General features: G+C 41.8%; 3 protein-coding genes and 1 long non-coding RNA gene across 8 annotated transcripts in view; 3 read left to right on the plus strand and 1 right to left on the minus strand.

The window, feature by feature from the left end:
• The window catches only part of TTC39A (tetratricopeptide repeat domain 39A), a 46,368-nt gene extending 42,309 nt beyond the window's left edge, over window positions 1-4,059 (plus strand). For 4 of the 5 annotated variants that reach the window (XM_057367056.1, XM_057367055.1, XM_057367054.1 and 1 more), the window contains one exon: window positions 1-4,059. This exon is cut by the window's left edge and continues 721 nt beyond it. The gene's annotated coding sequence lies outside the window, so the exon portion shown is untranslated. The other variant, XR_008965381.1, reaches the window with a different exon arrangement.
• Window positions 4,060-7,877: 3,818 nt separating this feature from the next.
• On the minus strand, window positions 7,878-37,631 carry RNF11 (ring finger protein 11). Its single transcript, XM_057367058.1, has 3 exons — window positions 37,509-37,631; window positions 9,489-9,658; window positions 7,878-9,106 (listed from the first exon to the last, which is right to left on the minus strand). Exons 1-3 carry the CDS (start codon window positions 37,629-37,631, stop codon window positions 8,935-8,937), a joined length of 465 nt encoding a protein of 154 aa, XP_057223041.1. The 3' UTR covers window positions 7,878-8,934.
• LOC130574028 (translation initiation factor IF-2-like) lies at window positions 9,421-38,447 on the plus strand. The gene is made up of 2 exons (XM_057366977.1): window positions 9,421-9,658; window positions 37,509-38,447. Exon 2 carries the CDS (start codon window positions 37,746-37,748, stop codon window positions 38,445-38,447), a length of 702 nt encoding a protein of 233 aa, XP_057222960.1. The 5' UTR covers window positions 9,421-9,658; window positions 37,509-37,745.
• Window positions 38,448-54,255: 15,808 nt separating this feature from the next.
• Window positions 54,256-55,936, plus strand: LOC130574076 (uncharacterized). The gene is made up of 3 exons (XR_008965382.1): window positions 54,256-54,502; window positions 55,261-55,313; window positions 55,475-55,936. It is a non-coding gene; the product is annotated as an uncharacterized LOC130574076 (long non-coding RNA).
• Window positions 55,937-72,089: the final 16,153 nt, after the last annotated feature.

Here is a 72,089-nt window from a genome sequence, read left to right on the forward strand (position 1 = left end):
AGTACCTTGACTTTTTCTTTAGTTTGGTTTTCCTGTCGAGTCTGCTGCTGGTAGCAGCTGAATTAATTTACAGAGGATTGCRGGGGGAAAGGTGGTGACGGTGTAAAACTGCATTGCTGCCTCTTTGACAACGGGAGGTTCTTAGGAAATGGTTTTTTTGTCAGAATGAATACAATCTGAAGCCTATGTCAAATTTAAAGCACAAATCCTTGAAGGTCATTTAAGAAACAGCAACACTGCAATGGCTGCAGAGGGATCCAGGAGTTATTGTGACAGTCCATTCCTTCCTACGGTGACTGTTTTTAGGATTCCCAGCCTGAGATGTCCCTGTTGAAAGAGGCTGATGTTCCCTGTGGGAGGAAGCTGGGGCTGGAGCAGGCTCCCTCAGCACAAAGCACAGCCCTTTATCTTTTTGCTTTTTATTGWTTTTTTTTTTKGAGATTTTCTGTGCAAGGGGCTTTGAGAACAGAGCAATGAGCTGGGTCTGCTTTCCAATGCTGCCTGCCTTGGAATTCCTGCTTTGCTGCAAAACTGGTGAAGTTGGTGTCACCACAGCTTTGACTCGTGCTTGCTGCTCTCCAGGCTAGCTCCATGCCTCTATGCCTCTGGGCTTCTGGGGCACACTTCTACCTCCCTTCTGAAAGCTTCTTCCCCATAACCCATTCTGATGGGTGGAGATGGGAGGTCTTTTGACAGCCCTTTTTCTCCGATGGAGATGTTTGTCAGGAAGATTCATGTCTATGTACCTCACAGTGAATATCCTTTCTAAAGTGATTGTTCCCAGCAGAAGAGAAAATTGACAGTTTATAGCTCTCTTTTAGCTCCTCAAAGGAAATGAAATTGTTTTATAACTGTAAATTAATATGCAAGGAGACAGAACCATCAGTTCCTCAACAAGGAGAACTTGCATTGTCTTAAAAATAGATACCCTTTATAGAAGTCTTCCCAAGTTAAAATCATAGATGAAGACACATTTTTAAAGTGACTTTCTCAGATAAATTCAGTTCAGACAAATTTCTCGATTCAGATAAAATTCAGTATAAAGTTACGCTATTTACATGCTGCACATCAAAACTTCAGTGTAAAAATTCATTCTTTGTATAGAATAAAAGAAGTTTCTTGTTCTATTTCATGCATATAACGCCTCTTCTTCCAGTTGTGTCCCTTTCAAATATTTTGGCAACTGTAGCAYCTTTTAAGCAGCAAGCAATGCCATGTGAAAATTAGCATAAATTGTGCTTTGCAGAAAGTGAACAATCCTTCTGACTGTAGATTCATTTCTCATCTTGGAAATTTCACCCACAGCTCAGTTTTGCCTGATCTTAGATACATCACACAAAGGATGTACTGTGTGATACTCAGCCAGCTTCCCTGAAGCTTTGCAGCAATGAAAATCCCAAGATTTCCCAAGGTTTTCATAACCTTTCTAAGATTTTCACAGTCATCTTTCCTCAAACACCAGCACCAGTGACACTGTGGATCTGATCTCCAGCTTCAGCTGAGTGCTTTGTAGTTCRCTGTGATGTTTCACTCTGACTCCTTGGCGCCCAAGCCATAGGAAATAATCACCTTCCTTATGCAATGAGGATTTATGKACTGTAACAGCACGAATCCATTTGAGGAAAAGATGAGTGGAAGGTCTGGTACGTTGTCATTGTGTAAATTTTTCGATCTATTATATTTTGAATTGCCCAGCATCACTCTGCTCATCAGTTCCTTCATTTTGGTGCTCCTCCATGACAGGGATCAAAACTCCGTGGGGTCTGGGCTGGAAGGTCGATGCTGGGCTGGTTTTTCCATTGCTCCTTGGGAAGCTGCTGCGTGGTGTCTGGAGCAGCTCTCTGTGACAGTAAATTGCCTCATCAGTCTGGAGTCCCAGATGCAGTGAATCAGGGGAAGCACAAATGTGTGAGTTCTCAGCCTCAGGGYATTCACTTAGCAGAAAATAGCAAATATTGTCATGGAATTGCAAATCAGTCATTGAAGCACTGCCCAGGATTCAGGAAATGGAAGTACTGCTGCAAATGGGTGTAGTCCATGCCTCAACTGCAGAAGAGCAGTTCCTTCTGCATCCAAACACTGAAGTGTCTGAGCATTGCTTGAGGAACCTGCTCTGTACACCAGCTTTAGACAACAACTGCTGCAATCAACTCTTCCCCATCCTCAGCAAAACCAGAGATGTTACCTAAAGGCAAAATTATTAACTCAGTAGAAAAGTTTTCTACACTTGGTAGGACTTTTACCATAAAACCTACAAACTTTATTTCTTTTTCTACATACTGTTTTTACCTAGCACCAGTAAGTGGTTTCCTGCCAGCAAGCAAGGAGGGATAGAAATGTGTACTCCATTTCCTGGATGTCTGCAGCAGGCTGTGGTGCCCCATGGGAAAATGCTGTCACCTGCAGGTGGTAGAGGCAGTAAAAGGGGCATCTCTTTAATCAYGAGCTCTGATGTGTGGAATCCCTGTGTGCAAGGTCTCGGTGACTGAGGGAGGAGCTCCTGCTGAGGTCTGAGGTGCAACCACATCCACTCCCAGCTCCTGTAAATAACACAAAACGAGATACAAACTGTTGGGTGAAGGATGYTGGGCTGGGCTGAACCTGTCACAGCTGCTCTGGACCATTAGAAGAGAATTTGATGAAGTCAAACACGACACAGAACTACTGTGATCTGGAAACACCCGCTGAGGATTGCTCAACTCCACCTGTGGCACAGCAGCTTGCTCTGCTTGCTGCCACACAGCTCTGCTGCAATCAACAGTGCACACGTGCCATGAGTGGCTTAAGGACTGTCCCCTTCTGACTGTGCCTGTCTGGCCTCCGGCTGTTTGCATTTCAAAACTTGGCTTAGGAAATGGCATTTTATGAAATACAGCAGCRTAGAACAGGATCACATCAAACATTTCCTCCCATTTCACACTGATTTTGGCATCAAATTCAGTATCGARTGCTTTAGTATTTTTAGTTATTGGTGGCCTGGGTCCAAGACTAAAAGCTCACGGGCTGACAGCTTCTGTGCCTCTGGCCCAACAGGGGCATCAAGCAMTGCTCCTCGGTGTGAGACAAGGCTTTCCTACAGGTCAGTCCCAGAATGCAAAAAGCACTCCCATGAGTTTAAACACAATGCTCAGCCTCCAGCTCCACCTGCAAGATGCATTTCTTTGCCTTCTCAAGCATAAAAACACAGCAGCAAAGCAAATGTATATGAAATGACCAAAACCAACATATTCAACGCCGTTCCCCCTCTGGGAGGAAGAGGAGAGGATAAAGAGGTGAGTCATGTTGTTTACTGCTCTACAGGAAAATGGTTAATGGTTGGCAATGTCTCTGACGAATGAGATTGGGAAACCTGAACAGACTAGAAATGAACTTGCTTCTTTTCTCATTACGTTCTGCAAATACATTTTGGTGGCAGATTATGTGCAAAGCGTGTACCAGCAAGTGTTTTAATTGAATGATTTGTCATCATAGAATATTTTTTACAGATGCTATCTAGGTTTGCTTCAGGTGTTTTAAAAAAAAAATACAAGTGTTTTCTTTTAAAAACATGCTCAGTCAATCCCTGTCTCAAAGATTTATGAAGAGCAACAGAGCTATTAAATACCTGCATTGCACTGTRGTAGAGTTCTGCATAGTATTTGCTTAAATTCAGCCACGTTGCTGTAGGACTGGGCTGTGCTCCATTATTTTCTGTGGTTTTTTAAAATCTCAGGACTTTTCATCACTGGCTAAGCATAAGCAAAATGTTTATTTAGAATTATGCATTGCAGTGAAGTTTACTTGCTTTCCTTGACTGTTTCACAGAAAGAATGCGAAACAGAGCAGTCATAACCCCCTGCATGCTCCTTTTTAAAAAAAAAGCCCAAAAAAAGTTCATCTCGTGCTWACAAGGTATAGTGACAGCAGTTTTGTGTCTGTGGCCTGAAGGYAATGGAGTGATGTGGTGAGAAAGGGTTAGTTATGTATACTCACACACAGTGGTGGCAGGTTCTGGAACCAAAGCTTTTTGAAAAGTTATCAGATCTGTTTGGACTATTCATTAAATTCAGCACTTTAAAAAGGCGAGATAYTTWAAAAAAAAARMARMAAAAAAAARSYTTGATGATGRCTGAGGAAAATGCAGAGGTTGGAGGCCTGTACTAATGGTTTGCAGTAGGATCACACTGCAGGAATGTGCATTATGCAGCCTTCTAGAAGAATAAATCCCAAGGCAAAYGAGCAATGTAGCAAGACCCCTGCAGTGGGGTCATGAAAATGCTGGTTTATGCTGTAGAWTTGAAGGGCATCTGTTTTCCCTCTGGATTAGCAGAGCTCTGCCTCAGTGGGATGGTAGCTGGGATGTCTCTCTCCTGCTCAGAAAACAATTTTGGAGTGATTCATCTTTCCCCCCTTGAGTTCTTGCCTTGTCTGCCTCCCTCAATCTGTTTCCCCAGCGTGAATCCTGGGTTACACAGGCAGCTCCTGCTAACGTGGCAGAAGCGAGGGCAGAAGATGCTGCAAAGGTGAAGTTTGTCTGTCATTGTGCAGTGAGAGCCAAGTGAGGCTGGAAAGGTGCTCGGTGTGAAAGGGCAGCCAGGGCATGGGTGGTGTGTGGGGTGAACCCAGCGTTCACTGCTGCGTTCAGAGCTGTCAAAGTGCCTTCTTTGAAAGCAAGACGAATGTTTTGTCGGGGTTGGTGCTGCAAAGAGCAGGTTTGTGAAGTTGTGCTGCTCCTTTTCCAGCTGGGAGGGCAGARCAGGGCTGGGGGCTCTCAGTGCTCGCTGGGCCCCTCTTGTTGAGTTAGCAAATACCTCGCTGCTGCAGGAACACAGAAAGGGATTTGCACAAAGGATTTCTTCATTATTAACTCCTCTCTGCAGCTTTTACTTAGCAAAGTGTCAGTGCAGAGTGGATGTTGTAATGAATCAGTTTCTAGCATGAAAATGGTTATTTCTTTTGCTTAAATCAAAAAGATGCTTTTGCAGAGTATGTTTAGACTGTTCTCTTTATCACAAGGCATTAACTTTGCATTTCATATCAAGGATTCCAAAGCCCCAAACTCTTATCCCAGAACAGGTTTAAATGCAAGATAATCTGCAAAGGATGGTTAGCATAAATTATATTCTTCAAAGTTAAATGCTGTATAAAAGGAAAAGTTAATCCTTGAAGCTAATTTTTATTCTGGGTGTTAAGTCAAGAAGGGTTCTTCTGAAGAGATTTTATTCATGTGTTTTATAGGTTATCAACTAAAATGTTAYGTTTTTAATAAAATTGTGGTGTCTGTAACAAACAGTGTTTGTAATCAGGCAGCATCCACTTTGTTTCTGAGTCCTTTTAATCCAGGATTTAACTGCTGAGAGACCCTGTACATTTGGTTTCAGCCATCTTGTTATTTATTTCACTGGCAGTCTGTCTCAAAAGAATTTTCATCTTTACCACGATTGCACAAAGACAGGAAATGTCGAAGTCCTGGAACTGTGGCAACTGAAGTAAATTCAGGTATTTCATAATCCCTCAGCCCAGAAATGTACCCTTCTGCCACTGGAGACTGTCAGCCTTCCAAAAACAGAATTGCTTTCAGCCCTGGGAAACTGCAAGGTTGAAGCTGTTAAACCCTTTTGTAGCTCATGCTTCTCGGAAAGAAATGCTCTGGGCTGGGTTTGTTTGTTTACATATTTTATGATTCTCTCCCAGATTTACATAATGAACTGACAACAAGTAATAAGGATTACCATCCTTAGATGGAAAATGATGAAAGTGGTAATTTCTGTAGCATGCAAGAATTTTTAAGCATAAAGGTCTGTACAAAACTGGGTATTTCGTACTTGTCATGATATCCTTTTGGCCTCAGCTTTGTGGGAGTTTCCTTCTGATATTGAGAAAATCCATTTCCTACTCCAAGCTGCAAGTGGAAYGCAGCCACCTCGTCGCTGTGCCCCCTGCATGCAGGGACCCTCCCTCGCTGCTGTTTGTGTGGCAGCTCTGGCTGTGGAGGGGACAGCAGGATGTGGTGGCACAGGGCAGGTGTCCCCTGCTCTGCTGAAATGGAGCCTGGTGACCCCTGAGCCCTGCCTGGCTCTGTGCCAGGGCTGCTGTGCCACTCCCAGCTCTAAATGACAAATGACATCGCTGCACTCAGTGTTTGCATCACACTGCACAGGCCCCGGGAAAATCCTTTGAAGCAACAGCTCGAGGACTGCCAAGCACCTCCAAACTCAGGTACCTGCACACAGTAGCTCGAAGAGGCCTTTTTTATTTGTTTTCCTTCAAAATGCTTTGCAGMCATTTTTCTGTGAGCCTGCCCACCCCTGGCACAAGAAGGGTTTTGGGTGAGCAGGTCCAGGTGAGCCAGAGCCAACCCTTTCCTCTCACTCAGCTGCAGGAGAGTCCAGTTGGGAATAGCTGGGCTGTGCTGCAGTGTTTTAAGTGTGTAAAGTGCAAGGAATTTGTTAGACACCWCTAAGACAGGAGATAAATATTATCKTCATCTTATAGRTGGTAGAAATAAGACACAGATCTGGTCCTGCAATTGTAGCTAAAATTCASGTTATACATTGTTTTGCATTGCATTCAGATCAATTCTTCTTTGAATTAGAAATCACCCAAAACAGCATTGTACCTAAAAACTTGAAAAATAATTTGATTTATTTGTTATATTTACACATTTGTCTTCAAGCTAGAATTTGAACTTTTGGAAATGTTTTTGTGTCATCAGCCCTAGATTTAGCCTTTTACACCTTTTTGCTATTTAACAACTATTTTAATWAAAGTAATTTCTTCCCTTAGCCCAGTCAAGTGTATCAGTGTTAAAAGTTCAGCTGTTCAGGTGGCAGCTGCCTAGGAAAGCATTCATCTCACTAATCCATCACTGCCTACTTCTTTTAAATCTTCCTTAATTAAGTCTTGTAATAAATAAAGACTAATACCACCATGACAACACTGTTTTTTTTTTTTTCAAATTGTTCATTTGCCAGTTTTAACAAGATAAAGAAATTAATACTTAATGTGGACATTGCTTTACCACAAAAAAAAAAAAAAAAAAAGAACCCAACCCCTGAAACAAACAGACAAAAAGGAGGACACAAAGGAACACACATGGAATGATGAAAAGGAACAATGATTTTGCACAACTTCAGGTCTCTTCCCAGATTTTTGATCCATGTAATTAGGTAGGTATGAATTCAGCAAAACCTTGTATCCAGATTAATGTGTGGCCATTTGAGTGAATCTAGAACTGCAGAGTGTTTTCAGTTCCTTTGGACTGCTCCTTGGAGTTCTTCTCTAAGGGAACAGGGTGCTGTCAGCTGCAGGAACAACGAACAAACATTGACTCTCCTTTGTGCTGACCAGTTTTCCACAACCCAAAGAATTACAATTCTCCTCTTCTATAAATGCACTAAGTCCTCAAAGGACCTGGGTCTTTAAACACAACTTGTTCCATCAAGAACGCGAACTACAGCTGAAACACAATCAAAGAACATTCCCCAAGTCTGCTGTGGTTAACTTGAGATTGTGTTTCACTTCATGAGACCAGGGCTTCTCACTGTATCAGGGTGGCACTGAATGCATAGAAGTCACAGTAGRTACATTAAGGGAGTRGGGGAGAAGAAAAAAGGAAAAAAAMCATGCYAAGTGGAAAAAGGTCTTTACAGCTACAATCTTTGCTGGAGCCTCTGTTAACAAGCACATACTGTTGGCTACAGAAATCAGGGAGTTGTGTCATTCTGGCTATRGCAGGACTGTTTGCCCCCTCCACTGTTACCCTGACACTGTGTTTATACAAACTTTGCATTTATGTGCAGAACAAAGTCTATTTTTCTCCTTTCTGAGTTCATTCCTGTTTGGTGGACTGATGTGTCAGCCAGCAGGGCTCAACAGATACATGTAATACAGGAGACTGAGATACAGTATGTTTATTCTTAACTTCTGATAACCTAAGAACTACAAGAACGAGAGATGCAGTATCCATTTACTATCATCCAAGACAACCATTTTTAGGGAGAAAAAAGTAGAATAAGTGATCAATGCTAACACTACATTAGTTCCAAATTTATTTTTTTTTCAGTTATGGCAGCTTAACTATTTATTGTTCATCTGGCCCACTTTTAATCTGATCGAGTTAAAGGTCACATATTAAAGTTTAAGGATTGTTATTTCACCAAAACCGAARGAAGTTATAAAAAAAACCCATGAAACCACAGTTTCACTGCAGGACTTGTTTCATATCTTCATAATCTGCATCMCTTGTAGAAAAGGGATAATGCATCTCAGTTTGCTTACAAGCTAGGAGATCACTTTGAAGTCTGCATATTCCTAACTGCAAACAAAATATAGCACTTTTAACAGGTTATAAATAAACTGGTTTTCAAGCATAGAGCCAGCCCAACAATAACAATACACTATTAAAAAGACCTAAGGCAATGAATTCCATCTCCAATGGAAAAAAAAAGAAAAAAAAAAGAAAAAGAACTGTGCAAACAAGCTTAAAACTATTTCTTTGTGCCAGTGTTATAAAATGTAGATTTCAATAAAGCCTTGACCCAAATGCCAGGACTTGTGAAAAGAATCAGAACAAAACTGGTTACTTTATTTAGGAAAAAAATACTCTTATCTTGCTGCTAATAAAATTGGATACACGCAGTTTAAACATTTACAGTTGCTGTAACACTTTACACAATTCCTATATATGGGTGTAAGAACAAACATTAAAAGACAATGGTGGGTCAAGGCTTTACATTAAAAATAACAACCTACTTTTCTATAGTCTCTAAAATACTATGTTTTCCAATATTTGCAGCCATTCAGGAATATTTTTTTATTTATTTATTTATTAGGAAATGTATACTTTGTGCATGATCTTAATTCCTAATTCCTGGCTCTTTGGGCTGAATGACAAAAGGATCAAACCCATTGAAGTGGATGGTCTCCTTGAAGGTTCAGTAGAGAAACCCTGGCTCAGTTAGTCTCATATGATGAAAGCAGTGCTGCATCCACTGGCTCCATGCAGGATGGACAGGTAAAGGATCTCATCAACCAGTCATCTATACAGTCCAGGTGGTAAATGTGCATGCACGGCAGAAATCGGATAGGGTCCCCATAAACAAAGTCCATCATACAAATKACACATCTGGGGGGGAGAAGAAAACAAAATATTTAAGCTGCTGTTACCGAACTGGAAATGAAAAATGTAATATCTGCCTCTGGATGCTTTTCATATTTGTAGATACAGAGAGGATTATCCTTGTGTAAGATAAGAGCCTCAGCCTCAGATTCATGGAGTGGTTTGGGTTGGAAGGGACCTCAGAGCCCATGGAGTTCCAACCTCCTGCCATGGGCAGGGATGCCACTCACCACATCAGCCTTCTGCAGGGCTTTTCTTTGTTTTAAAAAACGACATTAAATTACAGCCCCTGAAAGCAAGGCAACCCCAGGATGACAAGATGGGGTTTCCCAGGGCAGCATCACAAACGAAGGCAAAGGCCACATCCCTCCCAATTTCTGTGACTTACTCTCGGATCTTCTTCTCGGAGCCGTCTCTGCCGGGGTCATAGACTCCTTTGGGAAGGTGCTGGATGAGGCCGATCCTCTGCGCTATCCGGATCTGCTCCTCTTCCGTCAGCTGCGTGGCCAGGCGAGTCTGGCTCGGCGTGGGGTGATACACAGGAACAGGCACCTGCTCCTAAAATCAAAATATTGCCATTAAAAACCACCACAGAGCTCTCCTAGCCTTCCACAGCACAGTACGATTCACAGTCCTACAAATATTTGTATGAACTCCCACTCCTACTTTGCAATTTTGGGGCTATAATTATATTTAGAATAAGAACTGAGGGCAGTATTTGAGCAGGGAGCTTTTCKTGGTTGTTCTCTGCAAAAGCTTTTGATCTCCAGGAATTGCTCACACAGGAGACACATGGACAAGAAGCTCCAGGTGCCAGCAGGCAAATAAACCTTACAGGCACCTGGTGAACTGCTAAAGCACAGAACTGAGCAATGGCAGGGCTGAGGGACAGCCCCCAGCAGCTGCAAATGAAAGTAGATGCTCTATTTTTTTTGTTACATTTAAGAATTCTTTGGAAAGATGAAGACTCTGCCTACTCTCAAGATTTTTAGAGAGGAAGGTTTTGTTCATTCTGTAATAACTAAAATTTATGTGACACAAGCTTAAATCTAGAACTGTAGATTTAATTCGCTTGTGTTAAAAAAAATAACCTGGACAATACAAATAACAGCTTAAGTAAGTAACCCAAGTTTTATGTTTTCTCTCATACACAAATATGACTTTACAAGTTCTCCCAAGCTGGATTCAACTATGGGTATGTCTGAGGTATATATTTTCAAAAAAAATATAGGCAACATATAGCTATTATGCAGTCCGTCCTCTACCACAGTCTCAGAAGCTTCTTTTGAATATCAATGAACTTTAGATCAGATATTTTCACTACCATTTACACTAACATGGTATTTAATTTACTTTTAAAGCATTTTTTGGTCCATAAATACCAATTTTGAACAGGATACACTATAAGGATAGCATTGGCCAGTGGCCATAAATCTGCTGTTAATAAGAAATTTCTTGCAASAGGCCCATTTTAATGGCTCTTCTTAAACAGCAGAAAAAAAATTCAGCTTACAGATATGCCTGAAAATAAAGCTGCTGCATCAGACACACAATGCACCGAATCATCTGTTTGGCAAATGCCAGATTTGCTGTTTCAGAGGACACTGGTGCAGGTGTGCACAGCTGAGGCAGCACAGGTCACCTCCCACGTTTAACACTGCCTATGTAAAACCCAACAAAGCCCTTCTCCTTTCACTGCCGGGAAGCACAGCAAGTGCCAGCCAGCCAGGACCCCTGCAAGGCCAGGAGAAAGCTGTCCCAGGGGTGTGCAGCCTCTTGCTGGTGCCACCCAGCAGCAGAAGTCCTTGCTGGTGAGAAATTCTAATTACAGATCCAAGTCTGCCTGGCAATTCTTCATTGAACACCATGCCTGCCACTGGCAATTCAGCTGTGGGGTAAAATTCACAGTCATCTCTTAATTTAGCTACATTAGGATTTTCCCCTCTGATTCCTTGGCAGAACTCTGAGGAATTATGAGAAGGTTCAAAAGACAGAACGCCAGGGTTCTCCAAGTGATTAATTTCCTGACTGCTTTGAACCGTATTTCACAGAATCACAGAATTCTCTTGGATCAGCTGCCTTTTGGTGTTTTAAATTATCTAAAGTATTCTCTAATCGTCATTTGGATAGAGAAAATCACCAGCTGAACACAGGGATGGCCTGTCAGATATGACAGGATTCAGAAAGTGACTGCYGCCTTCGGTGCCAGCAAAATAAAGCATTTCCCCTCACAAATGCTGCAGACCCTCTGCACTGAACACTTAAAGCAGAGCCTGGTCCTGTATTTATATTTGAAGAACTTAACATCACAAACTACCAGTAATTTTTTTTTTCCAGGGCTGTGCTGCACTTCTTTGAACAGATTATTAAAGCAATAGCAGAAGACATTACTGCTGCCTCCTTCACTTGTTACACAGACACAGTGAACACTCAGCACCGGAGAGATGTACCCTCCTTCACATCTTGGAAAAAAAGAGGAACAGTACAACCAACCACAGGCACAGCACAGGCTGGTGCCAGCCTGGGCAGGAGGAGAGGAGAGAACTGTACTTAATGCAGCTCCCCTGGCCTAAGCCATGCCTGCAAGTGATAATGCAAAAATTCAATGAAAGGCAAGAACAGGAGGAGGACAAAAGATCCAACAAACCCTCAAAATACCTGAAAKGAGTAATGATAACTGACAGTGAGTATCTGTAGTAGAAGAGCAACAAACTGATCATCTCAGCAAAATGATACGGCAAAAGGAAACCAGAGTTAAGTAAGAATATGCTGTAAGTTAGAACAGTCACAGCTGCACAACTCTGAAGTGACAACAGTCACACACTGCCCGACCAACAACTGCTTTGGTTAAGTTTTGGACAGGAAATTAACACAACTTTTAACTGTGACAGGCCAGACAACAATGAAACATTCTCTTGTTCTAGTCTTTTCAGGCACTTGTGAGTGATCACCGAGGCACCCTGTACCTGGGGAACCCACCTTTGCAGTGCCCTCTCCCCTGGGTGCACCTTCCCAGCAGAGCGGTCCGAGGGACCCCACTTCTGCCAAACAGGGAAATGCTTTCCCGACTGCAGCGCTGCATGGAAACTCCTCCCKTTGGCATCCCGGCTCAGGTTCCCTCGGCACAGCCACCCCCCGACTGTCTGACACAGCCCATTAATGCAGGAATTTATAGTCGCCAGCTGGGGGCTTCTACAATTTCACATTGGAGACAAGAACCTCTTGTCACAGCAGTAACTGGGTGAAAATGGTGGTGTCTTTCACCACGGTGTCCTCACACTMGTGAATGCCGAGAGCTGGGGTCGGTGTGGGGTTGTGAAAAATGCGTAACAAATTCCTGTAAATAAACCACAGAGCCCACTCGATACCCTGGCACTGAACACGCTGCCTGGTAGCACTTTGATCTCCCCTCCTGACTGCTATTAAAAGCCTGCCCCAGCTGAGCCCTGGACACGAATGTACATGGGKAAATGGAAGAACACAGCCACACACGTTGCAGGGTCACATTATAGGGCACTTTGACACTGACCCTTTCAAACCAGCCCTCTCCCCTCCAGCAAGTAAAAGTAAAGGTGTGTTCAYACCTGTATGATTCTAAAACTATTTAAAGCTATTTATTCATAAGAATCTGAGAGCCCAGATTTCTCTGACTGCAAAGTCAGAGCTGGGCTCTTCCCCCTGGCAGCCCCTTGGGCACACACCCAGCTGGCCCTGCTCAAAGCCACGTGGCAGCTGCAGCCCTGGGCTTCTCCACTGCCCAATCCCTGGAGCTTTTTTGGGAGTTAAACTCATCCAACAATAATTCCAAGCCGTCTGTAAGGACASAGCACAGCCCTGCCCGTGTGGGTTTATCACCTTTTTTTGCAAATCCTTCACAGTTTATAAAGGCTGCTTTCACTGCCCAGGGTGCTGCTGCTCCAGGGTGGGTGTTCAAGSTAACGACTCACAGCTCACATTTGTAGTCAGGGGCCCCGACCAGTGTGTACATTAAAAAGATTGTATTACCCAAGTAATTATTATTTCACTCCAAAGATGAACATGAATTTATTGCTCTGGTGTCTCACATTTCTCTTATCGACCATGGAAAATGTTTCTACAGACAAAATTACAAAATACTGAACTTAAAGCCAAAGTCGGTGTTATTTATCATTTGATAAAGATGTAAGGCACTTCCAACTAAGATGAAATTTCATGCTAACTCCATTACTAYGTGCAAAAATCCCTAAAAAAGGCCAAAACAAACAATCAAACCCACATATTACTGTCAGGCAATTAAATAAAAATCACTTTCTGGCACTTAATTTGCCTTAGTGTATTATTTTTTCCCCATAAGGGTTTAGTAATGATGAAACACCTCAGATGGCCATAATCCYGGAGACACACAACTTTCTCTTTGTTCACAAAGCCAACGGTATCAGCACAAGTTTCCTTGGCCTTCTGTGCACAGAAATCCTTCACTCTCAATGTTTATTCAGCCCTTAAAAAACAGCAGTATAAATTCAGACTCAAGGACTACAGCAGGGTTTGTGTCTCCATCTCACCCCAGCTCCTCCTCCTTTGAGGAAAAAAAAAATCATAGAGGGCATCTGGAGGTCTGCATTTCTCACTCCTAATGAAAATAAACATTTTCACACATGGCCCAAAAGTCCCAGACACTTTCTACACCCAAAGCACAGTTTGAGTTCTTCACTAGAAAAAAGAGGTTTCATTAAGCATGATTTTTAGTTTGAAGTTTCCTCATCAATGTAACTTACTTTGCTTACTTATGCTGCTGCAAATCTGCTTTTCTCTTGTTTTACAGCCTTTTTGTCTTGTTTTTGCAAGTACCATGAATTTGTAATACCCTAAAAACAGGTCAGTGGTAGATCAGAAACTCTTAATCCCTGGATAAAGATTATTTTAAGATCCCTCTATGCCACATAGCAGTATGTTATCAGGGCTTTTGTTTGTTTGTTGTTTTTGTAATTGCACCAACATGACCAAATCATCCTTTCAGGATGGTCAAAGGTGAGAGGAAWAATTCATAACATCAAATAGTTCCAGAGATTAAAGTCTCACTGCTGTTCCAGAGACCCTATCTACAGCCATCCGCTTTCCACTACTGATTGCTTTGCCCAGTTTCCATCTCTAAATTTTCCTCCTCACCTAATCCAGTGCTCTCTGTGTGTCTCACCCYGGGATATTAATTTGCATTTTATCACCAGATCAACAGTGTATCTGTTAATTCAGTCTGACACAGGAGACAAACACCTCCCTAACTATRTTTATCCTACGTCTTTTTTACACTTTTTAAACACCAGTAGCTGTAACGCTTATGCTCCTTGTGGTTGCTGCCTAATTAATTAATGCAAATATAACAGGTCCATTTGCATTTCCCCAGCCATTCCCACAGCTCTGTTCTGAAATCCCTTCAACTTGCCAACGTTCTGCCTGGCACAGGGTGTCTGAAGGCAGCKGCCCAGTTCACACACACCAGCCCCCACCACTGCAGCACTCATCACCCCTCGACACAGCTCAGCCTTACTGCTCCTCACCTTTCTCACCTCTAAGGACAGCAGGGAGCCCAAATAACTCACCTAAATRTGAACAACCTCTGTTTAGAAATGTAAAGTCAGGAGGTGAGAAGAAAAATTGTGCTCTTTGAGTTTTTTAAAATTCCTGCTGAATCTGAYGAAATTTTCTCTACTCACCACTTTATTAATCATAAGGAACTTGCTGGGATGACGGTCCAGGGACCTTTTCTGTGAATGTCATTCTGATCAGGGTGAAAAAACGCCAGTTCCATCCATATGTGAATACAGATTCCGAAATAATATCCTCCCCCAAGACACATTAATGTAAAACCACRCACTGTTATAATGTGTATTATACGACAACTACAGCTTACTTTAATAATCCTTAGAATATTACGAGCAGCCTGCCAACTATAAAAGCCTTTTTCTGCCATACAGAAAAGAACAGTTAATTTATAAAGGCAAATAGCAGTTGCTATAAAACATCATGTAATGAAATTGCTACCCAATTTTTTTATACTTCTGCTTCCAGGTAGTCACTCAGTATGAATAACTGCAACAGCTGAGCACTTAAAGCTAAGAAGTTATTTTCAAAGAAAAATCCCCTCCTCTGCCCTCTYGCTTTTGGAGGGGACACGTGGAACAGACAGACCAGATACACGTGCACACACTTCCCACCATAGTGCTCCTAAGATTACTAAGAATTCTGGCACTGTAAGAATGGGGCACTGTAAATATGGTCAGTAATTAATGTAACAATGGAGTGACGAACCCATCTGTGCCACAGGAGAGGAACCTGCAGGATCTGTGCTGTGTTTCTCCAGCTGTTGACTCCAGTTAAGAAGCAACACCCTTTTGAGTCATGGATCACACCCCAGAGAGAGGTGTTTTCTTGGTGAAAGCCATAGTGGTTGTGCAGAGATGGCACAGCCTCATTCACACTGTAACCAAAACAGTGTGAAATTGTCCTGTGCATTCTCCACAACTGTTCCACCAAAATTACTGGSAAATAAATGTATCTTGAAGAGTTGGAAAAGAGTAGCAACCATGAAAGAAAGTGACTCCGGGCTGCTGACTCTTAAAATATCATCTGTCCCCTGAGCTCAGCTTTGCTACCAAAAATAGGGCCGGGGCAGAGAGAGAGGAGGTACAAAGTCGATGTATCCTGCCTGCTGCTTTCCTAGACAGTGACAAGGGCTGTGAGAAAAGGACTTTCARGTTTCATCCCTGTGCTGTCACACAAACCCAAAAAGGCAACCAACCTACTGCCAAGACAAACAGTTGGCAGTGCCTGTGCAGCTTGGCCAGAGCAAAGCCAGCCTCACCTGGCAGATGGAAATCACCTGCAGCTCTGCAGTCACCTGCTCTGAAATTTGATTAACCATYAAGGCAAACCTAAATACAAAAGACTAGCAAGAAAGAGTTGTAGGGAAAAAGCAGTAATTAAAAAGCAGTAATTAATCCCTGGAAGCACAATCTCCTGACACAGCCACTTTTTGGATTTCCAGGCTGCACAGCAGGTTTCTCTGACTCAAGRGCGTCAACCTTGGGTACTGATGATTCCACTTGCTGACTTCTTGATCACCAGCTTTGTGTCAGTTTTAGGTGTCCTTGTTGCTTTCTCCAGAGATCCCATCAAACATCAGAGTGTGAATTTTTTCAGGCGAGTCGGTAACTTATACACCAACATGTCCCAGACCACTAAATTGCTCACCAGAGAATTGATTCCATCCCTCACTGACAGCTCAACTTACAGCATCAGGCCACAAGTTCTGGGAGATAACAAAGCCCTCTTATTACAGCTTCTAGCATGTTTATTTTACTAGGCTTTTTTTTTTTTTTATATTGAGAAGGAAAAGATTCATAAACAATTTATAAAAATTCATGCTTTTCTGTCAGGCTGCTGCAGTGAGGAAAGCCAGGAAAGAACAGCTGCACCTAAACATTAAATTAAGGACACTCAGGCACAAAATGCAGCCTCCTGAGACTGGTACACCCCAGGGATTACAAACCAAAGCAGCTGGGTAGGGAAAAAATCAAGAAGAAGGGGCCAGCAATCAATTCTGCAGCTGGTGGGGGAAGAACACCACGTGAATGTGGATCATCTCACCCCATRAGCAGCTCCACACCTGTGTTATTGGTACATGTTCTCTCCCATTTATGCCAAGTGGTTCTTTGCAGAATCCCCTCCTCTGGCCTGACAAGAGCAGACAGTTATCACAGTGCCATGGCTACATTAAACACAGCACTTACAGTACAAGTGAGACGGGTAGAAAACTGAGAAGTAGATTTAACAGCAAWTAAAAACCTGAAGTTTTGGGGGAARTAAAACGGTTCTGAGGTGGAGAAGGCTGGAAACAAATATCTCAGACTGCCTCCTCTGCTGAAAGGTAGAGAGAACCTACTGTGTGCCGCCCACTTACTACTGTGGAAGTGCTGGGGAGCAAGAAGCAAAAATATAAAAAAAACACCCCAGACAAAGGAATGAAGTTAACATGTTTTTTGGAGGCTGCACAAGAGATGGGGGAAGCTCAGATGGAAAAGCTGACAGAACACAAACAATCCACACAGACATCGGGGAATCATTCACACTTCCCTTAGACACATGTTTGCTTTCTGGAAAGGGTAAATGTCAGTCAGTGCAACTTGTTTACAGTAAAAATTGAAGGGGTAACAGCTAGAAAATGGTGGTATTGATCATGGTGGGGAGCACACAGAGTCTGCAGGCAGCCATGACTCTCACACGGGCTTTGCTCACACCCTGTCCCACTCCCTGATGTCAGACAGGTGATTCTGTCCCGGACACCATCCYGGTGCACACCCCAAACCACGCCGAGCTCTGATTCACCTCTGGGTATAGCACACAAAAAGCTCCCACGTGCTCTTGCTGCTAAGACATGGGCCTGGCCAAAGCTCCCATCCCAAAGCTCCCTAAGAGTTGCATCACTCTGGCGAGTGCCTGCAAATCCTCTGCAGGAAGGGCTGGGGATGGATCACCACATAGGCATTCCAAGGAGAGGAATACAGGGATATCAGGGACTACAGGTGGGCAGTGTAAGGCACCAAGAGCAAACAGCAGTGCCCTGAACTGCTGCAGAACCCACAGACTCGAAGCTGAGCAAGCACACACAGCCCCTGCTTATGGTGCCATTTCAGGGAATTTAGGGATTAGGGCACAGCTGACTCCAGCTGCTCTAAAACAGCACTGCCTCAGCACTGTGGGTCCTGCCACTTCCCTTGCAATGGCTCCAAGGACACTGCTCCGACTGACTCTTCCCCTCATGGAAAACAAACAAGCCACTGCCATCGACAGYGCGATCTCCACAGCTGCTGGAAAAGTTGGGAACAGGCACGCAAGAGGAAAATGGGARGAGTGCCCCTGTTGGGACTCAAGCCAATCGTGAAAACCTCATTCCAAATACCTAAAAAATGGCAAGAGTAGTAAAATGTATTTTCTGGCAAGAATTAGGTCAGCTCGATGGCAATTCTAAGAACAAAACAGCCCTTCTGAGTACCTCAGGAACAAGGTAGCAAAATTACAGAAATCTGCTCTAATTAGCCAAGAGGACAGAGTGGAGACAAGGGGCCAAGCCAGGGAGTAAACATGAAAATGCACATAAGCTGAAGGCACGAGCAGTCAATCCATCAGGGGAGCACTGCTGAGGTATAAATACAGGCTGTACTTCAGTGAGTATATAGACATGTATATGTGTGTATTTAAGTGTGCTAGATTGAACTAATGAGACCATAAGACATAGCAGAGAAGTATTATTCAGAACTAGGAAAGTATTTTAGAAAAAGAGTGAGTAGGATATCAAAGGATCAGAGAAATCAAGTGACGAATGATCTCATCTCTAGGCTGAGCGTTACTGTTCAACACATGACAAGAACCCTCTTTGGGCAAAGAGACTCTCCAGAATGCAATTTAACAGTCTTGCCTAAAGCTCCTTTCCATAGACATCCAAAAGCATCCTATCCAGGAGCCTAGGTCCTCCTATATCAGGTTCCTAAAACAGGAAGACACAACATATAGACACAACGGCCCCAGCTAGACTGAGAACATCACCCTTATGCAAGGTCTTCTGCAAGGTGTCAATTCAGCTTCAGACAAGAGGTAACACAGGTAAGGAAAACAAACAGGCACAGCAGCAGCAGCAGCAGCTCCCTCAGATCATCTGCCCCTCGTGTACTACCCCAGACGACGACACAAACTGCTTTTTTGTAGCCACCCGGTTATAAGAAACCACCAAAAAAAGGTCTGAAAGAGGACACAATTGTTCATTTTCTGGRGAKATAYAGTCTGTTACCTCACCAAAACACACAAAAGAGGCAACATAGGAGATGGTTTCTGCAAACCTGGACAGGGACCTTCCCCTTACCAGGCCCAGCTGGCGAGGCCAAGCTGTGCCAGAGCCTGGGAAGGTGGGCCAGCAATGGGCTCTCCCCACGAAGGGAAGCCAAGCACAAACCTGATAAATATTTTTCCATCAGGACTGGCAGCAAACAGGGCCTCTGCAGCACAGGAYTCTCACACAACGCAAAGCTCTGCCACACCTGATGGAAGAATTTTCCATCAGGCCTCATAGCAAACAGAATCAGGAGAGCGCGATTCTCACAGCGCAAAGCTCTGCCACAGCATAAGGAAAGGAGAGAAAACAGATTGCTCTTGTAAGAATAAGTGACTTAGGGGAGAAAAGGGGCAGCAGTCACATGCTGTTGCAGAAGAGCTTCAAAAAGCAGATGGGGCTGGGGAAGAGCTGGGCCTGTGTAACCACAGAGCAGGAAAACCTGCAGCAGAGCCTGCTGGTGTGGAGCACCGGCTGTGAGACTGTCAGCGAGGCAGCCCCTCATAGCAGGGCTTGTTCAAAAACACAAGAATCTGTGCTATATTTCACTGGATCATAACTTTGTACTCGATTTGAAATATTTTAATTGCCTTTTTAACAAGGCCATCCTCAATTACAAACGCTTGCTCAAGCAGAAAGCTGCCACACCTCGGCAGTTTGATGGAACACTCACCTCCACAGGCGTTTTTGTTTTCTTACTAGCATCTGAATTTCTAAAGCAGAGCAGATACCCCTGAGATCCAGGGGTGTGAGGAAGCTTCAGCACAGCCAGGGAAGATGCACAGGCAGCCAGGAGGCTTCCCGAGGCCAGTCCAAGGATACACCAACACTGCATCTGGCAACAGCATGACCACAGCTTTTTTAAAGCACGTTTCTGCATCAGCCTCCTGGAAAGCCACAGACAGATGAAGCCTCACCTGCCATGCAGTGGGGCACCTCAAACCCAGCCTGAGTCTCTGTGCGCCACTGCCACTGGTGAGAGGGCTCGGTGAGGGTATTCCCAACCTCCACCCAGCCAACAGCTCCTCCTTTCCACCAGATCCTGGCAAACAGACTGGGGTTTTCTGTGATTCCATCCACATTTTGAGGCTGGAGCTGGGGTTTGGCTCGGGGGTGCCAGCAGCACCTTCAACAGCTGGGCTGTGCACAAGAGGTTTTGGCTCAGCCCAGGCTGATCTATCATGCGGACACTGACACTTCTCCCACTCGCTGCCATCTCCCACTTCAGGGAGAATGAGCACACACAAAAAACATGATCTATCTGCATTTGATAATAACATTAATTATTTCATCTCTGAGTTAATGAGCAGCAGCTGTAAATAGCTAGAGGCACCGAGTCAGGCTATCRGCTCATCTCAGCCAGTCATTTATTAATCTTCAAGGAATGTCCCAGGCATTAAATGAGTATTTCTAAATCTCTTGGTTTGCTGGGTTTTTTTTTTTAAGCAGTTCTTTATTTATAAGCAAGTAATGACTGCATGAATATCAAGGCACACTAAAGCTTGATGGAGCTCCACTTCTCAATGCAGTATTAGCAGTGAACACAAGGGCAATGYTTCTATTTTTTTCCAGCTAAGTCTTGTCCTCGCAAGCAGTGACTCTGCGTTTTCAGCTCGCAGGGCACAAATCCAAGTGTGATCTCATGCAACTGTCAAACCTCTTCTAACAGAAAAAAGGYCTGTGCCAAGAACAGGTAGAGAAATCATAAATAGCTCTCTCAGGAGTCGGTTATACAAGAGAAATATTTCCAGAATAGGGTTTTTTCCTACTATTTTAAAGTTTTAAACGGACAGAGGCAGTTCAATGAGCACCTGGTCATCTTTTTAATGTGCCATCAGACAACACGAGTTCATTTCACTGCTCTGTATGAAACACACAGCCAGCTGCTGGTGCAAGCAGGAAAAATTGCAAACATTCAGCTTCACAGATGAATAAAGTACAACATCCACCACTAACTGTATATGCAAACACCTGGCTARTCAGTCTTTTCAATCTATGGTGTAGTGGGGTTTTTTTATACTCATCTTTGGATCTTGCCTGTAGTGGTTTCATACCAAAAATACCGGTGCCCGTTTGAGCACAGGTGCTTTCACAGAGTAGGTGGTTTGAAGGGGGAACTGAAGCAGATCCAAGGTTTTTCAAGGGTGAGGGGGAAGATGGGGAGCACAGAGCCCAACCCAGCCTCTGGAGCTCCATTTCATCTTGTCCAGCCCCAATGGGATGAAGAAAAAGCTCAGTTTAGTCAGGTCATTCCCCTGCTCACACCCACTGTCATGGAAGACATGGCTTTGTTTACATTAAAACTGGCTTTCTGAAGGGAAACATGAAGTTTCCACAACGGATTCATCCTGCATTCCGCATGGATCAGTAAGAACTACAACTGATCCCACTACTGCCCCAGTAGCACACTWAGTAAGGATTTCCAACACTACCAGGGACATGGCACTTGAGCACCTACTTAAGCACTTGCCTGAATTATGGCTCAGGCTGCCACAAAATCTCAGAACAGAAAACTGTTTGAGAGGAGGGACATGAAAACAGAGAGGTCATTTTTCYGAATATGGACTGACTGGTTGGAAGACAAAGCCCCATTTCACCCTGACACACCCGCATGAGARCAGCTGCAAAGCCTGGAGATTTCCAGCCTCCAATTTCCAGCCTCAGCTCATCCATAGTGACCCATGCTTCATGTTGTGTGAGGAACCCCAGAAACCCTGAGCACTAAACACAGCGATTGCACAGGAGGCACTTTTACAGCTGGAGTTGAGAAAGTCTCATGGAAACACAAAGTTTTTCTGTGCAAATGTAAAAGCACTAATTTACCAAGAACATTTACACACACATACAAGGACACAGGTCCACTACATCGAAGTATAACTGCACCAGTCCAGGTGAGGTTTGTGCTACTTCTGATGCCCCCATGAGTCAGAACTGAGAGCCCAATATCACTAACATTATGCTACCAAAACTTTCTCAYGGCTTATGAAAATATAAAGAAACACTTGTACTCACTGTATGCTCCTGCATTAATGTTTAGGGTGGAATAACCATGTCCTGCTGCAACCTACACGCTCACTAAAATAAGTTTTGTCAGTTTACACACACACAGACAAACTGCAGTCACGACAAAATGCCAGAATGGAGTAACACTGAGCTTTTTTGGAGGTAAAAAAAACCCACACACAGCTCCAGCAAAACAGCTATCAAGAAAAACTTTGAGGTCTTTACATTTAATTTATGACATTTAGTCTAGACATCTAGTCTTGTTACCTTGGGAGTCATTAGGGTGTAACTACAGAGATAACTGTAATACCTAGATAAGCTCCGAGAGAAAAAGCAGCTTCTTGCTCAGACTGTAACTTCATAAGCAGAAATATCATTACTCAATGACTACAGAAATATTTTTGTTMTCTTTCTAGACTTTTTAGCTCACCCTTTGATCCCCAAATGGAGACCTCTCTGAGAGGCAGTGGGTGCAGCAGAGTAACTTGGGAAGTTACGGCCATTTAGTGCCACTCCTGCAAGTCTACAGGACTAAATCACTTTGTCTCTTTAGAGAGGCTGCAGTTAAATGAAGTCAGGGAATGTGCTTCCCTTGCTGAACCAAACAAGCAAGGTAACAAGATGAATTCCTACCTTTGAGATACTGCCTTTCTTATGGATGAATCTCCAGTGCAATAAAGACATGAGTAGAAGTTACTGCAGCAAACAATTTTTTTGTTCTTTCATTTGTTGTTTTGAATCACACAGTAGAAACAGAAATAAACTGATCCTTCTGGGAGAAGGGCAGCTGTGTGTTCTTCCTCAGGGGCAGAAAAGGGCTGGGCATGGCCTTCTCCGTGAACTTTGGCAAAAAGGAGTTGAGTGTTCATCAGATGAAGTCTGCTGAACATCATAAGCAAATACCCTGCAGAGCTATTTCAGACTAGAAATCAGGTTAAAGAAAATTTCTTTGCTCTGCTGAAGCTTTATACTGAAATTAACCTTGAAACAACTTACAGGCCTGGTTGGAATTTTTTTGTATCATTCCATGTAGTGCTGCASTCCTGGTGAGATCTTCAGCATGTTATGGAATGGTTTACCCCAGAGAGACAGGATAACAGCCAGCAGCACATGGAAAGGTGCTTACCCCTTGGAGCTGCATGTTCTGCAGATCTGGAGTATGCCTAGTCTGTAACTTCTATCATGAGTCCCCACAACAAATTCACTGCAAAATGCTGAGTGGTCAGTCAACACTCCCTCCATCACTTGAGACAGACCCCCCCACCTCTTTTTTTTTTACTGTTGTTTTTGTTTGGTTTCACTGACTACAGATGAGACATTTTGTTTTTCAGGAAAATCAAGTTGCTTGAATATCATATCTGCTAATAAACAAATTAAAAATAGAAGCCTTAGCCCAGAAAAACAAAGGCTGAAAGGGATATAGGATCTCTAAATAAATCAGGAGTGTAAACATCAGAGAAACAACTAAAGACCTATTTGGTAGAAGAATAACAGTGCAAGTTTGCCATAAATAATCTAGAATTGTGAAATAAGCTTCTTRAGCCTTAGTTCTCAGTTGATCAAAAGAGGCTCCCTGTAGAGGTAACAGGGCAAAGCTTGACCAGAGTCTTTCAAAATCATCTACAGTCTGAAGAAAATAACTTCACTGAGTATATGCAAAATTATCCACATAKCCCATTGTCCAGGCACCAGAAAACAGTCCAATTCATACACTTGTTACTATGCAATTTTCAACACTGTACTGAAAACAGTTGTTACCCAAATTAACATAATCTCTGATGCAGTGTAAGAACYATCATTAATGTTTGTCATGGTAAACTCAAAGCTAATTTAAATAAAATACACAAGATAATGCTCATTAAATCCAAGCCTCACTGTTGAAGCCAAGTCTGCAAGCACTGTCATGCCCACTTGGAAGTATAAGACACTAACAWAACAAAAGCTTTAAATGTGAGCAATTTTTGGACAAAATAATTTTCCATCAGCAATTCTGGTTTGATCTCAGGGAGGGTTTTGATAGCATACTGGTGGAAAAAGCCTACAGTGGAGCAYAAATGTTCTTGGCCAAAGCCTTTCTCCTGCAGCACAGTCTACAGGGAGAGGCAGGAATGAAGGCAGAGATGAACAAAAAGACTTTATAAACTTTATAAAGCTTATTCTGCYGACCATATGCTAGCTGGAAGTTCCACTTGTGTTGCTTGAGTGGACCAGGCAGCTGCACCACCAGGATTTGGCCCATAGCAGGCAAAACAGAAGGTCATCAGTAGCAAGTGTACATGCGATTATTGCAGTCTGTGTCAATCTACAGGCACTTTAGTGCTGGTAACCACTCTGGATTAAATCCTAAATTAGGATTTATAACTGTATTTATCTTACTTTAGTTTGCTGTACTACTTAACTCTTTTTAAGGCAGAAAGGGCACTAGCTACTGGTCTGTCCAGCTGAAATGCRTAACTGTATTCAAACTGAATCCTGGCCAGCATATTCTGCGAAATAATCCAAGGAAACCTTACTGGCAGCAAGCAATCTCATTCACAAAACAACTTCTACAGCTTTGCAGTGCCCTACAGCCCTCGCAATGAGGAATATGACCAACAAATTGAGGTGTCCTCCCAGTCCCAGCAGCCCCATCTCTKGTGGCTTTGGGGTTTCTTTGGTAGGTCTCCAAGCCAAAAACTAAGCCTGATCCAACATAGTTAAAGCATATCAAAAAGGCTGTAAAGATGGCATTTACTGCTCATGTTCAACATTCCTTGTTCTGAATTCAGAAAGCTGAACASAAAGGCACTGAGCAAGGGGCGTTGAGATACCTAAGAGCACGGCATTACTCCAGAAAGAAGAAGAACTGGTAATGCTGCATGAAGAAGCAGCAAGATTTGCTTCTCAAATTTATYTTCTAGACTGGGGTTTTGTCCCTTAATTTGCTTTAAGACTGGCTTCAACAGGAAACCAGTGGCCTCCTCTGAGATGCCAAACTAGAATAAGGAGTCACAACATATGAAACAGGACTGTCAAATCGAGGCAGACAGCCTAGCTCCTGCTCTTGCATACTTACATAATTTCTTAATTCTAAACATTTTAGACAACAGGGAGGCTGTTTTATTAAAAGCCACAGACACTGGCAGTCCTCACATACACACAAAGGTAAYCAAACTCCTAACAGCAGTGACAAAGCTTGCCAAGCAATGCTCAGACTTTGGAAAGCATCCACAGAGTCATAACTGGAAGGCTTGTGTGAGGAAAGAAGCAGAGCAGCACCCATGACGCAGATCAATGATGTTACTGTGGTCAGTTGTGTCCCAAGGGACACCACAGTCTGCTGCACAATATGAACAGGCTGTGAAAGTCTCCAGCCACTCCTGCACTTACCACGTCTGCTCATGAACTGTTAGGTAACACTAATGAAGCTTCTTTAAYAAGAAAAATAGCATGGAAAAGCATTCAAGCATCTTTAAAGATGGTTGTGGTAGAAAAACTTGAATTCTTTCATTATGTTTTGTTCTGGGTTTGTGTTTTTTTTCCTTAAACCAGAAAGATCACATTTAAGAAATAAAGAATTAAGGCTTTGTCCACATCAGCAATTTGTCCTGAAGCAGCAAAATCCCYCCAACTGAAATCTCCACCCTGCTGAAGTTAGAAATGGGACCTTTAGACTGCACTGACCATTTCATGCACTGACCATTTCCAAATGCACTCACTGCCCAAACCCGTAGCAGATACTCATTCTGTGCATGCTCTGGTACACAGTTAAGTCCATGTACAGCCTTAATTTCAACATGGAAAAGCCAAAATTTCTCTAATATTTGGTAGYAATAGTACACATCTAACACCTGACACCTCTGTACCTCTCCACAGATGTCACRAAGAAAAATGCAAGTGGCAAAGTGCTGATAAATCCAAACTCCACCAGGAAGTCAGCTCTTTTCACCAATCTGACAGGAGGAAGAATAAGACAACCATTTCAGACACCTGAATGGTACAAGCTGACTTGCCAAGCATCAGAACCACGATGGAGTGACTGTAGAGAACACGGCTCCATGCGGAAAACAGGAGGGAAAAGCAAAGCAATCCCTTTTTGGTGGCAGTGGATGGTTAGATCAGACCTTGTTGTGCCAGAAACACAGACACACACAACACTGAGCACGAGGCACACCACACTTCTGCCTGGYTTCAGCCAGTGGTCTACTGAACACAGAGATAACTCCCGAGCCTCTCCTCAGGCCTTGGCTGGGCCATTCCTGAGCTGGGCCTGTCAAAGTCATTATTTTTAAATGCTGGAGCAGGATCCTGCCATCAAGTTAAATGAACACAGATGCTGGTTTCTCCACTTGCCAGAGGTGTACACAGCCCACCACAGGAGCACYGATGGGTTCCACTGGCACCAGTCCTGGTGTGGTGAAGGACCCAGGAGAGGAGTAAGTGATATCCTTAGGCAGTGGCACTTTCCTCAGGCACTTGGAAAGCACCTTCTCACCCCAGAAAGGCTGCAGAAGCCTGAGCCACTCAAGGTGTTGATGGACTCAGATAAACTCTCCYGTATCTAAAAAAAGCCTCATGCTGACAAAGGGATGGACAGGTTTCCCTCAGCCCACAGTACACTTCATTGTTTGACTCATTACCCTGAGGTGGAAACACTTGCCTGATCCCTCAGCACCAACAGCCTGCTTGGTAGCATCTGTGATGTAGTTGTTACTACCATTTTCCCAGTTTTTGCTTTCCAATAAAAACACCACTGTGCCAACAGCACTGCGCAGAGGAGTCTCCATCTGTGTGATCTGACTGGAGCAAAGAACACACTGACCCCAGGACATCACGTTCTGAGTCCTGTGCAGAAACTCCTGCTGCCACAAAGGCGGGGTCCAGTTCACTCCTTAAGCCAGAGGTAGTTGTCATTATCCAGCTCCAGCACATTGAGGARACACAGAGACATGAAGTTCTGTGTTTCAGCTGGAATTTGGCAAGTCTGGCCTTCACCAGGCTGGAATCCAGCCAGTGACATGKGTGTGAGACAGACTCCCCAAAAAAGCAGGGATAGAACACCCTCCTTTCCTACCTCAGCCTAAAACTACAGCCCTTTTCTCCTTCAGCTCATCCACTCAGAATAAATGACAGCTACCTAAAGACACTTCAGGTAGGAGACGCTATATATAGGGTAAAGTGAACTTTTCCCCAGGAAGCTCTAGATCTAGGTCATCTTGCTTCTTCTGGGAGGCAGGAAAAACCAGGTTACTCATTGAACAAGATTACAGCTTCTAGAGGAAATAAAAGATTACTCGGAGCATGAAATTTTGTGTGGATAATAATTTTTTGTTTCCTAAAGGACTTTTAAAAACAAAACTCRCCATTAAACACTGTCTCTTTGAATACCTGTCTCCATCTACTTTAAACGGAGAAACTCACTAAATTTACAGAGGAATGGGCATTCTTTGGTATACCAAACTTACTCTGAGCAGATTAGCCACACAGTAAAATAAATACAACCTCAGGTCTCCAAAATTTCAAGGAGTTTGTCTATATTCAGACATAACATAAAATCCCTCCCTGCAYCTCATTTGTGGCTGGAATGATTACACATAACCCAGCACAACTCCAGGTGAGCTACTGCATGCATCCAYTTTGACGGATTAAGTACCACATTCCCTTCCAGTCAAGGGCAGGAGAATGACCAAGCACCTCACTCAGTTTTGGGCCAAAGGCCACCATCAAACTCAGCCCAGCCCCTGGGGGTACCTGGGCAGCTGAGCCACTGCAGCATCCTGAAGGTGCCATTAGCTGAAGAGGTGAGCCTAGAGATCAGAGCAGAAGAGTTTCCTCAGCTCAGGACTGACTTCAGTACAACACTACCTATGACCAGCTTCTGATCAGCAGACCCCTCAAAATGGTCTAGTAGTGTGGGCTTGCATTTCAGTTTAGTGAATACAGAGGGAATTTCATTATTCATTATTATTGTGAGCACAGTCAAAACTGCCCACAGARCCTCAAAAAGCCAGGAACTGAGAGSTGAAAAAGCACTAACCAAGAAAACAATTAACAGTTAACTTGAAAGTAAGTACTTTTGCTTGAATTTTAAAACTGGTTCTGCTCCCTTCCAAGAAGGGTAATATACTTTCAAGTACACCACTCTCCACGGGACAATCCACAACTGCATCAAGKTCTCCAAATAWATAGATGCAACATTAAAGAACTCCRTGAARCAGACACTAAAGCAATGCCTTAAGTCATATTTCATAAGCTAAACTGAAGATATATGGATGCAACTGCAATACAAATAGTAATATTTAAACAGAAAACAACCAAGGGAAATCCCAAAACATCAGAAACTGGCAGTGRCAATTAAGCAAGTACTGCTAAAGAGCATAAAATAAAGTCTACAGATGTTAAAATATTAATTTCAGTGTCTTARCTAAATCTGAATTTAGAGCATTAGTTTGCTGAGCCTTTTATGTATATTCCACTGAATACAGCAGTTCACTGCTTTTTGTTAAGCAACAGTACAGACCAAACCAGTTTAGCAGTTTGGTATGTCTGCAGTCATGCAACGCTTGCACTCGTTTCAAAACCTGAGTGCAATCACTTCTCTTTCTGAACTTGAAATAAAATTAGTGTATTCAGGCAAAATAAATACTGGTCTTAATCTATATTGCAAAATTATACGATGTCTGAATTAAAGATTTCGACAACCGTGTTAATAAAACACTGTGATTAACGTTCAGTGCACAGAACAAGCTCTGTATCTGGTTTTAATTACAGTGATGAATAGAAGTCAGACACAGGCATCGTCCCAGAGTATTCATGCATTATACTGTCCCAYAGATACTGAAATAATGGAATCYGATGCACTTTGATCTCTTAGATAASCCTCCCACAGCTCTGAAACAGAAAGGGCAAGAGCACCCAACCTCATCCAATTCTGCAATGCTCACACACTGACTCATAGGAGATTTGTATCCCCACTACCAAGACACATCTTATGGGAATAAATACAGAGAAATATTGCTCCATTTCCTTCTGGCTAGAGATTGCACACAAATCATCTGGAGAACCACACAGAGTGATAGTGGGGAGGACTACAGGGACACCTTACAGTCTCCATAGAGCTATATATACTTGAACAGTAGCTACCCTGTAATGTATTTGTGGGATATAYTCTAGTCTGATTTTTATTAAGTAGTTTTCCACKACAAAGATTAGAAACTGRCAGAATGTGGCAGAYGTAATGGTTTTAATCATAGTTGATRCAYGGTTGATTCCTTGCTTTTGTCCAAACCAACACAGACTGACTCATTTTTTGCTTACAACTGCATAGTCAAGCAGCTTCATTAAATTTTATTAGTCATAAACCAGGCGTTTCCTTGATGCTTCTAGGACCTCTCCTAGCATGCAAACGCTGCTGGCATGTGGGCTAGCTACAATCCCAAGCTCTGGCAAACTCAGCACTGTCAGCCAGCTGAGACTTGTCTTTGACTGAGGATGAAGCTGTCCCTGCATGAGCATTTGGCCTTGGAGTACAGGGCACTACATGCAAGGACTGCTCCTGAACCATGCCTYTAGAAATACAAATTGCTCCATCTGAGCACAAAGGAGATGAGAGGACACAGAGGCCACTTCAGTGTCCAAAAAACACAACCACGGGAAACTAAGGTTTCAGTATTGCACGGATGATACTCTGCACATTCATTACTGCATGGATGAGGTACTGAATTTCCTGAGTCACAGTTTCTCTCATCTTTTCAACAGTTTCAGTCCTCCCCCAGGCACCTCGGGTCTRCATCATCCCTCAACTAAACCAATGGCTAAGAACAGRGGGAAGATGAGAAGGCTCAAAAATSAGCCTGSCCTTTGACAGAGGGTACATGTGCRTGCAGACACGCACCGAGCATGCGTGAGCATTGTGGTGGATCAGCAGAAATGCCCAGTGCAATAACCCAGCTGGTTGTGATTTGGCTGACGCAGCTGTGGTTGAAAGGATGGCTCTTTTATCTCCTCCTCCAGTTGCCGCACGCATCTGCTCTTTGTCCGTGTCACCGTGTGTGGACCCCGGCCCAGCAGCTTTTATGCCACCGGCATTCTGACTTTCTTCTTCACTGATGAGAAACAGARTGGTTGGCAGATTCCTATGGAGGGGCTGGTAAATAAAATAATCACTCTCTGTAACCGTTCGGTCTCTTGGAAATTGTTTCATTAGTTCATAGGAAAGCCACGGTTGATTTGCTTTAGTCCATTCCACAGATCATTATCTCCTCAAAACATAAAAGTAGTTTATTTTCTGTGGGTCAAAAACTGACTCCAGATGTACAGCCAGCAACAGCTGATCACAGCACTGAACCCGGGGTACAWACGGGAAACAGAAGAGCTTCCTAAATCCATGGTGGTCCTAGATTTTAGGGAGGGTGGTATTGCATGTTTGGGTTGGCTTGTCCAAAAGAATGCATGATCTTCCAGCATAGCAAAGATTCATCACCCYGATTAAGCAAGATTTCTTATTACCATCCCCATAGCCTCTTCATTCCTACTAATCATGCATCTGGAATGCAAGCTGCCAAATAAACGCTGAACTATCAGATTCCAAAGCAGATTTTAGGAGACTTTATCTACTGTYTTAAACAGATCCTCTGATAAAGCTCCCTCTCTACAGTATTGGGTTTGTCATAAATTTCTGCAGAGGTTCCTTTTGTAATAGAGGAACATTATTTTATAAAAATCAAATTACCATTGAGCACTTTACAAACTTGAATTAAATTACTAAGCATGCCTGYACTAAAGATAAAGTTTATTACTCCTTTCCTCCTCATTTTACAGGGAAGAAACTAAAGCACAGACCAGTTAAGTGGTCTGCTAAAGTTACAAACAGATCAGAAGACATTAAAATAAGGATGATGATAGCTTATCCTAGGGCTGCTASAGTGGGGTTTTTTGGTGGATATTGTTTTGTTTAGTCTCAGGGCTGGGGTTTTTCTTGTTGAAGTGCAGTTTTACCCAGCAAGAAGTCACAGAACTCTAGTTCTGCTGGGACAGGTTGTTGCTACAGCTGTCCCCCAAGAGGCAGGTAGAACTAGACAACATCTTCTACAAAAACACATCCTACCTTCCGGGAGCAAGACATCTTTGCTTCTGAGACCTTCATAACATCAGGGCAAATTCTTCTTGTTGTCTAAATCGAGATCGAAGCTTGCTTTGCCTTTCAGAGTCAATGGTGACTCTTCAGCTTTTTCCCCTGATAAAAGTTTTATTCTTACTCAGCCATGACATCCCTAAAAACCTTCTCATTTTATAATTCTTTGGTCACTGAGGAACTGTTTCATTAACTCATAGAAAAGTCATGGCTGATCTGCTTCAGTCTATTCCACAGACTATTACTTCTTCAAAATACAAATACACTTCTCTTTGTGCATATGGAGAGGCAGAAACAAGGACAAGCACAAAGACTGGAAGACACAAAGTCTGCCACAAGCAAGAGCTGTTATTTTTAGTTTCCTTACCTCGCATTCTGCAACCAGTTTGACTACAACCATTAACAGGGTCTGCAGAAGTGCTCATTAAGCTGAGCTTCCTTCCTTTGTTGAAGTGATGAACAGGGACACAGGAAGACAGGAACAGACTTTGCAGAGCATCTTAATCCAACTTAAGACACTTCTTGCAGAAACYCATGTGAAAGCAATACTCTGTCAAATGTGATTATAAACATATTCTCTTCTTTCCAAAATTCCCCTTGGAAAATTCTCTAGACAGAGTGGTTAGGAACAGATCCTTACCAATTGCCAAATCAACAACACTGAATCCAAAAATCAGCTCTAATTTTATAAGAAAGGTGGTAACACAAAGAATTCAAACATCAGCACACTTCCCATCTCCTCTAGCCATGTCYAACACATTTTTAACCACATATAATTTAAAACCTATTTTAAGCAGATAAAGCATTACGATATTCAACAAATATTAATTAAAATACTCATTAAAACAGTTTATGAATGGGTGTTTTCAAGATTGAAGTTACCTGTGATACTATATAGTTAGTATCTTTTATTTTCAGGCCTGTCTTCTCTCTTCTCCTCGGCCCCACTAGCTTTTTTCACCAGCAAAATGAAAGACAGCTGCCATCAGCCAGCATGGCAGGCTAAGCTGAAACCAGTGTGCACTGAGACAGGAAATACAGGTGCAGGCTTTTGCTAACTGTTGTCAAGAAAGGAAGTTTAGACTTAGCACCCTCAAGAAACTTTTCATCTACAACTGTTTGCCAGCAATAGAACTCTCTAGACAACTTGCCACATTCTTCAGCTGTGGAAGAGTAAGAAATGTCATGGCATATTGTTCACTCATCAAATAATCTTGCTATAATGACATTCATAGTACATATATTTCATTACTGTATGGAAAATGAACTGTACAGCCCTATATTGATGTTAAAAAAAGAGGTTTATTGCTTTGCACATACAAATAATTTACCAGAACTGCAGCATAAGACATGAAGCACTTACAGATTTTCTGAATGCAGGTGTCTGMATTGTATCAGAACTATTTATCAGGAATACCTTTATCACTTAATGCTGGGTCTTTCACAGGTAGAAATGTTATTCCTGAAYACTACTAAAACACTTCTTCATTCGTGAGAATGAGTCACATAAGGTCACTCAAGCAATCATATYCTTGAAGAGAAGCACAAAACATCACTAGCAACTCTACCATTTCTCATCCATGCAGCAAACTCTCAACTTCAGCTCCTCCATCACTTTCTCTCCTCACTGCAGCTGAYCTTCACCTTGGGCACTGCTGCCAGAAGGCACCAGCCAGCAATACAGCAAAAAAGACAAAGGGTTTGAAGCCCTTTGATGTTTCCACCAGACTAAGGAATTGTAGATTGGAATGGTTTTTCAGTTCACATCCACAAGTGCAACTGTAATTCATACACATCATCACCAAGATGTGGAGGACAAGCAAAAATGAGGCAAGACATGCATAAGCAACTTCTAAACATACTGCTTTCTCGAACATGAAAAGTAACCCTACTAGTTGGTTTGCTTTTTGCATGGAGAGCTTTCTGTATGTAATGTTTTCCCACTGCACCTTTCCCCCTTTCATGCTGCTCCAACACAGACCAAGAGTTCCAGCTTTGCACAACYACTCCACTGTGGATTATAACTTGTTACACTGCTGCAGTCCTCTTGTTCAATAGATGCAATCACAGATGATAAATCATTTCAATTGGTGCCCAAGAGAATTTTTGGTCAGCTGTTTCTAGAAAGGGGTGCGACTCCTAGATCAGAATTAATTTGGCTAGCAATTTTTAATTATATTCATTACCATACCTTTGAAAAGATGGCATCAGAACACTGGTGTAACACATTACTCAAGTTAGAGRGGAGTGTAACAAAGGCTTTGTTTCGCTGTTGAGCATAAGACATCCAATACTCTCATCCATGGGCAAGTTTTACACAGAAATGGAGGGGACTATCTCAAGAAGATTCTCTGACTGCCCAAACTGGGCACTCCTTCAGCACCTCCAAGGCTGCACCTACTGTGCTGTGCTCAGGCTSAGGGGATCCTGTCAGGACAGGCTGCTGTGCCACCTCCCTGAGCTGGGGACGGCTGGAATGAAGCACGACAAGACAGAGGGATGAGGATGTGTAGAGAGTGTACAGGTGACACTCAGTTAACAGAGGAGGCTATTGCAGCAACCTGAGTTTTAACACAAGCCATGAGACATCCTAAATTACACTTTCAAAACCTGCTGTCCCCAACAGCTTTTGGAGGATTATGGGAGCACAGCATTGGGTTAAGCTCATGTTTGTGATCTCTCGTCTCATTTTGTGCCTACAGCRAAATCAAATGAGTGTCCAGGCCAAAAGGTTTTAAATTAATCCCTCCAAATAAAAAAARAAGAAAAAAATCCACTAGATCCACTGAAACATTTTATCTAGGCCTGTAAGACAACMCAAGGTGGTATGAAGTACCAGACAAGTACCAGGTCTGGAGCTCTTTAGGTAAGCTGGTAAAACATTTTTCAGTCTATCTACCACATCAACATATTAAAYGTGCTTTTATTAGTTTAGTATCAACACCATGCAAATGCTGTACTTCTTTATTAGAAGACTGCAGTGTATTTTGTCCATAGTAACACCTTTTCAAAACTTAGGGAGAAAAGGTGTAAAGCATTCTGTATTTCACTGTGCAAAAATTCCAAAATTAAATAAAATGGCAAATTATTTCCTACAGCTATTAAGGAACTATTTAAGAACAGAAATAYGAGACAAGGATTAAGAAAAGGGATACATCTGTTCTGTAAAATAAAGTCTTTGAGAAGAACTACTAGAAGTGAGAGAAACTGAAAAAAAACCCAGTGAACTTCTATGGAAAAACAGCAGAAGGCATATTGCCAACAGATGGTGAAGAAGTCATACACCAAAAAGGAAAACAAACTTGAAAGCATACTCAATTTTGAGGACTTGAGAAAAAAAAAAACAAAACCAAAGCTAACTCTTTCCTAATCACAGATTCCCTGGTTAAAAATGGAGCTGCATGTTCTTAACACTTAGAAAAGCAGTTGTAATTTCTGGGTTCTAAAATGGAGGCATTCAAAATTAGCATCTGTCTATGAAAATGTTGGTCCACTCTTGAAATCACTTCCTTCCTCCCCACCATGAAAACACACTCTTTTTTTGGTGTGTTTTCATWATTTCCCACGTTAGCCGTTAAGCTCAATGCACAGGAAAATGTCTGATGCTTTAATGGGCCACTTTCTCATTTACTCAGATAACTTTAAAAAGATGCTTCCTCTCTGAGGCCTTTCTGCAGCAGCTGGTAACATGCACTGCCACAGAAACCAAGAGACAGGTATTTGCAGAGCCTCTCAATGGAAGTTGTTCMCTGTTATTCCATGTGCCCATACTGTCAATCCAATTCTCAACCCYGCTTCTGGAAGTAGGAATTTTACACAGTTAGTTTAATAGCACTCACTGATCAAAGAAATTTGACATGCTATACTGAAATTATTATTGGGGGTACATTTTGCAGTTGGAAATCAATAGGTAAATAAAAACTTTTGCATAAGAAGATTCCCACGTGAATGCCCACAGCACAACCCTGTCAGATCACGAGAAAGTATTTTAAATGTCAAAAAAATAAAGAAGTCATCTTCTACAACTGCACATCTTCACCCAACAAGCTTCCTTCCCCTAGTTTGCATACCTTGCAAGAGCTGTTCAGGAAGTTGACACATTATGCTGCAAACCCCAGAACAACAGATATATCTGATTTTAATCTCTTCTAAAACATGTCCATTTTGCAGCTGAAATTTCAGCAACTGGCATTCAAACTGTTCAACTTCCAGTTTCTTGAGGCTAGTTGCAACAAACAAGTCTTCAAACTCATTTTATCCTCTTCCTTGATTTTATTCCCAATGCCTACACATTATACACTAACTCTGGTTAAGACACCAAAAGAAGTAATTATCAGGAACAAGGGCACAATTCTTAAATTCCCATTTGTGACACTGAAGCTAAGCTTCCACTTGAAAGTTAAAATGAGTGACCTATTGCTAGCACAAAAGTAATACTGGAGCATCAGCAATTGTTCATACATACTTGTGTTTCTTGTAAACATTTACCAAATTAAAATTATAAATCCCCTCAACCTCAAAGTGCATGAAATGCTGCATAATATTGTAGGTAAGGCCTATTTTTTTTTAAAGTCACAAACCACTGTGGTTCAAAARAAAGAGTAGCTTTGATTTTAACTATGAGACACTTAAGGCTACCCTAAGCTGAAGCTTTAGGAACTGCCAGGATCAGCAGAGGAGCTTTCAGGACAGACAGTGATGTTTGACACGGCCAAGTGCCTGTGGGCACATCACCTGATGCTGCACAGCTCTCTTCAGATGAGGGAAGGTTTGCTATGAATAAACTTACTCAATAATAAACACCTGTGGGTTCATTTATTTTACCGTCTGTCGTGTTCTCAACCACCCGCACTCAAAGATAACTTCTTCATAAAAAAAAAAAATTTAAAAACCTCTGATGAGAGGAGGTGYTTTACCTACAATGACATCCACACAAGGCCTGCATAAAATATATACTTGATTGGTGACTCTTACAAGAGCTAACAGGTTGTTTTCAAAGGGTAAGAACAAAAAAAATCCTTCCAAAAGTCTTCCTAGAATAACAGATACTGCACAATCAAACTTTTATGCTGATGTGACAAAAATACAATGCATTCCTAAGCCTCACAGACAATTCAGGCTTAATTTAGAACAACACAAGCTTTGAAAAACTTGATCTGCCACCAAGCACTTTCTGTTTACTGGACTTCAGCAGACATAGCTCAGAAATCAGAAAATAAATTCCTCACATCCCAGAATTTATTGTAACATTCAGCTTTCGCACCCAAACAAAACAATCASGCACTCACTGCCAAGAAACACCAGAGCAGCTTCAGGGCACCAGCAAGGGCTGCTACGTGTAGGGCCTCTCTTCAACACTTATGGGGCTCCTATCGGGGTGGAATTCTTGAACTTGTTMAAGCATTTGTAGATTACACGCCTGTCCGGTTAAATACTTCCTGCAATTTTGTTAATTACACATCAGGGTCTGCAATTACGGAATGACTCCCATCCTAGAACACACACACCTCTCAAGTCACCCCCCCAGAATGTGTGTTTCGACTGCCGTTTCTGTAGATCCCTCTGGAATGTATGCTATTATCCCAGATAGGAAAATACTTTCAAAACTCGAACAGAATGTGCAGTTCCACCGCTGGATGGTTTTCCTTTTTGTTTTTCAGTGCTGTAGAAGGCTTGTTTAGGTCAATACACATTTCTGTAGGTGGGGGAAAAGATCACAGGGAGCAGACAAGTGCAACCCCAAGTTCAGGTCCCCTTTCCGTGTCCATCCCTTCCAGAGGCGGCCAAGCACAGCCTTTCACATCAACGCCATCTCCCCCTCCACATCGGCGTTATCCTCTGCTGTCAGCAAAGCCATCAAAGCAAATACCCGGCCTTTCCCTTCTTTCCCCCTGATTCGTCATCAAGATGTAAATTAACAGATTCCCACAGACACATTAAAAAAAGAAACCCCACCGAACAATGGGAAACACTTCCCCGCCGGTGCCCCACAGGACGGAGGGAAACAGGATCCCCTGCGCTGGGGGAGTTACTTAGTGGGGATCAGATGCTGCTAAAAATACGGGAGCGGTGCGAGCGGGCCCGGACAAAGCCCGGGCAGGGCCCGCGGTCCCCGTCCCGGAGCGTCCCCGCGCCAGACGGTGATGTCACCGCCGGCGGCAACAAAGGACGCGGCACCGGCCGGGCGGCCCCTGCCCTCCGCCCCCCGCCCCGCCGGCGGCACCGCGCCGACCGCCCGCCCGGAGCGCCGGCACCGGCCCAGACAAAGCGGCTTCCCCCGCGCTACGTGCGGGCGGAAAGGGAGAGGTTCGGGCCGCCYAGCGCCGGAGCGGCGGCGGCGGGGAGGCGGCGGCGGCCCCCGGGCGAGCAGCCCCGCTCCCCCCGCCCCGGAGGAGCCCCGCGGCCCCCGGCCCCGCTCCCGCCCCCTTCCCTACCTGATATGGCGGCGGCGGCTCCTGATCCGGCTCAGCCCCGTCTCCGTAGCTGGCTCTGTCCGACTGGGACTCGTGCAGCAGCGAGATGTCATCCGAGGTGGGGGACTTGAGGCAGTTCCCCATCTTCCCGGGGGGAGCGCGGCCCCCCCTCCGCCTCCTCCCGCTCCGGCGGCGGATCCGCGCCCTCAGCCTCCCCGCCGCAGCGCGCAGCCCGCAGCCGCCCCGCCGGGGAGGCTCATGCCAGCCCCGGCCCTAAGCGGCTTAGCAGCAGCAGCAGCCCGGCCGCCTCCCGCTCCTCTCCGCTCCGCAGCCGCCCCGACCCCCGAGCCGGGGGGGCGGCAGGACGGGCCTCCCACCCCCCGTGGGGCAGCGGGCTCCGGTGGGTCCGCCCGCCCCGCGGCTGCCCGGCGCGGTTCTGCTTCCCGGTCACCAGCTCCCTGCGCACTGAGCTTTGTCGCACGGGCCGCCCTGGCTCCTCCTCTCACCCCTCCCCGCCGGGCCCGGGGAGCAGCCGTGGGGCCTTGCTCGGCTCCGCGCCCCCGGCCCCGCCGCGGGGACAGCCCTGCCCGCCCCCGGCGGGACGAGGCGGGACGGGACAGGACGGACTGGGGGGACCCGGCCGCCTGCTGGSCTCCCCCGGCCCCAAAATGGTGGGAGCCGCTTCGCTCCGCCCCTGAGCGCGGTGTTTGTTTGTGTTCCGGGCATGGCGGAGCCAGCGGCCGCTCGGGCCCGGTGGGGCGGGACGGGMCGGGACGGGGCGGCAGCAGCGGGGATCCCCCGGACCCCCCGACCCACCTCGGCTTGGGGGGGTTTGGGCGAGGCCCAGGGACCTTCCCGAGGGTTCCCCCGCGGGCGGGTCCCCAGGCAGGGAAGGGGGTTCCCTGTGCTGGCCGCTGGCGTGACCCGGGGGGCACGGTCAGTGTAGGGACAGGGCACTGAACCCCAGTGTGGGGCAAAACCAGCAACAGGCACTTGGCTTTTTTAAAGGGTTTTTTTCTAAAGGGTTTTTTTTTTTCTAAAGGGTTTTTTTTTTTTCACGTGATAATCAGATAGTCTTGAAAACCACATATTTAGCTCATTTTTTTTTCATAAAAATATATTCATATTTGGATATAAGTATGGGTGAGTATTGATAAATGCAAATTTCAGGAGAGGGAGTGCCCCTGTGTCACTGTACTGGTGTGCCAGCACAGGGTGGCCCTATTAGTGTTCTTCCCAGCTTGGTCATCTGTGATGGTTCCTTAAAATCCCTCCTTGGCTTTCACATTCACSCCATGGAAAATATTTTAAAATCCAGTTTTTAAAGTGAAGCAAAGTTGGTGCAGATGAGAACAGATAGAAAGTCCAGCCTGTAGAGCAGTACAGCGTGGCTGCTGCTTATCASCAAGTTCTCTGCTGATACAGCTCAGGCCTGCTTTGCACCAGAGCTCTCATTTGGGTCAGAGTTACAAACCTGTGTTCACAATGACATATTTGGCTCCAYAGYCTTTGCTGGTGGACTTCAGTCTGGGATCAGGCTTTTTGCTGATTATCCRTATGAGATCATTCTTGGATATTTCATTTTATTAGTGCTTAGGGAGGTTTGTTTTGCTGCTTATCAATGGGTAAATTAAATAACCCCAGTGTGAAGCCTGTGGCTGCTGCCATTTACGGTGTTCTACCACAGTTTCAGGCTTTTCAAGGAAAATGAAAAAGGGGCAGGAATTGTGAGTGTTTTCAAGATGGAGAGGCTTTGCAATGGTGCATTGTCAATAATGACTGTTGTACGTGGCTTGCTCATTTGGGTGTTTATCCTATGAGTCTGTTGGCTTGGTTTAGTAGAATTAGGCAAGCAATTGTTGGAGGGGATCCAGCGAGCCACTGCCTCACCCAGTCAGGATATGAAGGTTAAGGCAATGTCAGAGCTGTCTGCTGTGAGAATCTGGTGATGAAACGCCAGTGCTGTCACGRGTATTTTCAGTTGTGCAGTGGCAACATTGGGAACAAGATTACGGGCAACTAGAAAGACTTATTTATTTATTCAGCTGTTGTTTCTTGTTTTGTTTTCTTGTTTTTTTTGTTTCTGAGGCTTGGGCAGTGTCACTGGTGAAGTTCAGTGAAGACTACAGGTCACACTGTGCGTTGGAGTTGTGATCCTGTACAGTGAGGAGGTCTGATGGAAACACGTGGTGCGTCCCTGCTGGTGAGGTAGCCTTCCTTTGGAAACCAGAGTGCAAACATGGATCCTTGGTCTCATCCTTAGCCTTCCTTTGGAAACCAGAGTGCAAATATGGATCCCTGGCCACATCCTTAGCCTTTCTTTGGAAACCAGAGTGCAAACATGGATCCCTGGTCTCATCCTGATACACAGTCAGGACATACATGGGATCTCCTCTGGGTCCCACAATACAGATGTTGCCTTTGTTTATCTTGAGGCAGGTCTCCAGAAGGTATTGCTGCCAAGCCCAGTTAAACTTTCTTGTTAGCAGGTACAGGATGCTCCAAATCTGGGCACCTTTTAAGAAATGCAGACTCACCAAGTGCCAGAAGAGATCTGCTTTTCATGGTGGACTCACAGAGACCAAAGAGGCARCAGCAGTTCACATTTGGCTTTGCAATATGACAGACTGCCCCTRTGAGAGCTCTGATGGAGGAAAAGCCTCCAGAGAAACCAGTCATGCCTGGRTTCTTTGGAGTGGAGATGGTTGAAGGCACTGGTTTTCCAGGCCATTCCCTCCTGTTGTGTCAGGTAGACCATTAATAATGGCTTTGCACCACCAGCTCAAAAGTTGTACCACAGTCCAGGAGATGGAAAAATTCTTATGTTCACAAATGTCTTTTAATATCCCTGTGTATGCTGAGGTGTAGCTGTGAGCCTACTGCTTTTGCTACCACCCTTTTTGCAGGTTGGTGGACGAGGAAGCAGATGGATGGGTCCTCAGAGGATGTGATTTATGAGTATGGTTTCTGTGTTCTAGCGGAACCATTGGGCTGTTTAACTGATTTTACTTCAGTTTTGTCTGGTTTTTACTTCCTCTACTTAGTTTGGGGAACAATAATTACCAGAATGGAGCCTTCAAATGCTGCTATAGAGGAAGAAAGTTCATGTAGTGGTTTAGGGCTGCTTAGAAACTACAGATAGAAAAGATGAATACAAATACAAAAACTGTGTCAAACCAATATCAATACAGAACTGGCAACCTCAGCCAATGAAACTTTTTCTCACCTGTAGACATTGAAACAGTTGGCYGTAATCTGTTGTCAGAACAGAAATGGGGATGGTGTGAAATTTGCCAGCATAGAGGATTCAGGTTCTGGTACATCTTGATACAATGTCATGCACAGATCTGTCCTAACCACCTTTTGGAAGCTTGCATTTTCCWAGTGAAATCTATCTTTTGAAACAGAACAGAAATTCAATAAAAMTGTTTTTAAGCTATGCAGACAAGGTTTATGTTTTATTTTATAAGTTTTTGATATGAGGGGAGGCAAGGTACATACTGCCCTGTTCTTAAGACTCRCATGAGGTAGCCAGAGATGAAGAACTATCTTACTGAAAAATCTGTTTCCTTTTGAGTTGAAAATCTAAAATGCACTGAGGACATAAAAAGTCTTTCTCGTTAAGAGTTTCTCTGCAAAATTGACATCATAAATTAYCTAATTTTTAGATTAAAGACCCTTTGATAACACCATTTTACATGATCYATGCTCATGTTATTGTTGGACAACATTTTGGATATGTTTAATATGTCATGCTCAACAAAAGTTTTTGAAAGACCTTTTCTGTCCTCAGCATGGAAAAGTTTTTCACTTCCTTTTCTTCCATCAAGCTTATTTTCCCAGCACTTATCATCTCACATTATGTCTTATCTTTCTTCTGGATAAGATTGTTTTCCCAATTCGAACACAGAAGCCCAGTTAGCTTCTGAGTGCAATCTTTCCATGCCATGGTACCCAGGGTTTCAGAGATAACTCTGTTTGCTCGGCTAATGTTGGTGAATAGAACACAATGCAATTTTAAAACCTTTTTCTGGAAGGAAAAAAAAAAAGACTTTGTATACCTTTGGAGAATGGAAGTAAATTACATTCTTCTATTATATATGTGAATCTGATTATGGGAATGGTGGAATTAATTTATCTGGTTATAAAGAACATGGCATCTTCTAAAATGCACATGATTATTTTTAGTTTTGTTGATTTTAGCTGAACCRTAGACGTTTCTCAGTGTATATTACAACTGCATATTGTTTTCTGAGACAGAGTGAATGCAGCAYTAGAAAGCAATTATGGAACTAATATATTTCCCTGAAATGTACTTTGTGATGCAGGATTTTACTCATGTTTCTAAAAATTACTTAAACTTCTGCCTGCATTATCCTGGTATCACAAATAGCYGCTTATATCAATTTATCCCAAAGATACCGTCTTGGTAGGGAGAAGTGTTCCATTACTGGCAAAAATAACTTGTCTGCTGTTACAAGGGTTTTCCCCAGRTCCAAACTGTTTTTTCAGGAAGGAGTGTAATGCCTACCTATTCCATGCACTGGGGCACCTACACTGTGTGCCACAGAGAACAAAAAGAACATCTATTTTGGCACTAAAACACCCAAGCAACAAAGCAGATAGTCATCATACAAAAGTAACCTCTTCAAACAAACCCTCTGTCACCCAGCTTCCTGGTGAATTTTTTGTAGGAGTCAATTTTCCTTTTTCTCCTTGTACCACATGTTGCCACAGTCTCAACTTCAAGAATGATCAGAGACCTRTAAAACATGATCTAAGGGGAAAGATTGAAAGAATTGGGCTTGTTTAGTCTGAAGAAAAGGAGGGTGTCGGGAAAAAAGGTAATGATCTTTCAAAATGTAAAATTTTTCTCTGCAGAGAGAAGGAATAAGTTTTTCTTTATGTTCAGTGGGTTTYGGGCAAGAGGTGATGGACTTGGAGTAGGAGATTTGAAGTAGGCATTAGGAAATTATTTCAAACAAATGTAGTTTGGCACTGAAAATTATTATCTGGGAATCTCGTTTGCAGAAGGCTTTGGAAGGTGGATTAGGTCACATGTGTCAGGAATGGTTTTAGTTTCAGTAGATTATATGGTCTAAAAGGTTCCCGGCTGGTTTGTGGTGTTTTGTTTCTCTCAGGTGATTTACAGCAGGTGCTTTACTGCTGTGGTATTTTGATTCTCACTCTTCCTTACATGCTTAGAAAATGCCAGTAAGAAAATATGTAGGTAAAAAATTGTGTAGAATGGGTGGTGATGTTCCYAGTAGTAGAATATTAAGAAATCCCAGTTCCTGCAGAAAAGGCTTTGGGACACCAGTATTGGGCTGGCTTTCAACAAGTGGTAGATAATCAATACACAGAAATCTATTAACTCMTCTTTTAAATTTTATTTTCATTTTAAATTTTAATGGAAGCATTTATCTTTCTTCACTTTTTGCTGTGTTTAATTTGCAAGGAGCGAACTGTATCCAGAGTTCACTATTGGCCAGTTTGTTAGACAGCCGTGTACTGTCACTGCAGGTTCAGGGATGTTCTGCCCAAGGTGTGGTGAAATGATAGATAYTTGAAACAGCAGGTCCAAAAGTCACAATTACCTCTACTGAGGGGTGTGAACATGATGTTGTTTACATGATATTGTTTCATCCCAATTTGACATTTATCTTGGAGACTTTTTGTTCTTSCAGTTGTCTACAACAGTAAGGTAGTATTGAAAATGCTTCTACCTCTTTGAAACAGAATTGGGGAAATTATTGTTTGTTCAAGTTAAATTCTGCTGCACAACTAAAACACCTCTTGTTGACCTTCTCCATAGTCTTCCTGTTTTTCTGGTTTTCACTCTTCTTCCTGTAGCCTAAAATTTCTGTTTTCTTCCTGTAGGTATCTATAAGTCTCCTGCAGTCACAGAGTGATAAAATGGCACTTGAAATGTTTCATGAGAACCTAGGGAGTGTGACCTTCTGTCAGACAACTCTGCCCAAGTCCAAGATCACCTATRTCTTTGTCATTCCTTGACAGAAAACAGTTGAAACTCTTTCTGGATACTGAATGATGGCTACAGGACAGGTACTGTGTTCGAAAAAATTCCTAGGATCACTGCAAGTCAAACTGTATTATTACAGCAATTTTAGATATCTTAAGACTGTTACAATGCTTTGTTTCAGTTTTTCCTTATGGATCATGATTTGTAGATGTGCTGTATGTTTCGCTGTCCTGCAGACTCCTTTGGTTCATTTTCCAGTAAGCTGTGTAGAATGATGCAGTTAAAACCTCAGCRTTGGATAAAGAGAATATTATTTAGTGTGTGCAGAAATGCCATTGATCAAACCTGGTATCTTCCTGCCTGCAGTTTGTAGTGCCTGTCACTCCCTATCCTTCTCCCTGTAATTCCTGCCTATTCAGATTTTGTTATTTTATGCTTCTCCAGATTATTGTTCTGAAGGGTACTATTTTGCACTTCCTGTTGAAACTCTGCTCTGTGACAGCTTAGCTGGCTGAATTGCAGCAGACAAATTACTGGAGACTGAACAGAAGGAATGTGAGAAGGAAGCATTGAAGATTTTGTGCTAAAAGTATGAGGTGGTTGTGAATGACTGCCCTTGGTAAATTCACTTTACCCTCTGGCCAGAAATGTTTCTTCTTCTTAACATTCAGTTTTACTTTTTRATTAGTCTGTGTGTGTGCAACCTCCTCTTGGAGGGACAGGCTGGAAATTTGTATCAATATTTGCTTTTGCATGTTCTATGTTTCCTGAAGAAAAATTCTAGAAAATGGTATCATGCAGAAAACAGAAATTGTCATAAATTAGGTCTTCTTGRTGTCTCTAGTAGAATGAAAAGGTATACAAGAAGTTAATTTTACAATTCCTCAGTCTGTCCTGGTTTTGGTTTTGTGGAGATTCCTCTGACGTAAAAATCTTGATTGTTTACTTACATGGCAGATGAGGAGAGAGGCCTTTTCTTTTTAGCAGAACATATTGTTTAAACAAACATTTACCACAGTGGAAACAAGACAGCTAGAAGTGCTGTAAGTCTATTTTTTTTTAATGTTTCAAAGYTTTTGTGTCTAAAGGTAAATTATTTTTCTTTTCATTTATTGTGAAGTGCATGCCTACAGTTTTTCTGTAACAGCAAACTGTTCCCTCTTTCATTAAACTTTCTAGAAATTGCAGGTTCTGTGGAGCTACTTTAACTTTTATTTGGAGGTGTTATCTTAACAGTGAACTTGCACRCTGCTTCAGAAATTCAACTGTTAGGCTATGTGTTGACTTAGAAAACCATAAACACTGCATTTGGTGTTTTAGTCTGTGTGCTGTTCCACAAACACTCATTAGGTGCGTGTACAGATTCTCTGCAAGGCACGGGATGATTGCAGTGGTGCATTTTACCTCTGGCTTGCCCCAGCACAGTGCAAGGGTTAAGGACAAGATTAAAAAATCATTTGCTGCTGTTTTGATTTCCTGAGGGGTTGTTGTTTTTTACATAAGAAATGAGGAATGCAGTGAGGACCATTTCCTGTGCCAAAATTTCAAAGTAYGTTCCTGTCAACTGTGATGCCTTTCATAGGTTTTACATCAAAATCTTAAATTTGGTTGTAAAGATCTCTGTTGTAGAAGCCCCATCTTGTGGACAACCAATCAATGACTACTTCAGCACAAGTGAAATTTGAAATGTTTAGAAAATCTGGAGATATTTTGGTAGTCTTTGCAATAAACTRGAGAGTTTTCATACTTCTGGACAATATGGAGACTTCATTCATGTGTAGAAATCAGCATATGCTTTTCAAAACTTTCCACAGGAAGAAATTGTGATTTATAGAAAGGTATTAAACACAGGAGTGGAAGAAAAGATATTGTCCTCAGAASTCTGTTGAAACTCCAAATCAGCTAAAACATAAGCCTGAATGCCTTGAATTCCTAAAATAGTGGCCTGCAGCATTTGGGTAGTACAGATGARTCTCTGGCTGGCAAAATCATATAAGGGCAGAAGGACATTTGAAAAAATTGTGAAGAGAGAAAGAATAGCCAAATATGCMTGAAAACTGAATCTGGAAAATTTGGAAATATCCTTAAGGAGTTACTTCTTTTCATCACAAAGTAAAGGAAGAGGTCAGGCAACTCCAGACTCAGTGAGTCAACACACTAAGAATTGTGCTGGGAGGATAAAAAGAGTGTGAAAATAAGCCTGTGATAAAAGCTGTTTTCATGTTTCAGTATGACATTGGTAGGATTATATTAGATATATTCTATTATTATATAGAACATTATATACATATCATTAGAATATGTTTTTGTTTCTCTTGAAGAAATTGGGTTGCTCTATCATAGTTTTCTGTTTCTTCCATATGAAGATAGTTTTCCATGTAGTAACGAATGCAGTGATGCAGAAGAAGCCAGAAAATGTGGCGACATCTAGGGAAAGGTTGRCAGAAGTGCCTCCAACTGAAACACTTCCCACTGAAAATGTAGCCACTTCTTTTTCAGTCAAGGTGGTGTATCCAGGGCGAGTKTTGTGGAGTGGCTTGCTTGGAAGAGATGCCAAAATTAAAAAGGATTCTGGATGTGAACAGGGTGCCATTCCAGCCCCTTTAATGGGAGGAGGACAGGTGTTGCTATTCCTATATGTGGATGTCTGACTGAGCAAGGGGTTTAACAGAGACAGAAGTTCAGGATCTGGACATTTCAAAGCCAGGAAATAATTTTTTAGCTCTTGCCAATAGTAGTCTGGATGAAGTCTTCACTTTTAAGATGTATCAGCTACAATATGTTTTACTACTTAAATTACCTTTAAAAGTGAGTGTACATGTGCCACTTCACAGTTTAAGTTTGAAAAAACTGTTTACTTCATAATGAATTGAAATACTTAGATTTTCCTCATTCAGTAGTCTGGGAATTTCATAAAGAACTAATTTGTAACATATATAGATCTAAAAAAGTCACTTATCTTAATAAGCTAACAGATGAAACTCTAAATGCACGTTRTCAGTATATTACTAAAAAAATCACAGAATTGTCTGTGCCTAACTCCTTTTGCTTCTCACATTCTTTTGGAATAGAATTCTACACTTTTGATGAAGGGCATCTTTGATGAATTGTCTGAGCCATTGCAAAACCTTTGAGAAAAATGTATATTTGAAATTTTTACCTCAGTCTGCTCCTTAAGGAAGAGACTATTAATACTTCAGCARTATATGGGACTACAATTTTTACCTGAGAGCAAATTTTGCTGGAACCAGCATGTGCAATCAAAATCAAAATCTTTCTTACTGTGAAGCGAAGAAGCCATGACAGGAGCTTTGCAGCTCCTTTCTGTGGAATTTGTTTCTTCCTTGGGAGACAGGGAAGAGCAGATGCTCGTTCACCCCTCAAGGGAAAAGCATATGAAGTGAGAACAGCTCCTTAGAATTCCCTGCACTTAAATAATAAAGCATGAAGAGTTCAGCAAGAGGAGTACAGACAGATATTAGTGTGGTGTGAAATCTAGAGGAGCTGCAGCCTAGGAAAAGAAAATKAATATGTAAAGCTCGTCATAAAAGGGTGTTGGAAAGCAAGGATTTATTCCAGGGATATTGAGRGAGGGAATAAGGGCTGCTCAATCCCTGCTCCACCAAGTGAGTTCATTGTAGTACAGAGGAAGGACAAGCCTTGGTATAAAAGACAGATTATTATCTTATTCTGATCAGAAGGCTCTAGAAAAAGCAAGTGTTGGTAAAAGAAAATGTCTCTGAAGGAGTAGAAGACAAGGGCAAGCATTCAGTGTTATTTTTGTATTGGTTTGTGTCATAAATTACATTTGTTTGTATATTCCCATATGAGGAGGAAGGGAACTGATCACCTCAAGAGGGATTTGTTGTACCTTCCCTGCTAATACCTACAATAAAATGTTCAGTTTGCAGAGGGTTCATTGCCGAAAGTTGCAGAGTAATATGGATCTCTCATACTAATAGATCTTTCAAGAAAATATAGCAGGACTGGAAATTTAAAGTTTAAGTGTAAACCTGCAGTGATCCACTGTCAGAAGAATTGTGTAGGTGTATAAAATTGATTTCAAAGGGAAAGAAGAGGTGTGACTTGTGAATTGTTACTTTTTAAAGATAAAAAATTAGTTCACATGTAGGTCATGTTAAAAAAAGTAACTTTTCGTCCTTATCTCTTTATTATGCACATTTTTATAGATGTTTTCTTTGGTTGCCTCTAGCCTTTCTGCTATTTTAAATATTCTCAAATTTTTATTGAGATAAAAATGTTAAAAGATGTAATAATACTGATATAACAAGTGATTTAGCACTAAAAAAGTATTTTCAGTGGCCATTTGAAAGCAAGGCTTGATGTGTTATGTCAATACAAAACTAAATCGATGCAGTTGAACCTTGAGCACTTGTGTTTATAATGTACAAAAGTGTTCTTTTAAAGCTGTTTCTGCCTCATGTCCCTTCCTCTCTCAGCCCAGTCCCTTTCCCCAGAGCTGTGGTGATGCCACATTGCAAGACACTTCTGGTATTAATGTGGTGAACATTTTAAAACGTTATCARGCAATAATTGCTATCACAACTTTTAATTCTGTGTTTCTGTTTCAAATTTTCCTCAGTTCCATCAGAACCCAAAGTTAATGCCCGTTGGCTAATTTCCAGTGCATGCCTCCACAGAACAACTGCTGCCTTTAACTGGTGGAGAGATCAAGGCTTGAACTGACAAAAGACATCTGTATTTTGGAAAACAAATTAATGTTTATGTTTTAATTTATAAGTTCTTGGCTCTTTTATGGTTCCTGTTTTTCTAGTAATGTCTCTTTGGATCCCTAGCTGATGGAGAGTCAAAATGGAAAAGGCCCATGAGAGAATTATCACAATAGAACATCTGGTCTGCATTGGAAAAAGCTGAGGAAGATATTCAACATCTCTGAGACCAGAGGCAGTTATGAGGCAGTTTGAAAGCYAATCCATGAAAAATTGTGCAGGTTGTGGCCACCTGGGCCAATCCAGTGTTTTGGGAAGAGCTACTCAGCTCCTGAGCATCTGAATTTTAATATCTTCCTTGAGCACGGATATGTGAGAGCTGGGAGTGGTATGAAAGGTGTTTGCTTTCCACRATGTTAATCTGAGTCCCAGCATTGTCCTAATTACATTGTGGGTTTTTGCCAGTCTTCCAGATTTCTTTTGARTATGTAGGCTGGAGTTGAAAGGCTTTCCCAGGGCTTTTGGCATRGCTTTATAGGAAAGTGGATGGAAAGGATTTTGTATATTTTTGGAAGAATATTTTGCATCCTGCTTTAAACTATTCCAGAAGGTAAAAGGAYATTAGCTAGACTGTGTATTGGCTCTGTACTGCTATGTCACCAATGGCAAGGAGTTTTATTCCTGTTTTCTGCAGTCACAGGCTGTAATAAATGGAAAGAAATCATGGACCAACCAGGGCAATAAAGGTACCCCTGCATTCAGAGGGAACAAACTCCTTCCACCACATGGAACTTCAGTCCTTTAAGTCATTATAGTTCATGCAGAACAGAAACAATTTGACATGTATAACAAGAAACATTGCAAATTGTTTGCCAAACAAAGACTTATACTGCAGATGGAAGAACTGATGAGAATTGTTTATAGAGGGGGAACTAAATGTAGATTTTTTTTTTTTTTCAAGAACAAGGTTGCTCTCTTCCTTGCCAAGACAAACAAATCTGATAGACCATCTCATTGCTTTAGGCTGCCTGAGGACCCACTGGAAAGTCTATGGACCTTTTTCCACAGAAAATTTGTGTATTGTCAATACTTAAGGATATTGTCCACAGTTACACTGTGGCAGCTGCAAAGGAAATGGAAGGATCTCAGGAATACATTAGGGAGGACTGGATTTTTGGCTTCTGGAACCGTGTGGAGTGCTTTTGGAAACTCTGTAAGTTTAGAAGCTGGATGTTACTGCTACAAAAGGTTATCTGTGAGTTAAACATAATAGCAATTATTCTGCTATCATTAGATTTTAAAGCTAACAACACAATGAAACTGAGAATTCCTGTCCTTTAGAGTTGCAGTTGCCAAGATGCCTTCATTCCTATGAAGATAACCTGATCTGCACTTAGAGGCTTTCAGTGTTACCTTTAGAAATCTGTGCACAGATGTTTTTACAAAGCGCTGTGTAATCATCCCAAACAACTGGTTTTAATGGGCCAGTTATTTAGGAAATTCTGTAATGAGAACATAAATACAATCCCTGATACTGACATAAAACATGTATTAGCAAAATAATATCATTTGTATTTCCCTGATATAGAACAGACCTTGGAAATRCATCACTCATCATGTCCTTAAAATTCTGTGATATCTGTAAACAMATATATTGGCAGAGAGGCTCGGCAGCATCCTGGGCTGCATTAGGAAGAGCATTGCTGGAAAGKCAAAGGAGGTGATTATTCCCCTTTCCTCAGCTCTGGTGAGGCTCCAGTGGAAGTTCTGTGTCCAGTTCTGGGCTCCCCACAGCAGGGAGGACATGGAATGCTGGAGTGAGTACAGGAAAGGGCCGTGAGGATGGATAAGGAGCATCTGTCCTGTGGCTGCCCACAGAGGTTTTGGAGCTGACATCGTTGAAGATGCTCCAAACTCAACTGGGCAAGGTCCTGAACACCCTGCCCTGGGTGATCCAGCTTTGGGCTGGGCTTGGGCTGAGGCATCTCCAGAGATGCTTCCAAACTGGGAATATTTGAGGCACTTTGCTCTTGTCAGCGTTTTAGCTGGAATTTGACTGTGGAGGAATCCTAAGGAGAGCAAAGGCTGCGACCCTAGAAATTCATCCAGATGGCTGAGGCCCAGAAAAGGCATAATGGGAGCTGCTAAATATTTTGAATGTCTCATCAGAGTGATATTTCACTTGAAAATGCCAAATTGCTTAGGTCTTAATGACACTGAATATCCATAATGTTTTCTCACTTCAGCTGGACTGCAGATGGTAACAGCCTCTCTCTAACACACTTACTTTGGATTAATCTTGCTCTGTAAAATCTTACCCTGTACTTTACTCTAGAAATTAATGCTTGATGCTTTATGGTGCAGAATTTATTTGTTGGTTTGCTCYACACTTTCTTTCCTTACTAATATCGATATTATCAACTTACAGTGTATTTTGACATTTTGCTTCAGTAATATTCACACACTATGTCTCAAGGAGTTGAGAATATCATAGTTTGAGCAAGGTAAAATCAAAATGTATAATTTCATTTGATATTTTATAGCACTTAGTTTGTAACTATTCTTACAGTGCCTTCAGAATAAGAAGAAAGATGAAATTTGAAAAGACCTTTCATAGTTTAAAAAGATTTATGTCAAGAGATTTATGTTAAAAGGCAAAGATAATGTGTTATTTTAAAATCAGCTTACTAGTAGTATGAAGATTCACCTGTGGTTTTTCATCATGAAAATGCCAAGGAGCTAACTTGAAGTATTGAGAATTCCCAGATCCTCCTCCTTTTGAAAATTCTTTGTCTTTTATATTGTCTCTAAGGAAAAAGAAAGCCCAGTAGAAAACAAGAAATTGAGCAACATTGCACAAGTAATTAGGAAATAAATAGATTATAAAGAACTTTATTTCATTGCATAAGTAATTAGGAAATAAGTAGATTATAAAGAACTTTATTTCATTTTGGTTTTGCACTTCTGCAAGTGAAACAGTAAGTAAATAACCTGTTTCTTTATTATCAATATATGGAGTGTGTGGGTCTGACAGACCAAGGCATAAATGTATGAATAATACCTGTGATAATTATTAGAGGACATAAAGTTTTGCTGGGAATGAGCCCACTGTGAAACCACAAAATCAAGACTTCAGACTAAAATAACACAAGAAGGTCAAATGCACTTAGTCATTAGTTGCTGTTTCTGCACCACTTTCCCCTGACTTAATGCTTTTGCAGCACTTCTCCTCTGATTCAGTCTCCTCTATCCTGTGTGGGATGGGGTTTTTGTGGGGAGAGTATTACTTTAAACTGACACCTCCAGCAGCAGTTCCTACTTGTACTGATTTCCTTTTATAAATGTGTAACCTATTATRTCTGTCCAAGCCTGGCTGAGCTCCAAGTCACCCATTTCTCAGTAATGCAGGAAATTAAATCTAATGTCTAATAAGCATAGAGGCTTATGCAACCTTCATTCCCTGTAAAAAGTATTAAATAACATAATAATATTACCTTGTCTTTTGATAGCTAGAGAGTTGTGCACTCAGTTTTTATGTAAACCAAGCTGGCTCTGCTTTTGGGCTCAGGGAGTCTGGGTTTATCCATCCTATTTTGCAGACCTGCTGAATGTCACCTCAAAATTCTCTTCTTGTTGAAGGAGCCCCTGAAACTTTCATGTMAAGGGTTTGGTCCCTTTCTCCACTTCTCCCTGTAATAGGGCCCCCTTTGTCCCCACACAGGGGCTGTGTCCCCATGGTTTTATCCTGGGGGTGCTGCTGCTTTCTCGTTCATTCTCTCCCTCCCAGGATTTTCCCCAGCCTGAGCAGATTTCTGCCTGTTCCATCCTATTTTCTGATAATACCCACCACAGCCTTGTGTCAGTTAGTACAGCATTTAAAAATGCAGAAATCTGACTTTAAGCCACACAGGTTTGCTGCATAATTTCAGGGCTTTGTCCCCTGCATGTACCGGTTCAATAAGTGGATTTATACTGAATAATTTTAAACTGTTACAGCTCTGAAACTATTCCTCTCACTGCTGTAATACACAGAGTGACATAAGGTCACTGATGCTGTGGAAATTGGTTTTGCAGTTGATATGCTAATTCAGCAAGAAATCAGTTCTTGCAGAAAAGCAAAGAATTTTTTTAATCTAGTGCTATGCTACTGTGTTGGCTTTTAGGAAAGAGATAATTAAAATATCCAAGGGAGTTTGAAGTCTGCAGAGAAAATACCATTTTGGAGATTTAAGGTTATTTTTGCCTCACAGCTTATTAGCTTCTTTTCTGAAAGGATCAGCCACAGAAAGTATGTGATGGACACAAGTATAACATTTTCACGTGCCCAAAAAAATAAGAAATAAGATATTTTTATAAACTGAGTTCAGTATAAGAATAAACTTGGTTCAGTCTTTTCTGTGTCACTCACCCCATGTTTACAGTAACTGCTGCTGCAATTTTGTGGATGAAAACTTCCATGCAGATACATCCAGGGCCATTAATGAGGCTGCACYATGCAACTAATTACATAGTGGGGAACAAAATTACATTAATGGTGCCTAAGGAGAAAGAGAATCTCTGCATTCAGTGTGAGTAAGGCGTAGCCAATGCCTTTTTTCTTTTCCAAAACAAATAATTAAGTTAAATTGAAAGCAATAATCAATCTCTAAGAATAATCACTAAGAATTTGAAAGCCCTATTTTTTTTTTCAAACCATTGCACTTATACCAGGGAATTACCAAGCACAAAAAGTAAAATAACTGTAATATTTACTGTCGACATATACCAAAGGGGAAAAAAAACATACCAGCATAAACTGTCTCATCTTTTTGAGATGAAGAATAGACAAAATAAAATTTTGTTTCTAAGAAACAATTTTGGAAATATCTGTGTTGTAAAAATTGTAGTGTCATTGTCATACTGTATTGTATAATAAAGAAAAAAAGATTACATTTTGCTCTCTGTTCTTGCATAAAACAGGTACAATGCTGTTGTTTGCAGAGAAAGGACACCAGTTCCACCAAGAGTAGTGTCTTTTCTAGAGTAAAGGATGAACTTCACCGGAGATGAGTTGGCTTTCCTGGCTGCTCAGTATTCATTTTAGCAAGTCTGAGATTGGTCCAAGTATTCATCTTCTCCTGCACTTTATGCCGATAACATGTATGTAATTACTTACGGAACAGAGAGAAATAGAAAATACAATTCAATGTTTTATTTCATGCTCCCCAAGCTTACTCAGACAGGCACACCCAGAATGAAAATGTGCTGCACTCAACTTGGGGATCTTCTGTTATAAATTCTGGCTCTCCTGTGCTCTCCTGCTTTGCCCTTCCAGTAGATGGAGTGCTCATAAAAGGAACACCCTTTTACCTCAACTGCAAAAGGTTCTGGGAATCAAATGGCCAAGAGAGTGGAATTTAAATGTGTTTTTGTTTGGTTTGTGTTTCAGCGAGCATTTAAAAGATGCACCGGATTATCTTTGTCAGAGATTGTTTTTCTTTTGGCTTAGCTTGGCCACCAATCTCACTGTTGAGTTTACATTTTTGGAGTAGGACCCAAGGTTTTCTCCATGTGTTCGGTGTTWTGATTCTGACTTTGCAAGTCTTGTTGCTTGGGATAGGTGTAAAAGTCATGTCTGCTTGTATAGCAAGAACAGAACCGGGGTTTGGATGCTGTTTCTTATTCAATTGAGAAGGAACAAAAGTAGTTTTGAATGCTGCCCCTCATCCTGGCTGACAGGCAGAAGAATCGGTAAAAGCTTCAAAGAAAACTGAGCACTCAATGACGATATTTATTACACATTTTATTTCACAGGTGGATTTTGAGGGATCATTTTTTAAATGTAGTTATTTTACTCTGTTTTAGCAAACCATKTGTGACCACAGTTGTTTTTCCAAAATGCCTGTTTTAGTTGTTTTTGTTGCCACCAGCCCGGTTCTCACTCCAAGTAGTAACGTCCACAAGGTGGTGCCGCAGTTAAGAAGTTTGCAACAAATAAAGCAAAAGTAATTTGATCATTCTAGCTGCTTTTTGTAACTGACTAAAATATCTGTATCATTAGAGTTTACAATTATTTCATAAGCACAATATCACAGGTTTGCAAGCTTTTTTTTTTTTAAACCATTTGTGTGAGCAGAACATCTTTCTAGAAAAGATCAGACTAGCGAAAATAAAAGGCAGTAACAGGGAATGTAAGATGTCAAATGTGCCATCAAGTACAAAAAAGACAATAAAACTTCCAGGACAAAGTTGTTCGTGTGGAACTGAATGACTGCACTATTTTATGGCAGATTTGTACACCTTGGCTGTGTGGAGCTTCTTGTACCCCTGTCCTGCTCCCCTCAGTGACCTCTGCAATCCAGGTATGCATGCTAGCACAAGAAATACTCCYTGTGAGCTTCTGCAGTGGAGAAATAAGGTTTGAATCATTTATTCATCACATTATTTTGTACCAAAAACATAAAAAAAAAAGGAATAATTTAAAATACCATTCAGMCAAGTGCTGCACTGACTTGTCTGCAGCTAGAATTTCTCTTTGGTATGRTRRGCCTGTATCAGAAAGARAAAAATAACAGGGTTTGCATAATAYGTTTCCTCTAAATTGCTATATTRCTATTTTAAAACATACTAAAATTCTTCTGGTTTGTAAGACACTCAGTGGAAATTATAAATACTCACAAAAGACGGATTGTCCCCCAGTATAGAGCAGAATGAAAGTTGGAGGCTTATTTGAGTCCAACTCTAAAAGTTATCAAATAACACAACTGCCACCTCTTTTTTCTTTCTCCCCCAAGGATCATCACTATAAACTATATTTTAAATATTTACAGTATTTTAAAACTTTTTATTGATTTCAACATCTGTTTGGAAAAATCAGAATCTGAGAACTAGAAATACAAAGTCATAAACAGGTCAGCTAGATCTAATTTCTGAGTCACTGTCCAGTTAGCTTGTACTAACTGAATCATGACAGTGACATTGTCAGAGGATTCCTGGAAGATTGTTCTGAGTGTAAGGCTGAAATGTGTCTTGCAATTAAAATGGCCTATTTCTGGTTTAGTTTGRATTTTGCTTTTTCTTTGACTTCGCAAAATTAGTTTCAAAAGTGTTTATTTTTCAGATATTTTGCACAGAGAAAAAATGATGCTCTATTCCAAAGGGAGGGAATGACAGGTATGCATATTTTAGTAATTTAACAACTGAATTGAAAGCCTGAACATTTTTCCTTGCAATATTTGCAATGATTCCGTGTTCTTATTGGAAATACCATAAGTATTTTTAAAAATCACAAAACCATTTTTCTTCTTAGCCTGATTTTCTGGTTTCCCATTTAGGCAATCATGARCAAAACCTGCTAAATCTCACTGGGAGGAGGCAACTTACAGCACTGTGAGTTCGGAGTCAGTGAGAACACAGCTCAGAAATCCTCCTGCAGATGCACGGCGCTCACCGGAAACAATTGAGAATGGCAGTGGTATCCTGCAGGATGTGTGCGACATGCTCAGCTGGGGCTTGATTTACACAGGGCCACAYTATAGATTATACATTCTGGTAATTGTGGTATTGTTATTGCTGGGCTATATCTAAGCACAGGAAGTACATATAAGCACATTTGAAGTGATAACATCCACTCCTGTTTAAAAAGCAGTGTTTYATTTTGGTACGTAACGCAGCGTTTGCAAGGGAAAATAATTTCCTAATTAGTACTTAGCAAGACTTTTAGGGGAAAAGCTGATTCATTTTAAGAAGGCCACAACCAGCATTTACAAATACATCCACTCTCTAATTTTTTTTTTTTTTTTAGTGTGGACTCTAATCCAAGATCACGAAGGAGACAATGCATTGCCATCCGAAAACACAAGAAAGATCAAAATAAGTTTTCAGTGTGCCACCGAAACCACAGGGCTAGGTTTCTGTTAAGGAGAATGAGTAATACCATTCTAGCTGTGAAGGTTGCTGTGAGTGGGTAGTAATTCCATCTAACTGATAGGGCAAATTATGTATTCTRCAAGAAAATAAATTATCCCAACTAAAATCCTGCCCTATTTCTTCAGCTCAATCAGAAAGCCCACCCACCATACCCACTTAGCTGAAGTGCCTCTATGCTTGCTTGTCTAACATTAGGATTCAGGAACAGGTTCTCCATCCAACATCCCCAACCCAGCCTTGTTTAGGAGCAGTTGCCTCCAATCTTGATATGAAAAGAGGAATCTGTTCCTGCTGCTGCTCCCAGGATGTGGGATGTGRGTTCAGCTCTGGAGACTGTGAGTGTCGAGGCCTCTCTCCATCTCTCTTAACAGTGTAGGCTTCAGAGCTTTCTGTGCACCCAAGGAAATTGCTGATCAAGCCAGGGCTCTCCCAAGTTCCTTCTTGGAAGGGAAGATGGATCTGTCCACAAGAGGGATGCCACAGCCATTTCAGATTTTCTAGGCCAACCTATTCTCCCAGGACAACACATTGACAAAACACAGGTAGCGTATTGTGCACGCTGTGCCTATTTCTTACTGTGTTTTGCCAGGGAAAATAGATTAAAATTGGTATTAAGTTTACCACGTGTTCCTTCAATAATAGAAAATTACCAGGGAAGAGAAAATAAGAGAGATTTTGTTCTCTCAAAAGGCCCTCCAGCTCAATGATGGTTTTTTTCATTATGATGAAACATTCTTGCCTGCCTCAAYAAATGAGTAAAGTAACAGTGGAACTGAGAAACAAATTAGTACATAAAAAATGTSGACCCCTGGACCATACTGAATCTATATTCATATTTGTAATAGTGTAGCAGATCGATAATACAATTCGATCCTGATGTCATAACGTATACATTGATTTGTTGAAATTGTGGTTGTGAGTGAGGTTCTAAATAGACACTGCATTATCTAATAGAGGACTGACCCACTGACAGATCTAATAGTGAAGTGATAAACTCATATATAAAGTAGCCCAAAGCCTAATGATTTGTTTCAGTTTCATGAAAAACTTTTGTCTTCTGTTTGTATTATTTAACATTAAGAATATATTTTTCTTTATAAATTTATAAATGTTTGTGCTGACAGTCAAACTAACATTAAACAGAAATATAGTTTTTCCAGATATCATACTAASAAATTTTTGAAATTATAGTGTTGCTGATGTCTCCTAATATTAATATGCCTTTGCATTGGAGTAGACTCATYATAATCTTCTTTTGGAAGTGTTGCCCTTTAAGAAAGCTTTGATTTACAAAATATTGCTAAAAGATGTTTTATTTTAATTAAGGTCTTCACTGTTTTTCTGAATAGGAATCTCTGTCTCTCGTTTTAGCTTATAATACCCTGTTTAACAAAGGAGTAGCTTCAATGAGAGTACTTAGTCAAGTTTTCACAGTTGGTTGCTGGGATCAAAAAGCTGTAAAAACAAAGATCAGGTGAAGATCCCTTCTTGAAACATAGGAGGATATGAGCCTCTATTTTTATTTCTAGTTAATAAATCTGCTTATTAAATAGACAGTAACAACTTTAATTAAATGTATTTATATTTTWGTGTGTCACTGGAGTTGAACAGCACACCTACATGGCTGCAGCGTGTGTGAATCTTCCTGCAATACATTCAGGTTTCGGCTTTCATTAGGCAGTAAAACCTGCTGCCTGCAAATGTATCACACAACTTGAAAAGGAGACTCCAATTTCACATGGAAAATGTATTTAATCCCTCTTAAATGACATTGAAATCATCGTGCCCTTAATTGTGAGGGTGGAAATGAAAATACCAGGCCATAGGATTTGCAATGAGCTTGAGACATCCAGAGGAAATTCTGTAAATTGCTTTAGTCTCTTTATTTTGCCCTGCCTGAAATGTGTCTGATTTTTGTTTGAGTTATAAGAGCAATTGTCAGTAGAAATGTCTGTGTTTCAATGGAAGTGCCCTAACAAACTTTCTGGTCTCACTTGAGCAGTGCAACAGAACCCCCAAAACAGCTGAGATGTCTTTAGGTCTTAAATATTTGGTTTAAATATTCTATTAAATACTCTAAAAGGTAAGAGTTTCCTAATCATCAAAAGGCTGAGARTTTAAAGATCAGACTGAGCCGTGCCTCCTGCATTTATTTCTCCAATAAATCTGTCAGGACACTGACCAGSTGGGCTGCCAGATGTGCTCCTCCACATTTTGGGTAAGTAATCACTTGGGCCTGGGATCTACTGTACGAGCCATGCCTGAACCCATTTGCATTTATTTTAGGTGACACACTAAAGTGGTCAGCATAAGCTTAGAAGACTTTATCCAGCCYTTTGACAGCATGCCAGAATAAATTCCTTGGGATTCAGGGTCTAAGGTTTCATTTCAGTTAATTGTCAGGATGATGAATATTATTTATTCCACTCTAAGACTCATTTTAATCTAAAACATGGTCAGATAGGGCCAATGCAGGCAAAAGGATATTTCTTCCTACATAGAAGCCCATCTAGATATAATCCAGTTTGCTCTCCTGTCTCTAAATTTGTTCTGCAAGGGTGACAGGAAAGGAGACTGCAGCTGGCCTAGGATTCCCTTGCATTTGAACCTGATGTAAGGAGGCAAATCTATTTTCCCACCAAATAAAATTATGATAGACAACAATATTATGAACTGAAACTCCTCAAAGTTGTTAAATTCTGTCCAGTTTGGAAAAGGAGCTTTATCAGGCAGATCCTCAGCAASGCAATGGAGCCCAGTGGGCAGAGTGCTGGGCAGGGATTGAGAAATCTGGGTTCTCTTCCAAATTCTCCTGACTTTTACACGACCTTGAGCTGTCACTTCTCTGTGCTGCAGTTTCACAGTCTGTATGAGCAGGATAATAATCCTCCACAAAGATTTTAGAGTTGCTGAAGGGAGGATCTGTATGAACACAACACTTCTTGCACCAGCCTGAGCGAGATGCAGCTGTGGTTAAAGGTGGCTGGGATTTGATCAATTCCTCACGTATTCCGGAAAATCTGGGAAATTTTGGTTGTTAGACTCCTTCCTTTCAGTTGTTTGTCAAAACACATTTTCGTGCTAAAGGTCTTTCGTATCTTTCAGATTACAAAATATCTCCAGAAAATTTCATTTTATTTAGTTTTGCTTTAATACTCACAGTTCATACTCCTGTTACTGAGAGCTGCAAAGTGCCTCTCAGGATCATACAAATGATAACATGGTTAATGTGTCTTTGACCTAAAAAAGAAAAGAGTTCTGCAATATTATAATTAACATATGGGAGCAAATTATCTGTTAGTTTATAAGATACTTCAATTTGGCTTTTAGTTTGAAAAATTCTTCCTGAAACTACTATTTTTTTCAAATGATATCTTGATTTTMCAGATTTTGTATTAATATACAACAAGCTCTGTGCACAAAAAAGAACAGTCTACTTTCAAAACTGCTGAATGGTTTGACCTCAAGGGCATAGAAACTGTTGACTCATTGTTTTTACTGCATATAATATTAGTCCTTTGTCACATCCAGGGAATGACATCATCTTCTTCATTGTTAGCAGCAGGTTTGAATAACAGAAAAAGTGCAGCTTTAGTTGTCTGCTCTGTTTGTTCTTAATAAATGAATGGCTATCTGGTACCAAGAATCAGATTAGGGTTTTTTGAGTAACATTTAGAACAAGTTTGTGCCCAGACCCTGCAAAGAACTTTGCTCCTGGCCACCATCTGCAGGGCAGTCGAGCTGGCAGGAGCACGGAGCCTCCACAGGGAACATCACTGATGGTTCTGGCTGCTCCAAAGTGATAAGAGGAGGCAGGAAAGCAGAGATTAAGCACAGAATGAAACAGATCTGTTCTTCAAGGTCAACTTGGTAAAAGGCATCCCTGCACTTCTGTGAATCATGCTTCTCTGGAATCTAAAATTATGGAAAGTAATTAWCTGAAAAGAAGTCATCTCTAGGACATACAAACAAAATGGGAACTGTTTATCTTCCAAATGCACCAGGATAAGTATTTCATCCATTCCAAATTTTTATTCAAGTCTATTAGCCTTCTACTCCCTGCACCTAAAGTATCTGTGTCCTAGTCTCAAAGGGTAATTCCCTSTCAGAAGAATTTGGTCATACCTGCTTCATGGAAGAAGGATACATCAYTGTAGAGAGTGATCAGGCTGGTGGGAGTCTCCTTTGAGGTAATAGACCACCTACTTCTATGACAAAGATAATTTTAAGTGTTGGTTCCTGAACAATAAATATCCCCAGTGAAACAGAGTTTACTCAGGGAGAGATTCCTTGAGAGTCTGATAAAGTGCCAGATCCTAATCTGTCTGCATTACCCACTGCCTTTAAGTTTTCCCAGAAATATGTGATTATCTAACTATAAAATTATACCTTGGTGGTTCCAAAAATATTTATGCTGAAGATAAGTTCCTGTGTTGAGCAAATGAATCAAATATACTTTGAAAAGCTAAAATCCATACAGCTGTGAGAGAAACACCCTGGCAGGAGGCTGGGAAAGCTGGAGGAAATGGGATAARGAATCCAGGATTGCTCAATCACAGAGGTCCACATTCCAAGAGTGGACTCAGGCAAGGGCTACACATATTGGAAATGGTTCTAGAATACCTGAGCTAAAAAAGAAAAAAACAAGAAAAAAGTTTTACGTGCTGTAAAAGATCAAATTCAGACCGGTTGACTTGGAAGCAAAAGAGATCTCCTGTACTGACCTATTCTCAACAGAATTACCTGCACAAATGCAGATAGAGGGACCTGCCTTGCATGTAAATGGCTCAGGTTGGAGCAGGTGCATCCATCCCAATTCCTATCCCAAACTCACATCCCAATTTTCACACTTATCTGCTATGACAAGTAAGAAATGTTACACTTTTTTCTTTAAGTTTCATATATTTTTGCCACATGAAGCCTTTTCTTGGTCTTGTTCTGGTCCAGAGTTCATCTTGAATCAAGATTTCCAGAAGGTCTCAAAGTAGCACGAATTTTGGTGAGGCCAAATCACTTGATTTTCCCTTACCCTGTTTAGAAGAGGCTTACTTGGACAAAAGCAATAATGCCAGCCATTTCCCTTCATCCTTTAAAATTACTGGCCACCTCTAAAGAACTTGGCCTCTCTTTTGTGTCACTTTTTGACAACTCATTTGAGTTAAACAGGTCGCYGTGGCCAAATTAAATGCTTGGGAAATGGACCATACAATTAATTTGCAATAGTAAGTTGTCTCAGCATCATTTCTCTTCCTCTCAAGGGGAATGCTGGCTCAAGCAAAAGAAAAGATTAACGTAATAAAAATATTCTAAAGACATCCTGTTAATTGTCCAAAGCTCAGATGGTATTGTCTGTTCTTCTGTTGTGCATAGCCAGCAAACAGTGTAAAATCCAGAATTCCTTCCCACCATGAAAGCAGAGCTTCAGTGCTACAGGATAATCCCTGCCTTTCTGGAAAGCAGATGAAAATGTGGTGTGGCAGAGCTTTGCTTTGGGTTTCAGAGGTGAGCTCAAATTTGCCCCATTTATGAATATAATTATAGGATTTGTTAATATAGGCACATCAGTGACTTTAATTGGGAGAATAAAGGTTAGGGGAGAAAAAGGAAAATTGCAAGCAAAGTAAGAGTAAATTTTGGAGAAAAAAAAGTGTTGGTTTTTTTTTTTTTTTTCTCTGAATAGGCAAATGAAGTCTCCCATGTTTGTTTGGGGACAAAAAACCCTTGAGGATTTAAATTCAGCCAAACWGAAACTTTCATTTACAAATACATTTGCAATGTTGACCTTGAATATCACATTAAGTGACAGCAAATCTCACAGGAAAAGAAGTTAATAYAGCAAATAAAAGAAATATTCACAAGTGACTGAGTGAAGCAAAGCTTGCAGAAGAGTGAAATTAAATAAGAGGCTGTAATTCTCTGTTTGCTCTAAAATGTCCTTTCCTCAACAAGGACAAAGTCTGATTTTTGCTGATAGGAAAATAGTCATAAAATATGTAAGAAAACACAGAATGTTGTTTGCTTCAGTTCCTGTAAACTAATCGGGCTGGATGATGAGTCTTCCTGTAAGTGGGAGCACTGCTGAATACTATGCATGAACCCTGTTCCTCCCCTCATGAACAGCTCGAGCTTTGCCTATGTATCAGTGCAGAAAAATAAGTATTGACTTATTCACAAATTACTTTTTAGGCACTGGATTCCCAGAAATATATTTGTGTAACAGCATTTAGAAGCAAATCAATGTGTTAATAACCAGTTTTTCTTTTGTTTTATGGCCTTAAAGACACTTTGATCTTATAAAATGATGTTTGTCATCTCAGCTTTGGTGCTCACTTCCTACCTCTTCTTCTAAAATGAATTTTTGACATCAATTCAATATGCYCTTTTTAATTTTATTTCATACTGCCAATTAAGATCTTTCTTAATATTTTATCAAACAAACAGGTTCCCTACAAGATGCTAACTTGTTCTYGGGTTGTTCGTTTTATGTCTTTCCAAAATGAAGTATTTTGGATGTGGTACAGTTTGTTCACATGTCAAACAYGGATTTTTTAAATTCTGTCATTCTCCAGAACAGTAAGGAGAGAAAATAAATCAGATGTTTTGTCTGATTGTACTTTGATCAGGTTTTTCTCTGTTCTCAAAAAGAACAGCTTCACTTGCTCCACAAATACCATTTTTAGCTCTGAAAATATTTTAAAAGATATCTCAGGAAAACCAGACTCAACACTTARAGCTCTACTCATCTTAAAAAAAGAYTCTCACTGATATAACYGTGGTTACATCTGACCATTSAGGATCTCCTGGTATTTCATCTCCACTACATTAATTGAGAAAAACTTATTAGTAGCAGCCAAAACTGGACAGAATTTCACTTTCCATAATACTTCCTATCACTCTCCATCACTGACATAAATGGGTGATGAAAAATGTCTGTAATTGTGCTTCTGGGAACATCTTGATACATGGCAATCTAGGAAATACTGTGTGTGAACCTTCCCATCAGGGAATTTTGCTGGTTTTGAAGTATAAATTGAAACTAAAAATGTTAGTGATTCAGTTCRTGGTGGCCATGGAACTCTAGAGGTCGTGGAAGGGCTTGTGGTTTTTAACAGAAAAGGCAGAAAAKGTTGTGGGCAAACAGGAAAGTAATGCTGCCTTCCTTGTATGAGACCCTTGCTATAGGCAGAGGTTGTTGCAGATTGTTCTGAACATTGAGTAATTCAAGAAAACAATACGACTAACAATCTAACAAAAGTTAGATTTCAACTGTTTTCCAACTCCTTTATTGCCTTCTCAAATTACACTGCAAAGAGAGCCTAGACCTGTGGGAAGGTTAAAAAATAAAAAATAGTCTAAGGAAGATATTCTTCAAAATAATTTACCATTTAGTTTCGTTAGCATGGTAGAAACTAGATAGAGCTGTTCTSGCTCCCCTCAGTCTTTCCATTTATAGGATGTACCCAATAACATAATAAACCTTTTGGAAATATTTGGGAGACCTCTCTGTGCTCCAAGGGAGCTGATGTCCTCAATATTTATGATATGTACCCAAAATKATTTCTCTCATTCAGTATCTCCAGAGTAAAATCATTACATTGCCAGGAATAAATCAAGTGTAACTTGTGGGGGAAAAAAATTGGACTCCATCATGTGTTTCATATTGTACCATTATGAAAATGGTATATGAAATTCAAATACTTCAATTGTACCATTAGATGTTGTCATTATGTGGCTGCCTAATTGATAGGTTATTCAAATGAACATTATAATTTTAGACTTCTTAGAAGCATCCAGATGAAGGATTTCCAAACTTCAGAGAAGTCAACTGGGTGTTAGGAAGGAAAAACATGTCCTGAGAATATTTCCTAATGCATGTCACTGAAAAATCATTACATAACTGCCGTGTGCATTCCAGGACTTGGTGCAGTCTATTTTTAATACCCGGTATGAAAGAACTTCCTGCTACTTTTTCTCTTGAAAGCTGCTTTGCAGTTCATTAGATCATGTTGTCAGGCCAAGTTTTCTGCTATCCTTAAACCTCTTTTTTTTYCYKCTTTTACATTAAAAAWAAAAAGGAGAGAAACTGCATCAGAAGGAAGAAAGTGCTGAGCATAAGATGCCTTCARGAGTAGCTGTGTAAGTGTTGCAGTGGTCCCAGAACTAAGCAGTGCCAGACCAGGCCTAGTATCAAACCCAAAAAGAAATCCAAACTTAACAAACACATATTCAATAAATGCAAAAGGAATTGTATGCCATGCAACAGCCCCTAGCAAGAATCTTCAACCTTCTACTTATGAAAACAGATTTTATTTTTGTTTTAATTAGAGTAATTTTAATTCCATACTGATCTCCAGTGTTATCACAAGTCACCATTTGGACCATAATTTGGATAATCATGAGCATTAATATGAAGCATTTTGCTTAAATGCAATTTAATGAAAATTTTTCAAACATGAGCTATGCAAGATATTTCAGAATATTTTAACTGCAGAGAAAGTTCACAGCATTAGGGTAGTTTTGCTGTTAAAATCCTGGACAAGCAGACTGATTGAGATGAGATGGTCACAGGGACCACCATTTTCACCTCCTCTCACTTCCTGCAAAACAAAGGCCACAGGACTTCCTGAATTAATTTCTTTTCAAGCTAGAATAAATCTTTTAGGGAATGATACAGTCAAGTGACAGACAATGCACTAAATCTGCTAAAAGTATTTTAAAGTATTAATTTTATAGGCAAAAAATGTTTGTACTTGCAAATTAACAGGCAGTTCATTGAATATTAGAAAGGGTTTCTCTGGCTCTTGTTTTCATCCCTAGCAGGGGAATGGGATGACAATTTCAGTGCCAAACAGCCCACAGCCACTACTGTGCCACCAAACAGAGCTTTCCACGTGGGGAGCAGCTCCTGAGCTGCCTCAGTTTCCATGGAAGACAAACAGTCAGCTCTGGGGGATGTGGAGCACTTTGGGGGATTGTTGGGTGATGCTTTCGCTGGGGCTTGTGATGGCAAACTGCACTGATGAGGATATTTAAGAACCCTAAAGCACTTGGGATTCTTTTGGACTTCCCTCTCTGTTGCTTTGACATTCTCCCACCAGAAGCAATTTCTTTCCCCCTTCACTCTGTTGCTTCTGTAAAGTTTCATCTTCACAGAATACTTTTGGATCATTTATTTCTGGACTTTTGTAGATCTTTCATGTTGGTTTTTGTTGCCAAAGAGAGTGGTCCAGCCCTTAGTCATAATGCTCCCAGTCTCAATTAAGCAACTCCCCTCTCCCTCTTCACATCAGAACATTCTGGATTTATTTTCCTTTATTTTAATTTTTATTTTTAGAGGAAATATCTCCACCCAAAAAAGGTGAAATCTGACTGAATTCTGCTTTTTTCAACAAAGTTTTTATTAAAAATTCATTGCAGGTCACTTAAAAGTCTTCCCCTGCTCTGCTTAACCTTGTCCAGTGCTTCATAAGWACATCTTGTTTTCAGTTGCTTGTCACTGTTTGGGCTGGTATTTTCCAAGCCAAGCATCTGCCTCAGGTTTAATTTTTGGTGGTTGCCAGCTAAACCACTGTAGTAATTTTCAAGAACAGGGTTAAAAAAATATTTTGCCCATATTAAAAAATAATAATCTGGTTGCTTCCTTCGGAAGTGTTGGTATCCCCATTACACAGGGAATTTGAAATGGAACCATCAGCGGTCTGGTTCCATCCGTGCACCTTTTAAGAAGCTACTTGGAATTTGGCAGCACCGCTGCTGTGGTTTCACACATGTGCATCCAAATGTAAAAAAAAAGCTACAAGACTTGAAAAAAAAATCTGAGTTTGCATGTGATTGATTAAGAATTGTTTGCTTTTGTCAGCTAAGTTTTCCAAAAGCCAGCCCGAGGTCTGTGCCCAAGGCAGTGGGGACCACGAGTGCCCCTCTCTTTTGTGAGATTTGGGTACCCCTCCTGGTGCATCATCTCCCTTTCTCTGCTGCTGCTGAGGAAAGCAGGGTGGGTCACAAAGATGGAAGATTTTAGGAGAAGGCCTGCAACCAGGGAGCAGAACGTGGGAGGAAAGAAGACAGTCGAGTCCAAGGAGACAACTATTACTGACCAGGAATAATTCTCCTCGGTCAGAAATCATCATGGAAGCAGTTCTGCATGACTAGGGGGAAAAAAGATTGTACATATTTACACAAAAAGATTCTGCTGGGCCATGGGAAATGGTATGGTGTATTGGGTAAGGAGATTAATAAGCATAATGGACATAAAGATAAGATGCCAGAGGAAATAAGAAAAAATAAGAGGGTGGATGTGCAGATGAAAGGAAGGTAATTAGGAGATGAAAATAGAGTGAGAAGTGTGTAAGAAGGCAGGAGTCAGAGCTGGATTAACACAGTGTGGAAGAGAAAGAGCTGGGATTTACCTTAAAACAGCAGAGAGGAAAAAGAGAAGGCAGGAGCCAGGCAGAGGAAAGAGCCTCAAGGGAGAGAAGGGGTGTGAGTACACACYGAACTCTGAGATAGGCTGATTTTCTGAGTCAGACATAAATGCAAATTGTGATTTATCTGTAATATATAGGAACTGGAATCAGGTATGACTAACATCTATAGCCACATTTTCTTCCCTTGTTAGAGATCTTTATCGCATATTCTAGATCTCTTGAGCCAAAGCCCTGGAGTTAAGGTGACCGCGTGTCATTATCTGTTTATTTTTCAGGCTTCCTCTCTCTGATTTTGTTAACAAACATTCAAGTGCTTAAAGTACAATCAAGCCTTTTTTAACCACAGTAAAATTATTTCTGCAAAATGCACTTGAAAATGCTGCAAGTAATTTTGAAATGGTAGGTAGGGCTGCCAGCAGTGGCAGAGCAAAGCAAGGCCCCACATTGGGCTCGATGGCCTTTCCCCGTGGGTGTTTGTCCTCCTAAGAGGGCTTGCACCATCCCAGTTACACTGTGTGTAATTCATCACAGGGGTCAGCAGTGCTGCTTTGGTGATTTTATGTCCCACCAGCCTGGAGACCCAGGAGGAGAGACTGGCAGAGGGCTGGGTGTGCTGCCCACGGGCAAACAGAGCAGGAGCCAGGGAGGGTGAGATGTCCTGCCCCATGGCACTGCTGGAGCTGCAGAGACACCAYTTCTATTCCTCCAGTGCCAAAGCAGGGGGAAACACCAAAATTTGCCCCTGCCATGGTGATTCAGCYTGCAAGCATTTGCCATTTGTGTTAAAGAAATCCCGATTTTTTAAAGATAAATGGCAAATGCTTCCCCACGAACAGCATGTTTGGTCTGTCACATTCTCTGCAAGCTGAAGGGAAGCTTTGCAGAACTGAGCTTTACTTTCCTTTTGAGAATGAAAGCAGCTCTGCTGTCAGAAGATTGAATTGTGGATGTGGATCAGGTGATAGAAAAAATTACTCTGCACATGCTCTGACATATTTTTTTTATATATACTTGGGAGGTGTAAGTGTTGATTTGCTKTCTGTGTATCTGTTTGTCATACTGATAACTTAAACCCACAAATTACACTTCTAATATCAACTCCTGGGGGTAAGGTTGCTGTTRTTGCCTGGTTCCTCCTGAAGATTAAACAGAGCTAAAAGTTGGTACATTGACCTCTTGCTTCTTGAGGCAGATCTCTGTTCAAATCCTGACCTACGTCCCAGCTAAAAATGTGTTCAATCTTTTCTTAATTTGTAATAGATCCTTGTGTACATTACAAAACCGTCTCGCAATTTGGCAAATTAAGTTGTCTGTGGTTAGCTCTGGAATTGCAGAGATATTGCTGTGCACTGCAGCATTGCATAATGAGGCTCCCCAGACTTTCCTTACTCGAGTGAGTAACAGCAATCTTTATCTCCAGTGAGCATCAGATTCATCCCGTTTTTGAGACTAGAATTAGTATCAAATATATGATGGGCATGTTATGCCTTGTGGCTGCAATGTTGTTTCAATTAACTTCCCTGAATATACCACAATGAAAAGTGTCAGCTTTTTGCCTCAGAGGCCTATAATTAGATTAAATKAATACTGTTAATTATCTACTACCTTCTTTACACAAAACACTATGTTTCCATAAATTAAAATGCTCGTACAGGAAGGAAATTGTTGTTCACTCCAATACATGCACACAGTGCTGGATTGTGAATTCTGTGGCTATATCACAGTGTAGCACAGCTCTTTGTCTGCTGCCCTTATTTTACAGGAGCTAAAACAAATTCCATCTGAAAAATCCACAGGCATCACACTATTTAAAGCGTATATGTTGGTGCAAGGAGGTGATATTATTAAATGTTACAGTGCTCATGAAACAAATACACWTTTCTCTTTAGCAGATGTTCTCTATAAAATTCTCTTAGAGAGATTAAATACAGCTTTGTTTGTGTACCTACAGTCACACCCTAAAGGACTGTGTTATGTACACGGAGAAAACTGCTTTTTCTAGCAGATTGTACTTCTCCTTTCAGAAAATTTTAAAAAGTCCATTCTGTTGGAAGTRTTTACAATTAACAGCTTGGTTTCCAGGCCTGTGCATATTCCAGTTAGTGTGCACTGAAAATCTTCTTTGCCTGCTCTCCAGCATTACTAGATGCAAGCAAAAGTTCCTGACTGATCAATTCGCTCCCATCCTGGCATGCCTCATTCGGGAGTGCAGATTTTCAAATGGTGGTACCTCCCCTCTAGGTTAACATATCTGAAGCAGAAAGTACTCATTTTGATTTGACAAAGTGTATCCCAGTGTCTCTGTTTCCATCCGAATAGATGTTAATAACTTCAGGCCTGAACATGCGATCCTCCCTCACCAGAAAATTACAATTAACTTTAGCAGAAGCCCTCATTCTGGCCTGCAATATACTCTGCATATAAATGGGATCTGTACCCAGGGTTGCTCTTGTGCTTCATTAAGGTCAAACCCTGAAAAGCTTTTGAATACTCAGTGTTCCTACAAGGCATCACATTTTATTGTGGTTTGTGCTGTGTATCTTTTCCTTTAAATGTTCATTAGCTCCGTGTATAAAAGTGTTYATTAAAATATCATTGTGCTGGGAATAATCTTAATATTGAGGAGTGAAGAGGGCTGTGTTGCAATATAAATGCTGCCCAGTTTCCTGCTCTCAGGGTGTAACAGGAGAAAGAAAACCATCTTGATAGGCACTATCTGCTGAAGGAAAACTTTCACAGGAGCTGTGAAWCGACTTTAACCTTTTAGTGGCTTCACTGTGAAGAAAATATTTCTAGCTTCCTATCCAGAACTAGGCTTCTTTAATTTAAAAGACTCATAAATGCTAGTGGCCTTTGTAATTACTGCTACAAATATCAGAAAACAGTTACAGAGGAACAAAGAAATGCAACTGGAAACATGGTTCAGTGGTCTTGTACTTCCCTGAAAAGCTGATTATACTTTTGGCTGATTCAGTTTCTTTCAGAGGGAATTTACCCTTTCTGGCAGTTTGAGTCCGGTTGCACTAACGGCACAAAATGCATCTGGGGATGAGGAAATTAGCTCGGGGTCTTGTGTGTGTCAAACCGAGTTTTACCACCGAGTTCTAGATTTTGTCTTTCAGCCCCTGAGTGCCCCTTGTTTTGTCAGATTCAGGAGCCATTTTAACACTAGKTTAAAAATAGAGCCATTTCATTTGTGCTTTTGCAGGTGCCTTGCCCAATTCCCTGTTTTCCCTGCATGACTTATCTTGTAGGATAAGCRCTAATGAAAGGTCAAGGTTATTCTGAAGTATCCAACATTAGGAGAGTTCTCTTCCTCGTAGATCCTTAAGCTGAACTTCGCACAACTACAACTGTTACTGTGCTGAAAGGTAATTCAAGCAGGGGAAAAGTACAAAATGACAAGCAGGAACCTTTGGCACTGTAAAATGTCCCTGGTGATTTGTACTTAATGCTTCTTCCAAACGCAGAAGCCATTTTACCACTCAGAGCCATGGCAGAAGTGAATTACTATTTTTTTTCGAGTTAGGCTCTGTAAATTAGGGCTGCAGAGCCAGGCTTGGCACATCTGGCTCTCAGAAATGTGCCATGTACTTCACATCCGAAGATAATTTTCTCGCCTCTGTGACACAGAAACCAAGAAGCGTGTACTTTTCCTCCCCCCTCTCTCGCCTGTCCGATTTTCAAATGTAACACAAGGTCATGAAAAGCTCCGGCCGGGAGATAGACCTTGTTACCCATTTTTTTAAGGAAACCTGGAGACGAACCTGCTTGTTTTTGCCTTCTACGTGAGCTGCGCTGGGAGAAGATGCTTGTGCATCCCTGGATGCGGGGTTTGGGGAGGAGAGCCCGGCGCAGCAGCGGGAGCCCCGCGCCGCCGCCGCCCGGCAGCGGCCACAAAGATGTGTCGGAAACATCCCCCCGGCAAGATGTGGATCCCTTCTCTGTACTCACTGCGGCTGCGAAAGCACCGGAGTTAGGCTGAGGAGACTCCAGTCCCGGCTGCGGGGAGAGGGAGGAAAGGGAGGGAAAAAGAGAAAAGGGAAAGAAAAAAAAAAAAAAAAGGAAGAAGGAGAAGAAAGGCGGGGGGCGGTGAGAAAGGGGCGCAGTGCAAGTTGCGGCGGCGGCGGGAGAGACGCGGCGGGGGCGGCCGGGGTGTCCCGAGCCCCGGGGCCGCTCAGCGCTGCCCGCCCGGCGGCAGCCCCGGGCCTGGCGGCGGGGTCGGGCAGCGGCGAARCGGCGGCGGAGCCCGCGGAGGAAACTAAATAAATAAAATCAGACTGTTATTTAAGGCGCGTAAATTTAAAATTATTTGGACAGGAAGAGCAAGGGGAGCGAAGCCGCAGGAGCCAAAGTAACGGTTTCGGAGCCGGGCGCGGCCCCCCCGCCCCGCGGCCCCGCTCCCCGGCGCTCCCCGGGGCCCGCCCGACCTGCCCGCACCTCCGCCGGCGCGACCCTCCCTCCTCCCCGGGGACCCCGCCACAGCCCTCCGGGAGCACCGACATTTTGAGTGCTTGTGTGGTGGGGCAGGCTGTGCTGAGAGCCGGTGAGAAATCTTTCTTTCTCTCGCTGTCCTTCTTTCTCCTTTTTTTTTTTTTTTCCTTCTCCACCCCCCCGCCGCCATGCACAGGATAGCAGTCCCCACGGATAAATGCAAAAGCTTTCCTCCCTTCGCTTTTTCGAGGGAATTTCAGCACTTTAGTCAGGAGATAATAATGTCTGGCTGCTTCTGGCTGCCTAGTGAATTCCCAGGTACATTTGTGGAAGAGACCCTTTTCTTTATTTTAGAAGATAAAAGTGGTAGTTTTCTACCGAGTTAACTCTTTCTCCACGTGAAGAATGCAGTGGCATTTCCTAGTSAGCTAATACGACATTTCCTAGGGAGCTAACACCCCACCAGGGAATAAACCATTGATTCTTTCCTTCTCCCCACGCTGAAAGCTGGAAAGAAAGTATTTTCCTGTACTWAAATGTGCAGCGGATTATTGCACTGGAGAATTCACCTTCAAATACCTTCTCATTCWCTGTCCCCCTGCTCAGGGCAGGGCAGTGCCTGGGTTAGCCCTGCGCCTCTGCCCTCTCTCCCCAGGACAGATCGGACATTTCACCCTCTCGCTGTGCTGCTGCCACGGATGAAACTCTCTTCGTTCCTTGTAGGATCCTTTTAGGATCAGCCCCTTTCCAAAAGGAGTTCAGCAGCCCCCGCCGTTGTTCCGACGATAATTTAGGATAGTTTTGAAACAAAGGTCAAGCTTTGCTCATCCGTGTAACCGAAATAGGGGAGAGGGCTGTTGCCCCACAGTTGTGTCCTCACACAGCCTGCTCACTGTGAATCCTGGTACAGCCACATTTTATGCTCTATTTCTTCACATTTTTCTGTGCTTGCTGTATTTGTTTCTATTTATACCTCTCATCTCGATACTGCASTGTTTGCTGCCGATTCCTGGGCTGCTGCAGGGCGATCTCTGCTCCCGCCTGGAGACTTACTTGGCAGTTGGTTTATGTCTCAATAAAAGCTCTCAAAAATCTTTAATTCCATCTCACACGCTGCAGTTTTGCATCTCTGGGTAAATATTACTGTCGACATTTTCAC

This window comes from Malurus melanocephalus, unplaced genomic scaffold (genome assembly GCF_030028575.1).
Source record: "Malurus melanocephalus ecotype Western Australia unplaced genomic scaffold, MMel_1.1 scaffold_74, whole genome shotgun sequence".
NCBI classification, from domain to species: domain Eukaryota; kingdom Metazoa; phylum Chordata; class Aves; order Passeriformes; family Maluridae; genus Malurus; species Malurus melanocephalus.